General features: G+C 37.5%; 3 protein-coding genes across 4 annotated transcripts in view; all 3 read right to left on the bottom strand.

The window, feature by feature from the left end:
- Window positions 1–7,748, bottom strand: part of LOC139725491 (cytochrome c, somatic-like) — a 9,098-nt gene extending 1,350 nt beyond the window's left edge. Inside the window, exons 1-2 of one of the 2 annotated variants that reach the window (XM_071636564.1) lie at window positions 7,505–7,748; window positions 6,145–6,365 (exon numbers count right to left, since the gene is read on the bottom strand). In XM_071636564.1, coding sequence (XP_071492665.1) covers window positions 6,145–6,365; window positions 7,505–7,509 — 226 coding nt within the window. In that variant the 5' untranslated portion in view covers window positions 7,510–7,748. Of the gene's footprint in view, window positions 1–6,144; window positions 6,366–7,011; window positions 7,135–7,504 lie in introns of those variants that run through there. The other variant, XM_071636565.1, reaches the window with a different exon arrangement.
- A 3,344-nt stretch (window positions 7,749–11,092) lies between these two features.
- On the bottom strand, window positions 11,093–14,217 carry LOC139725484 (cytochrome c iso-1/iso-2-like). Its single transcript, XM_071636557.1, has 3 exons — window positions 14,213–14,217; window positions 12,292–12,491; window positions 11,093–11,247 (listed from the first exon to the last, which is right to left on the bottom strand). Exons 1-3 carry the CDS (start codon window positions 14,215–14,217, stop codon window positions 11,093–11,095), a joined length of 360 nt encoding a protein of 119 aa, XP_071492658.1.
- Window positions 14,218–27,116: 12,899 nt separating this feature from the next.
- Window positions 27,117–56,715, bottom strand: LOC139725483 (solute carrier family 23 member 1-like; the record flags this gene model as incomplete). The annotated part of the gene is made up of 13 exons (XM_071636556.1): window positions 27,117–27,677; window positions 29,263–29,469; window positions 31,169–31,264; window positions 32,254–32,397; window positions 33,405–33,534; window positions 34,206–34,459; window positions 36,905–37,061; window positions 39,227–39,347; window positions 39,649–39,794; window positions 40,993–41,090; window positions 43,294–43,385; window positions 48,567–48,724; window positions 56,518–56,715. Coding segments are annotated over 13 exons (1,875 nt in total), but the record flags the coding sequence as incomplete, so codon positions are not given.
- Between the last annotated feature and the right edge of the window lie 785 nt (window positions 56,716–57,500).

Raw genomic sequence — 57,500 nt, 5'->3', positions numbered from 1 at the left:
CTATACAAATAATTTGCACCAAATGACTGAGCATAACCTGCGTGTTTCTGTGTTACTAGAGAAATGAACAGAAGCCATTGCAGAGAAAAATGCAAGTTTTATTTGGTCTATATGGGAAAGTGTTTCCGATGTCTTATTTCGAGTGCCAATTATGCATAGTTACACTCTGATGCGATACACTTGTGTTCCTGTTCTAATGAAATAATAGCAAATATATGTAGATTAAAGTTCCTACCTAGCCGCATTAGACAATAATAAATACATGATATCATTGAATGATACGTTAACATTGATTTATAATTTTAAAAAATGAAATACACCATTACAAGATATGTATAATTTATTGTTTGTTTGTTTGTTTTTTATTGTTCCATATTCCACATTTCAACAAATACATAAAACATAAACATCACAATACAAAAGCCTGGATGAATTGTCACGTACAGCTTATAAGACAATAAAACATGTGAAATATGAGGAATCTACATAGAAGCATTGCTTGTAGGGTGTAGATTCCCAGATGCGGATGTGAGATTATTTCTTACTTGGGTATGTAATTAAAGGAATGACAATTTCTGAATTGGAGAAATATAAACGCCAAAAAGTAAAACGAAAAAGAAAAAAGAAAACAATGAAAACAATGTCCGCGGCACAGACTTCTTGAGTGTTGCGTGATCACCCGAGCGAGGTACAAGTCAGATGCAGTGTACAATAGCAGAGATACCAAATGTGTACAAAGGAAGTTCAGGAGATAATACAGAAATCACGAGCGAGGCACATGTTACATAATCGATAATGTCAGTAATGTGAAGTATGAACAGAGAATATCGAGGAGGATTGAAGAATAGCTATAGATATGAATTAAGAAAAATTAGTTTAAGTTTATGTTTAAATGAATAAAGAGACTGAGATTGGATTATTTCTCTATCCAACTCATTCCAAAATTTAGGTCCTGTAGTGGTTATTGTTTTTAAAGCAGATACGGTTCGTACAGGAGAATGATGAAAAGAATCTTTTTGTCTAGTAGGGTAAGAATGAACTTCAGTATTTTTGACAAACATCGAAGAAAACACATCAGGGAGACCACCTGAGTTTAACTGATACAAAAATGACCCGATATTAAAATGATATAAATCCTGGATCTTAAGTGTTCTACTGGAAAAGAATAAGACATTAGTGTGTTCGAAAAATGTGGCGAAGTTAATTATCCGTATAGCTCTTTTCTGTATCAATAATAAAGAATTAAGTCTAGTTGTACAGCAGTTTCCCCATGCCAGGATTCCATAACCTATATAAGGCAAAAATAGAGTAGAATACAATGAATGCAGAACATGTTTAGGAAAAAACTGTTTTAACTTATACATAACACCTACATTTTTTGATAATAATTTACGCAAAGAATCAACATGAACTTTCCATGTCAACTTACAATCAATATAGAGACCAAGGAATGTTATATATTCCACCTGGTTCAATTCTACGTCGTTTACAACCAACTTACCCGGTAAAATATTGATTATATTGCTAAAAACCATAAATTTTGTCTTGGTCAAATTCAATGACAATTTATTAGCCTGAATCCACTTAGATACTGATTTTAATTCAGTATTTACGGTATTCAGTAGAACATGAGGGTTTCGATTTGAATAAAAAATACTGGTGTCATCGGCAAAAAGTAGAAAATAGAGCAGAGAGGACGAACTGCGAAAGTCATTCATATAAAGAATAAACAATAAAGGACCTAAAAGGGATCCTTGCGGTACCCCACAAGTTATAGGCTGTGAACTGGACACATGGCTATTCAAACTAACAAATTGAGTTCTTCCAGTAAGGTAACTTCTAAACCACTCCAAGGCCCTCCCACGAATCCCATAGTGTTGTAATTTGTATAATAATATTTCATGGTTGATTGTGTCAAAGGCCTTGGAGTAGTCAAGAAAGATACCCACTGTATGACACTTGGCATCGATCGCTTTGATAATTTTCTCTATCATGAGTAAAATAGCATGAATTGTGGAATGCTTTTTACGAAATCCAAATTGATTTTCATCTATTACATTACAGTCATTTAAGAATCGGAATACACGTGTGTACACAATCTTTTCAAGTAATTTAGAAAAAGAGGTTAATAACGATATTGGTCGATAATTTCCCAGTTCGTCCTCTCGGCCCTTTTTATATATCGGGATAACTTTAGTGATTTTCATCCTAGTAGGCACTATACCGTTCAGCAATGACAAATTAAATATATGGGCGAGAGGTACAACAATCTCATGTATAACATATTTCAGAAGATAATTAGAAATTCCATCATAACCAGTACTTTTTTTGGCTTAAAGATTATTTACAATTTCAACAATTTCGGATTCTAATACAGGCATAAAAAACAAAGATTGATTATTGCGATGACTTAAATACGTAGAAAAAGGTATATCCGTTTCCGGAATAACATCAGCTAAATTAGATCCAACCTTCACAAAATATGAATTAAACGCTTCAGAGATTTCATTATCATCTCTTAACTCGATGTCATTTACACAAATCTTATGGATATCCGATTTATTTCGTTTCTTCTGAAGAACATCATTAATAACTTTCCACGTGGATTTAATGTCCTTCTCATGGAGAAGAAACAGTGAAGAAAAATATTTCTTTTTTGCCTCACGCAAAACAGAAGTAAGAACATTACGATAACTAGTATATTTGCTTTTTGCAGCATCAGTTTTTTGAGACTTGAATATATAAAAGAGCTTATTTTTCTTATTGATAGACCTCAACAAAGATTTCGATATCCAGGGGGATCGTGGTATCTTTTTATAATTTGATCTAAATTGTGATCTTATCGGAAAATGAAAAGAGAAAAGAGGAGCGATCAGATCAACAAACTTATCATATGCATCATTAGGTTCATTCGCATTGAGAACCACTGACCAATCAATATTTAACAGGCTTTCCTTTAATCTTATAATATTTTGTTCAGACATAACACGAGCTGTAGAATTCATTTCCCAAGTTGCAGGCTTAAAGCGATTTAGTATAAATGGACTGGAAGCAAACACTGGGAAATGATCAGACATATCCGAAACTATTATACCTTGATCAGTTGGATAATGAATATTAGTGAATATATTATCGATAATTGTATACGCTGAATCAAATATTCTGGTAGGTTTAGTTATACACGGCGTAAAAGCATATGAAAACATAGTGTCCACAAAATCCTGGCAACAGGGCTTTTCGTGATACTGCAGTAAATCAAGATTGAAATCCCCCATTAAAAAACAATGTTTATTATGCAAAGACTCAGAATTCAATACGGAATTCAGTACATCAAAAAAAGCAGTATGATTACAGTTTGGTGGTCTATAAATCTCACCAATCAAAATATTCTTTCCAGCTGGTACGTCGATTTCAATAAATATGCTTTCAAAATCTTCAGTCATATGACATAAATTCTGAATCAAATCAAAATTGAATCCTTTCTGAACATAAAGAGCGACACCCCCTCCATGTTTATTTACTCTATTATTAAACACAAGAGAATATCCATCCAAATGTACTAGGGGAGATGACACGTCAGACAGCCACGTTTCGCACAAACCTATAACAGAAAAATCCACATTGTGTAAATTCAAAAATGTCTTCAGTTGATCAAGTTTCTTATACAAACTTCGTATATTGAAATGAAGAATAGAATAGTTGTTCTCCATCTTGAAAAAATCACGTGTACATATGTCCTGAGGGGAAATATAGTCGGAACCTCTACCTCGCAGTAATGTATCATTTTCATCATAAGACAAGTCAAATTCTGGAGTTTGTTTGTTTAACCTTTTTATAACATCGGAATCAGAGATCTCATTATCATCACCATAATAATGCATGCCCATACGACTGGTCATTAAGTCACTGCTCTCTCCATTAGTTACCATAATGGAGGAGTAAACCTTCGGATTTGAAAGACATTCATGATAGGTGAATCAGGGAAACAGAGCTGAATAAAGTACCTCGCCAGATGAAAGAAAAACGTGTGTGTGTGATTACATAACAAATGGCGTACATGGATTAACTCGCTCGGGTGACTCACGCATACCGCTAGGGATGATTGACCTTGTATATGCATAGCACTATATGCATTACAAACTGTGTCAAAAGGGTAAATGACATAGCTGAATTCACGGACATGTTTTGACAGGAACTGAATCTGTGATAGGAATGTGAACTTGAACATCATTTCAAAAACGGCTACGAAACACAACAGTAAGTGCATACATATGTATGCATTGTACATTGAAAAAAAAAAATCTATTCCACGACATTACTGAGTGAACCGGAGGTTGCGCCTGAACTAACACTGCCACCACCTGTACTTTTGATTTTTGTGTTATCGTAAACAAGCACAATACAAGCAGGCATACCTCTTTAAAAAAATGTCGTCTTGACTAAGCTTGAACCTTAGGGCGTACAGTCAAATTTAGTACATAGAGAAATGCTATATGAGTAACCTTCGACGAAGAAAAAAAAATGCCGTACGAAATGTAACCGTACATACATTAAAAGATAGTATTTGTGATACATATTACAAAGTGTAGAGTACCTGCATCCTTTGTACATCATCATTATTATAACAACTGAACATTATCGGCCTATTTGTACGTCCCTACGGTACAATTAAAAAATCCGGAGTCTACAAACATACGGTTTACATGAATTGTCAGATAGGTTCTGTAAATCTAATGCATATGCATCGTTTACACTCCACATAAACACGTATATAACTTACTCAAAAATGTGCGGTGTAATATTAAAGGTATCAAAATGTGACAGTTTTTATAATCGGTAGTACACAAGCCTAAAATCGCAAAGATCTGCAATTTTCAGACAATTTCAGGCTACAGATTAATGACAATTTCTGATGAGTTCAGACTTACGCTTTTGAGCAGCTTTGCAAGACATACATAATACCAATTTCGATGGATTAATCTTTGTACAATTCCCACTTCTTTGAACCTTTCTCTTTGAAAAAGAGCACTACTTCCGTACCTGTGACAGATATTTTTGTCGACAGATTCTTCTCCCTCCTCATCTTGTAGGCCACTTTCGCTAGCTGACTGCGCTTGACTTTCAGGGCAGGTGGAAGGTCGGTTCTCACCGTCATCCGAGCCATGTCGCTTGTAGTGTTGGCGTTCTGCTTGCGAGGGGTATTGGAGTCGAATGCTGCTAGAATGCGGTTGCGTTCAGCCATGTAGACAAACTTCGCGATAATTGGCGGGGGTCTGTCATCATAGGCACGCTGTTGTAGGCGATGTACATTGACGAGGCAGACAGCCTTAGCCTCCTCCGTGCTCAGGCCCAGGTATAAGAAGACATCTCTCACCACTTTGTCGACATTCTCGTTGGGCGTAGACTTTACTCCGTAGAAGAGAAGGTTTGATTTGCGTTGGTAGATTTCAGCGGCGACCATTTTGTTTTCTAGCTCCAGAATCTTGCGTCTAAGTCGTTCTTCCACTTCAGGGATGTGCTGCTTTTCAATGTTCAGAACACGATCAGAATTATCCTGAACTGCACTCTCAAGATCTTGAACTTTCTTGTTGTTGTTCCATTCACTTCAGCTATTGTTCCATTCACTTCAGCTATTTCATTCACCCGAAATGGCTGAAACAGCTAATAATTATCCTTCAAACTGACATCAGTTCTATTTGTGTCTTCCTCTTTAAATTGATGGTTTGCTATTGATTTATTAATGAGTCTTTGAAATGTTCCTTTACCTGAATATCTTGCAAAATGCGGTTTGACTGCTTTGGGTCTTTTTTTTTTTTGGGGGGGGGGGTGGGTGAAGTAGTTGTGATTCACTAATTACTTCTGAGTGACTAAAATTGACAATACTCGGTTTAATGTGACCCATCAACGTATATATAATTTATATACGATCCATGTGTTTCAAATGTTTGCCAGTGACAAGAATGTATAGAAAAAAATAGCATTCTTTTTTTTTTCTATACTTGTACAATGAAATTATGCTTCAGGTTATACTGTGAACTCGTCTGACATTATTTGTTCGAGCAGTTGCTGACGTACACTTTGTAACGCTATGTATCAAAAAGCAATTTAAAAGTCATGGAGGATAATGAATAAGGGCTGACTTACCTCTCTTCTCATCAGATTCTACAAAGGCGAAATCCGGTACCGTGCTCGCTTCCCTGCCCCACAATCCCATCAGGTTGGGTCCCGCGCGATGCTCCCCGCTTTTGTCGATGTCATGGCAGCCAGCACAATGTTCCTGGAATATCAACGCCCCTTTATCGGGGTCGCCTTTAGCGGAGAGGTCATCAGATTGCGCCGCCATACGCTGGTAACCCTGTTTATTTCTTAAAGGGAAATTAGAAAGGAAACGTATCCTTATTTCCAACTGGACACTGAATGCGTTCATTACTAAAAATGGGATCTATACACCCTATAAAGAAACATATCCATATGCTACGTAACCATCCATAGCGTAACACAGACCACGCACCATCATAAGATTTAAAAAAGGTGCGGCAATAAGAGCTGCAGTTATCAATAAATTACATGGACAGCTATATCTTCTTAAGATATAAATATATCTGGCATTTAAAGTGCAAGAATGTACTTCATTTTTCAGATTGAAATATATAAAACTTCAAAGTTAACAAACACAGGAAAAGGATTATTTCTATCTAGCATTAAAGGCCGACGGGTTCAAGAACGTAATATTTAATTCAAATTTTTTTTTATACAAGATACATGCAGAACCAATGAATGGTTTGGACGAAAACATCAAATGTAACCTTTATAATTATAGCAAACTTTATCATCTGAATGACGTGGAATTATGCTATGCTTTTGTCATCTGAATCTCCGATGCTTTATACATGTATTTCAACACTCCCTGTCTTTGGCTGCCTGTAAGGTAGTAATCAAGGCACCAATGGAATGAAAACTAGGATTTATACGCCTATCAGGCTATAATTATCGAGGGAGAATTCTACTCACCTAAGCTTGATCTTAGTAGAAACGCGGATCGCTTCAAGAAAGATTTAACAATCATGAATAATGGACGAAATAATGCTTGATGTGGTTTGATATGCCTACAACTTAAAGTGTAATACATTTAAGATTACCTTCTACTTTTTTCTATGGGAATTCTACTCCTATCATTGCCTTCTGATTTTAAGTGGAAAGTCCAAGGTTCAAATTGAGCGGGCCAAAACGTGCGTGTTCATGACCTAAGTCATAAGAGAACACAAAGCAGTTTCAACACGGAATGAATTCTTAATAACCACTGCGAACTGCAGCGGCTCGGTTCGTGTAGTGTTGGATATTGAAATGCCGTCATGACAATCATGAAACTTGGCACGTAGGCACTCACCGAATTGCTCGGGCTCCTATAGATGCCTACACGCATTGTATGGACTGCGTATGCAATCCCCGCGTCATACAGGTATGTTTTCGCTACGATCTATACTTGCGGCGCTGCAACACTCACCCCATGATATTATGTCGTGATGAACCAAGCCAGGGAATAGTCGATGTATTTCGGAATAAACGTCAAAGATACAGCTGACCTGGTAATTGGCGGCTACAGTCTGGCGGAATGTGTGCTGTGAGTGAACCCTTAGCTCATGCTTGGCGATCACCTTCGATGCTTCGCCTGGATTCATACAATGTACTTGTACCCGCATAATAATATGAATAATGTGGGTACCCTTATCTGTACATTAGCTCGGAACTGGAAATACCTATTATTGAAAATCGGGTGGGATAATAGGGAAATACATACTCAAGAAAGGAAATGGCATGACCTTAATCTGAGAAAAAAAAAAGGATTCAAAGGGGGAGGGGGACAGGCCGTAGACGTGAGATAATATTACATGATTGTATTCTGATGGGGGCAGAAAGTTCTGTGTATATAACTTGCAGATGGCATCAAAATGCGCTGCCCTCTACGAAGCGTTTGTAAATGGCTCCGTTAAAGACAGGTACAATGAATATGGCCATTTTTCTTTCTTCTTCAAAATGTAATGCTATTTTTTTCTCTGATACTGATTTTACTTGCAAATTGTTTACATACTGCTGTACAAGCAGATGGAGTAACGAAAAAGCGTAAACAGAGATGTGTGACATAGAAATATAGAACATGATATATATGAAGTGAATATAATTGGCAAGGACATTTCAAATAACATTTTTGAAACTTATCTAACAATTAAAAGACACAAAACAATATATAATTTTGTCATATCGGGTAAGAAGGTGTATCTTAAGCCGTGATGCATGTGTTGGGTCACCGTCTGATACATTTTATGAAGGGTTCCTTTCCAAGTCCAAGACAACTTTTTTTGACAGAAATGTATTCATTTTTAGTAGTCCATCACAGCTGCAAACTCTTCAAAGTATTAGCATTCTGGTGAGAAAATGAAAAATCAGGCAATAAAAACAAAATTTTGTATGCGTCTTGCCCGCACTTTGATCCCAGAGTAAGGTCAAACTGGGTAGCTTTCTTGCCTGTGTAGCATTTCAGATGAACCACACCTATTGCTTGATTATAAACTGTGGAATGCAGACGGGTGTAGACCCGTAGGTTTTCCGAGAGAAAATGTTCTTCATTCCTTTATCGCCAAGGTAGTCTTAAAGGAAATAAAGTCATTGAACGAAAACACTTAGATGCATGTGAATTAAAAACCAAGGGTTTTCTCCTTACCAATAGCAGTGTATTTAAGACCTTTTGGATATAAATTCCACTCAAACTCAAGGTCGAATAAACTCAGACAGATCAATTCTTTTATAAGAAATGTCTTCTCTGTGAGAGTATCTGTTTCTAACTATACTGTCAACTTTTGACGGCTTAAAACTATAGAAAAATCGAAGAATTTGCCCTTTTTTCCTATTTTAATGGACAGGCGCTGCATTAAATGTGAAACAGAGTGTTAAATAGGCTATGAGACTGTACCTCCCAACAATCTCTTATTTCAATTAATTTTTAAAAGGGTTAGAATGGTCCAAGTTTAAAGAACTGCATCTTAGAGCGTAATCATTCAAGCTGTGTAGAAAACAGAAAAGTAAGTTTGCCCTCTAACTTTTTTTTTGTTTTGTTTTGTTTTGGTTTTTTTTTTGGGGGGGGGGTGAGCAGGGCGGTCATTTAATAATATGTGTTTATCAAAGTACAATCAGAGGTGTGTCGAGAAGTTTTGATGAGTTTCAGTGTCATCTAAATCTCTCTCCAGTGCCATCAGAGTATGTCACAATTAGCTAGAAACTGGCAGTACTCTCATATCAACTCAGTGGTAGTCTTTTTGATGTGAGGAAAGGAACTCCAGAAGGGCAGGATGCTTGTTGTGCTCAGAAGGAGACCTCCGGATGACTTTCAGACTTTTACATTTGAACATTTAAAAATTAATTATACTGAGTACAGATCGGTTTCAGAATTTAAAGTGATTGGGATGAGGAATGAGATGATCTTTCCGAATGTTTATTAATTGTGACAGCTGCTTCATTTGCAAAGTAATTCTACCAAAACATAAAAGCTGTGTGAAACCAGTGTACTATTTCCAGCCCATGTTTTCTTCAGACGTTACTGTTAATTATGTCACCACAACTTTAAAGCATCATGCATGTGTTTATGTACAGGACTTTCATCACAGTGACAACACTTATTAACTACTAGTAATAAAAAAGAGCCACAGACTGCTCCCTTTATAGAATTATTCGATGCTTTCTTTATTGTTGAATCAAAACTTTGGTCAGCAAAGCTTATGGTTTCTTTATGACATGATTGTTTTGATGATTCAAGTGTTATTTGGTGCAGACATATAATCAATGAATAGTTACATGTGTGTAATACCGTAATTAAATACCGTTATGCTGATAATTTGGTATGCGTATCAGATCAAGCGTTGCTTCGGTATCGCCTGATTGCCAACAGAAAGAGGGCCATCATTGTGGATTTATCTTTTGTGACGTTGCTTAAATACTGCAGTCTATTTTGAAAATGTCAGAAAAACAATAAAGAAACAAACGTGGTATTGGTAAACAATGTGGTGACACAAGCTAGCATCTGGTTTAATATACAAAGAGTAGACATTCAAACCGTATCGATCTCATAGCTGTAAATGAAGGACACACACGCGTACACTTGTAGAAAGTATAAAAATCTTACAGGAAATCTGGAAAATACGTTCTTCACTTGTTTATATATAAAAAAAAATACGATATGCTCATACAAGATTGATCTTCGTTCTATGTAGGTTAATCTCGAAAAAAAAAAAACAACAACACGACAACAACAACTACAGAAAATAATGCTCGACAAATCCATTGCTGAATTGTAAGTATGATATGAACACACATTCTTTACGATGCCTGGCACAAAATAATCATTATACATATCACGTATGCGGTCTTCAATTTCCACATCATGCATCGAAGATTGGTAAATGAAGCCAACGGACATTATGATTTTTTTTAAATGTTTTTTCAACACATAAATGTAGATATTTTATGTTCCTCTGACAAATAAAAGTACTTACTTTTCCAATATCCAACAACATTATCCTCAGAAAAGTGCAATACCTATCGTATGAATTTCGTGCAACTCACGAAGTTTTCATTGCAGCTAGATGCGCTTGATGGGTGAGGGAACTCGTCACATTCTTCAAGTGCTACACCCATCCATCCCATTCACCCTTTGTATGAAAACACGGCTTGCTATTCCTGTTATTCATACCAGACTTTGCTGTGAAAGTGCGTTTTTGTTTTTTAACCCTGTATGTACTTCTTAATCTTGATATTTAGAAAATTTACATTCCGACCAGCTGCCCCTTTCTCCTCCTCAGAATTGTTCTACTCTGGATTCTCTTTGCTTGAATCATGCTGTTGCATTTCCCTGTTGACACAAATTTCAATTGTGTTCATGGTCTGAGATGAAACAAGATAAGATAATCTCTTCGTTTATCGAGTTCAAGAGAACTTGCACCGTAAATACATAACGCAACATTCAAGTACAGCTCGTTATTAATGGGTAACACAAAACAAAATCCCCCTCCAAAGTCAAAGAGAGAAAATGCTGATAATAACGTTATTTCTTGTTTGTAGATGAGGCTACTTTAAGGTAGGCAAGTACATCGGCTCGTTTCTGCTCGTCCGTCTTCAGAGCGCGGAAAAGCATCTTGGTCCCCGGTATATGGCCTCGTTCAAAGTAGTCCCATAACGTCTTGTCATTCCAGATTATTCCTATAAATCAAATGACACAAGAACCATAGGTCATAAGAGCATTTACATTATCATCTTATTTAACAAGTGAAGAAATTCTATAACAATAACAATAACAATAATGATGATAATAATAATGATAATAATAATAATAATAATAATGATAACATATAGGAAGAAAAAGTTACGAAATACAACGCAAAATAGATAACTTATGTCTATCGGGTGATTCACTAATTTTTGCCATCCAATGCGTCGTTTGCATGGTGATGACTTACAACCCCTTGATTCAGAAACATACAATCCGAAAAATTATCGATATTAGGTTTTGCATAATTATAATGAATAAAATCATACAGCGCTATACTGTGTCAAAAATTGAGAGTTATCGTGTACCAGCACGACACATCGAGTACAACCCGTTTGTATCAAAACCAGACAATAAGGTCATGGATTAAGTGATTTCGCATCTACAGATTAGAACACAGCTTGCATAAGGTTTTTAATGTATACGAAGGTTGATCTAATAAAACAAATATTGAGAGTTATCGTGTATCAGCACGTGTACAACCCGTTTGTACCAAAGCCAGGCAATAAGGTCATACATGTAGATTAAGTGATTTTTTTGCATCAACAGATTAGAACACAGTTTGCATTAGGTTTTTAATGTATACGAAGATTGATCTAATAAAATATATCAAATTTGTTTAGATATTGATTAATTTCAAAATAACTTTCCCACTTGCGTAATTTAGCTCTGCATTCACAATATTTGTCAATACAGTTATCACAACAACAACACAAAAGTAATCGAAAAGTACAAAATGAATTATAAATTCTGCTAATGGCTAATGTGCTTTCCTGAGTTGCAGGACGGAAAAGAATTACACGGCCCTCCACCCAACATTTTCCACCCAACATTGTATAAGGAAGCACATTAGGGAATATCTGAAACATACAAAACCATGATGTCATAAAGAAAATCAACATATAATTATGAATAGTCATGCCAAAGTCTCGGAATCAGCAAGATAACACACATTGAACTCATTGTACATATATTACCACTCTTCTCTTCGGATTTGGCAAATTTGTATCCCGGTAGAGTGTTTGCTTGGCGGCCCCAGATTCCCATTAGGTGGGGGCCCGATCTGCGGACCCCACTGTCGACGATGGAGTGACAGGAGGCACAGATTTCGGCGAAAATCGTTTTCCCCCTCTCCTCATCTCCACGTGGCAGGGTCCACGTTTGTTTAGCAGGAGCACTGGAAGGATGATAAGCCGTGCATAAACATTGTGAGTCTTAAATACTCAAGTACATGTTCACAAACACTCAAGCACTATAATATATATATATATATATATATATATATATATATATATATATATATAAAATATATATAATATATATGTATATACATATATATATAAATAACATATATATATATATATGAATAATATATACATATTGTCTATATACATATATACTAAGGCCCTACATAATATTTCATATTATAATCATATAGACTGAATTGAACATTGAATTGAACTGATTATCACATATCATAGAAAGAGAGAAAGAGAAGGTTAGAGATGCATATAACAAAATGTTCCTAAAAACCAACTTTGTTATCTGCATTTGAGAAGAAGTAGGTTTCATATTTATATACACATTTATATATATCATATATATATATATATATATATATATATACATATATAATATTATATTTCCTCGCCTCCATTTTTGTGATGGATAATCAATGAATATGGGATAAAAAGTACCCTGCATAATGATAATATGTGCATTTGTGATTTCATACGGTAAGTGATCAATACATTCATTCTACATTTATCTCTCAAAGCAATATTGATATATATTCATATTATCTTTAAATTCGGGTATGAATTTTTACACAAATCTTATGAAAATTTGAGCAGTGTTATTCAGTAGAATATTGGTTATAACCGTTGATGTGGTATAATTTCTGTCAAATATACATCCATTTTCATTTACGCACACACACACACACACACATACACACACGACCTTCCAAACTTAGTGATATGCAATCACTTATTTTGGATACACTCACTTATGTCTTTTACAATTCCGATAAAGGCCCTAGTTATGATCAATTTGACACGTATTTATACACCAGCCTGCATACACGCACATCACACCAAACACGACGTTCACTCATATAAATCATACAGATACAGATTGATATTTCATCTAATACTCGGGTTGTCTTAGACGGACTGAATTCCTAATGGGGTATCTCTGATATTGATACAGATATTATACTTATTGTTGTATATTTCTTGTATGTCTATGTATGTATGTTATTCCTACGTTCTGTATATGTATGCATTCTATGTATGTACCGATGAACTCTAACGTGTGTGCATGCAAACAAATCAAAATTTTCACAAATGGACAACTAAACTGAATTGAATTGATTTATCATTCAGTGTTGCCGACCTTAATCACGTTCCAGGTTTAAGTCAGATCATGTTATGATGATATTTTGCAGCATAAAAAAATAAAGCATGTCATTCATTATACGTATTTTCGCTCTACAGTGCGTGCTTCTTTGATAATGTAAAAGTAAGAAAAAAATCATTTATACAGTGTCCTTCAGCTTTTGGCCACAGATAGAGTGTCAGATGTGTAATGGAGCTCCATATAGGGGGGGGGGGGTGTCAAAATATCGTGGTATAAAAATCCACTTTATTTGTCTGATCATAGGGAGCTCCAGCTCAATTTTTGCATTTAAATTGATTGGCGCACACCGAATCACACGATCAATTTACCATACTTTCAAACGCACTTCAAACACATCCCTCGTGATTTGGTCAGTAGGCATTAGGTGGCCAGTCATATCAATCTACTATCAATCTATGTCCAATGAAGAGAGAGTAATTCACTTGCGCACTTGCAATCAAAGCGCCCTAGCTTTTGTCCCCTAGAGAACGCACTTACCTCATTATCATCAGAAAGCTCGTGATTATCTCTTGCAAAAATCCAATCGCGGAATCCACCAGGATCAGTTGTACAGTTAGTTGGTTATAGGACTCATCGACGAATTGTTGAAGATGACAAATCGTAGACCCCGTATCACCAGCATAGTAAATTTGCTGGTTTGCTCTGGTAGTGTGCTTCACTGGGCTTTTTTAACAGGTCTTGAAAGGAAAATAAAAATGTATGCGTAATAAATTACGTTTATTTTGGCAGGCATTCGAAAATTTGACTACGCCCTCCTGCAGTGAAGGCCTATCCAAACCCAGCGTGGCAAAGTTCCTAATATCACATATGAGTTTCACTTGTGCTACAGACTGGTACCCGCAAAAAGCGCTGGCTGATCATACTGTCTGAATTCCGAACGGCTCAATGCTTGGTAATAAAATGGATAGCTTCTAACGGCATCTTTGTGAAACATTTATACGAATTCAGGATTGGCAATAAGGCGCGAAGACATTCCCGACCTATAGAAATTGACCAAAATTGTCAGTGGTGAAATGCAATGTGTTTAATGAATAACGTTATACATATAAGAATGTATTTAGATATACATGCATATATTTATCACATATAATACATGTACATGTAAATACAGTTCATCATGAATATATGCATATTTATTTTGCATAATGTGTATAAAACAAAAACTATTGAAATTGTGAAAAATAATCATTTATTAGGTGATCCGAGTATCCTCTCGGATCACCTTCTGTTTTTGTACAGATTCTTCTTCTTCTTCTTCTACTTCTTCTTCTTCTTCTTCTTCTTATTATTATTATTATTATTATTATTAAACCTTATTTCTCCTCAAAAGTTGTGTAGAGGTTATCCCAGAGGGTCCTCTGCCTATCAATTTCAAATTTATACCATATATGTATCATGTCCTAAAGACGACAGATCTAGTTACTCTCTAATACCGTATCGTACATAACGTTCATTAAATTGCTGAAAATCTGTAAATAAAATTGTGCCATAGGAAGAATGAATCACTTGAAATAAAATCAAATAAAAGAACATGATTTTAAGTTTGTCGGTGCACTACCTTGTCCTCATTTTAATGTACGCAACGAGTTTTCACCAGCAGGTTTACAGGGATTTGACTTATTGTGTCGTTGCCACCATTAAAATAATACTCATTAGTGGGCAAACACTGGGTCTCTAGAAGACCCAAGTCAATGGAAGCAGCTCTGTATACAAAACTGTCGGCCGTGATTAAACAGCACAGACAATACGGACTCCGACTGCCCGAGGATGGGAACGTAGTAATCTGGATGAAGCGAGTATAAACATGAACGCAGCGCTTAAGTAGATAGGATTGAATACATTGGCGGTTCAGAATTGATAGACATTACTAGTATTATGTAAATACCTCTATAGTCTTGACGAACAGGAAAACATTATGTATTTGCATAACAGTTTCCGCGTAAAGCTAATGTAATTTTAGCATTGCTCAATGTCAACCACATTGGTAATGCACACAAAAACACGTACACACAGAAAAACGCACACACACAGTCACACGCACACACAAACTATCTTCCATCTCTCTCTATATAATATGTCTCTATCTCTCTATCTCTTTCTCTCTCTCAGCAGTTTGTTGTACCCCCGACATGTTTACGCCAAAGAATCATAGACAGCAATGAATAAAACATTGTTTTCTGTAACCACTCTACCTCGTTAATTGTACAGGAGGTGACTACATTTCACATTGGCGAGCCTTACTGTGATTTCACTCTGTGAACTCATTTTTCTGTTAGATAGGAAACTAATTCACTCAGTCACTAGCAACAGTAAAGGGATTCTCCATGCACTTTATCAAAAAATTAATGCATTTGGGTCTCCTGTTTTATTCTTTTTTTTTAAGTCAATGCGTATTCTTACAAAGGTCATCATTCTATTGTAATGTGATGTGTTGTTCCATGTTCCCAACGAATTACAAGCCAGTTTGTAATTAGCTTATGTATACATTGGTAAAAATGACCTTTCGTTTTTTCTCTTTGGTTGAGTAGGCCTACTCCACACGCTTTCAAAGTGACGTAATCATTAGTTTGCCCAATGTAATAATTTATGGAATTCGTGGTCAAACAAACAATTTTCAATTGACTTGCGTTTAGAACAGGTGACCAGAATAGTTGACATTTTACCATGCATTCATTTTATCGCTTTGTATTGAATGCAACAACTACCTTTTTCTTTTGATTTTGCCGAAGTGCCGCTTGCTGTCAGGTGGATGTGCTGCAAGTACCATAGGATCACATGAATAATCATCACATCACAGATGCTTATCTCAATGAATTAACCCCCCCCCCCAAAAAAAAAAAAAATAACCAAAATGCCTGTTGGTACAAATGACCCTTTTCTGCCCCTGCGCAAAGTGGAATTACGATGTGGTCTATTGTATGTGAGGATACCCAACATACATACACGCACAGGCGCACGCACACATATGCACGCACAGAAGTTATGCGATGGACTGAATGCGAGACAAGATAGAGCGACTTGATCACTTTCAACAACGCAACGCCCACTATTAATACGCCATCATTCCGACAGACGCATGCACGTCGTTTTGGATGGATTCAAAGAGACGGGCGGAAACATTTGCCTCACTATTTTAGATAACGTTGTGTTGTTCATCCTCGGCTGCTGGACACCAACACCAAAATGGCTATGATAAGGCCATTCACACTTCTACTAATTACTGGCAGCAATCTCTGTGAGTTTTCTCATTTTTGCATTGCATTAATTGATGCCATTATAAGATGCCTTACATTTTCCTTGTTTTCACACTTTTCAGCCAGTATAAAAGAAAATATCGACATGTACATGATTTCTAAAATCGACAAGATTGCGTGAACATTCTGTGGACAAATACAAACGCAAAAGAGAATGCTCGCACACGTCATCACGCAGGACTAACATGACTGGTGAGCGAGCTCGGGGCCTGAGTTTACTGCTATCCTCTTACTACATTGTCGATCATTGCTGTAGGACGCCTTCATGACATGTATTGATAATCTACAAACTGATTATACAGAGAAAGTTACCCAATCACAATCATGTCTTTTGTTTTCATTCCCAGTCTCTGGGTTGTCAGCAGACGAGAGCTGCGACGTTAGATGCCCAAACTTCAATGGAGGTTGCGGAACAATAAAACTAAGGAATGGAAGGACGGTAACCATGGTAATGACGTTGATGAGTGATGAGGACTTTGCCAGGATCGGAACTCAACATGCAGGGAACAAGATCCGAGGATATACGTGTAAAATACCAGGTATTATTTGTTTATTTCCTTATCTCTTACGCCAAATTGTCTCACCATTTCCTTTTTCAAGTATTGTATAGAGTGACAAAAATCGTTAAATGTATTTTATTTGGAATCGCACAGGGTAAGTAGCACAACCCCAGAAAGAGATCATTTAAAAAAAAAAAATGTTTAAAGGAGAAGCAAAGGGTGCCATGGCATCTAAAAAACAAATAAGCGAACAAACGTTCAAAATAATCTTATTGGACAAGGAGATCGACATCCCAAATCAGAAAAATTTAAAGATGCGCTAATGCATCCCCCGAAACCGAACTTGTTAGGCCTCCTTTGTATAGTTTGTTAAAAAGAAATACGATCGGATTTCCGTATTAATGATTAAACTGTCTGAATACTATTTCAGGGTCTTAAACCATAACATCTTAGCTATATTTTGCAGAAAAACCCGTTCAGTTTGGTTAAGTGGTCACAGAAAAATTTGGATCGTTGAAGAGCATGTCATGCGTCTGATTCTTCCAAGTTTAGCACTTGGATGCTCTTGGAACTGCATGTGTGAACAGAATGGACAGAACTTGCAGGGAAGGGAGTCCCTACATGCTGCACGTAAACCTTTATTTCCTTCTGACCACTGAAGCAAATCGGATGGGATTTCTGTAAGATGCGGGTTTTGAGTTATAGCTTCATGCCCTGAAATTGTATTTGAATTTTTTAACTGTTTCTTGAAGTTATCGTCAAGGAGGGTGCCGTTGTGTTTTGTTTTGTTTTGTTTTGTTTTGTTTTGTTTTGTTTTTTGAGGGTGTTGGGGGACATATACAACGTATTTGTCGACAATTCAGAGCAATCTCTTGGGCACTTTCGGTATTCGCCCGGTTTTTATACTAAATGGCACAGAAAAGGATTTTCCAATCAAATTCAAATGCAATCAGGCAACACAAAACAAAAAAACCCAAAGAAACACAAAAAAACCTTGCCATCTGAGTTTAAACAAGAGATTTGACACGGAGCCGGCGAATTTCAGTAAAGGGGATCATTCAACTTAATATTTTTAATTCAGTACTACGGATAGGCCTATGTACAATAAGTTCAGGTTTCCCAAGCAGAAGTCCAAACTGGATACTATGACCAATTAAGTTGTGACGTAGATCTTTTCTGTTTACTGTTACAACAGTATTTTGAAGCCTAATACGGTACATGACACAATGGTAACAGTTTAAGTCACTGTTTTAGTGGCAAGCAATGCTATATGATAGTAGTAATTTAAGAGTGCCAATTTCATTGGCACTGATAACATTTTTTTCCACTCCTGTAATGTTGGGTCCTGGCTTAACAACAAATTCGTGCCTTAGGTGCAAAGTCACTTGTTGTTTACAGTGGCCTATAGTAGGAAGATGAAAATGGTCGAATTTCCAACACGTTGTGGGGTCTGAAAAGCAAACGCAAGCAAAAGCAAGTCAACGAAGTAGAGGACGGATTGCCCATAGTATGCTCATGCGTTGGCGCAACACAATTGTGGACGGCAATATGACAAAAAAAAAAAAAAAAAAAACGAACGAAAATTCTAAATAATCGTCATGTCTAACATCAGGATGGCGTGTAATAAACATAGCTGCAGGATAAAATATTCCAAAGTTAAAAAATTGCTACCTTTATATTTTACCTCTAATAAGTAATACAAAAGTTGTCTCAACTTTCTCATTTAGCGTTTGACTAAATTCAAGCGACCTCATGGAGCTACTTTGAACATAATTTTTTATTTTTCTTTTCTTCCAAAGAATGTAGTTATGAACCTTGCCAAAATGGAGGGAACTGTACCGAGACTGCAACCGGACACTTGTGCACCTGTGCCAATGCCTTCTTTGGAAGTCAGTGTGGTGAGTATAGGGAATTAACGCTGTAGCCGTAACACAAAAAACAAACAAACAAACAAAACAAAACACAACGGGGGGGGGGGGGGGTGGGGGCGGGCAGGAAGCAAACTTCAAAGTATAGTGTACACACTATATTATGATTCGTAAATACAACATCGGCGTAATATGACTTGTGAAAACACATATCGTTATAGTGTGGATCATTGCAAACTTTCGGATTGTGTAATATGGAAAGTCAAACATTGTTATTGATTATTATTTCCTCAAAAGTTTTATGATACGCATTTGCATATCTATATCGAATTGTTAAAAGGGCATTTCTACATGAAAGTTACTCTTTCAATGAAATAGTTTTGGTTTCTGGAATATTATAATATATGTATACATATATATATATATATATATATATATATATATATATATATGTATATACATGTATAGGCGTACCTGCGCTTTGGCGTCTTGTCCGCTACCGGCGGTTTCACGCTGTGGCGATCTTCAGGCAGACTGACTTTCAAACTGATGTGCTTCTGGATATATATATATATATATATATACTGGTATATATATATATATATATATATATATATATATATACATATATCATTATATTGCCTTTATTTGTTCGCAGATAGGCATAGAACCAAAAAGTGAAAAAAGGAGATTTTCTTTACACTTTCAATCAAAAGTTGAAATCTCAGCCCTGCTGCTGGCAAATTTAGGTATTTCGTGTCAAAATCGTTTCGTCCTTATTCAACGCAAATGTTTTTATGATGTCTTGAAAGCATATTTGTAATTTTGCAACTGATTGACATATTGCCCTACATCGACGTAAGTAAGCACTGAATTAATCAGTGTGTTAGGTGTAGCCAAAGCTATGACTCAAACACTGATCAATTCAGTGCTTATTTACGTCGACGTAGGGCAATTTGTCAATCAGTTGCAATAAAAATACCTCGACGGAAGAATTTCATGAATTTGAATATTTCTAATTTGTTTGAATGTGTTCGAATGTCTAAATCTCATAATGCTGTGGCGGAATATTTTAGTTTTCGTCCGTTTCCTTAGTGGTCAGTTCTCTTGTCACATGTATTAATTAATTTATATTTTCCATTTTCAAAGAATAGCCTATGCATGTATATTACAACCCGACAAAATAATGCATTGTGATATTCCATGTAACATAATGATATAATTCAGAAAAATGTTCCTTGTTCTAAATGGATGCGAGTCTTGACCCTTTGGGTATTGTACTCCAAATGCGTATGCAATATAAATGAAGTAATATAAGCCTACCTCCATTATTGTCTTTTGTGTGGCGATACCGACTGTAATGATGATGATATAAATAATCAATATGATGGCTACTCTCAGTTTACAGTGCCTTGATTTCCCTCTAATTACAATGTCCCCATCATTGTTATCAATAACTTATCAATTCTACAGCCTGTCCAGTTATCCATACGCCTGATGTAGGCGGTTCAAGGACCTACACGATTGGTGGATGGAACATATCATCCGGTATAACGTCGTTCGACCTGGAAGTCAGTGCGAATCGTGATGCCCACGTCGGTTTGTTCAGTAGTAATGCAGGGGGAGGGATGTATGAAATTGGTGAGTACCTAATTTCATTACTTCTGAGAGTGATCATCATAATTGCCGGGCCTCCATTCTACTTCCATTATTCATCCCACTGCTCCATTCTCTCGTTTCCGACAAACGCAAATAATTGCACATGATGAACTAAATAATGCGTTTCTATGCATACAAACCACCAACTCTTCCTCTCTCTCTCTTTTAAAAAATCTGTTCATTCTTATCTCTCTCACTGAATGGCCTGAACTCCCATTCCTCAACTGTATCTGCGGTAGATTCACCCTATGTGGCTACATGCAGCAACATTGTGTATTGACTGACATTTTCAAGGCCGGGACATTGGATAATTTTGATATTTTGTGATTAAATCAGAGTTTATACTGGCGTCTGTTTTGAAAAGCATTTCAATTTTTAAGATGCACCTTTCATTTTCCTTTTATAAGAAATAATATTCAAAGTAAAAACCCTTAACTCAACTAAAAAGTCATACTGGAATCTGAAGTATATCGTCTCATACGCGCGTAACACTCTTAGCTAGGTCGTATAAAGAATTATTGAAATGAATTAATCTAACTTCGTAATTCAGTTCTTCACTTCCTTTTCTACTCAGTGAAAGAGCAAGTCATTAACTGTTTGATGGCTAGGAGGCAACTTGCATGACAATGACAATCTTGACAGAAACGAGACCAACGATAGCAGACACGCGGAAAGAATAATTCGATCATATGCATGTTTCATACACATTCAGCATAACTTTTCATTTCCCCAGCACTAGGAGGAGCAAAGAACGGACGAGTCAATGTTGCCGGAGCGATGCGGCGATGTGTGTCTCCACCTGACCAGTGCGACAATTTCGAATTCGGCGCTGATGACGTGTCGCTCTCCGGAATACCTCACTACGACCACTTCTGGTTCAGTTTCGCTGGCGGTGTCATCAAGTTTGGCCACTACGGAGAAGAAACACCTATTCTGGAAATGACTGACCCGAACCCTGTATTGGTCGACTACATTGGCATATTTACTGGCTACGGATCGGAGGGCTACTGGAAACTCCATGGATTCTGTTGAATCGAAATTGATCTATCATATATCTATTCGTTTCCCACAGGAATAATTCCGTTCTGACTAGAATAATTCAGTTCTGACTTTCGCTGTACAGGGGATTTGTCGTAACATTTGTCGTAAAGCGGCGTAATTACATGGGTAAATCTATCATTTTCAATTGATGGAGGTTTTTCTTTATGGGGAAGGAGGTGGGAAATGTCATTAAATTTCAAATATTATTTGTATATTCAGCTGACAACCACATTTTTCGTTCTGGCTCACATTTTGGATTTTGGAGCTCATGTCGAATTGGCATTGATATTCAATATTCCTCATACATGTCCATATTATATAATACACAAGTGAATGCTAAGCATAAGGCATTAGGACTAAGAGTAAGTAAAGGAAACCAAAAAAAAAAGGTACATAATATTACCGGACAGCACTACCGCATCCCTGGCAAATTTAGAAGAAAAAAAATCTCCTCCTGAAAAAGGACTAGATATATTGTTATCCCAATGTGTTATAGAATGACTGGGATAAATTTCAAAACTAATTTTCAAGTCAAAGTACATGTACAAATAAACGAAGATATTGTTTCATATGCCTTGTGCAGTTTTCAGCTTATTGAGACCATAGCAACTATGTAAGCGAAGGCAATTCTAAGTATCCTGACGGCGGTGTAGAATGTATCTCACAAGAAAAGTAAATGTACTACACTGTACTGAATTCTAATGTTTTATCTTCTCATCTTTAGTTTGCATCCATGAAGTCGATTCAACCCCCGGGAAAATTATCGTCTTTGCCTTTCATGATGTGATCGAAATTAAAATTGTCATTGCATTGCACTATCACTGAATTTGAACTTGAAATTAACAGCCGAGTCGGCTCAAATGACCACCACAATGCAATGTGTATCTGTACAGATATATAGACATTCTGAACACTTCAATATAATGTTTGTATTTATACGCACCATACCCTGCCTCACGATAGCAAGACGGGTGTTACAAGACAAAATCTCAGAAGCTTTCAGTTATTATACACATTGATAGACGGAAAATGTTTGAGGATAGAGTCTATGAGAAGCGTAGGTATTGATTGAAACTTGTCTTGCTGTTGTAAGCTGGTACACCGTGCTTCCTCTCTTGTAAAATAAAACAATTCCTTAATTTGTAATGGGATGAGAAGTCCTACTCTTATCATTAAATGTAACGGAGTGGAATTTGTTTGTACTCTGTGTGCCGTGAGTACCGAATGACACAGAACATACCATGGCATCGTATACACAATCTCAAAAAACCCTGGCAAAGAAAGGATTAAAGCCATAGGATACACAAATTGCAGGAGATTTCATCGAGGTCTTAATCCTAATCACATCGGGCTTATTTTTTGTTTTGTTTTGTTTTGTTTTGTTTTGTTTTGTTTGTTTGTTTTTTTTTTGTTTTTTTGGTTTGCTTTGTTTTGTTTTGTTTTTGTTTTTGTTTTGTTTTTTTGCTATGCTAAAACTGGAGGGACCTCGGCAATCAGTGGTGCGATCACGATGAAATTGGGCATGCGTTATACACCCACGTCAAAATCTACAAGATTGTGTCTTCAGATTTTTTTAAATTATCAATTTTTAATCTTAATCAATTGATTATCCACACGTGCGTAAAAGAGCTGCTTTGTTTGTGTCTGATGTGTGTGCGTTTGTGTGCGTATTTGTTTTACGTTCTGCTTCCCGAGGAATATGTCTAATCGTTTTGTTTGATTATTACTACAATTTACTACTCACGAGGGGACTGCATTCTGCAAGCTAGGTTCTTTTTTTTTTCTTTTTTTTTTAGCAGTCCCCTCGATTTCCGACTTTTTCTTTGCTACGATTCAGTTACAGTTTGTCCATGCATTTCTTCATCTAAAGTATGTTTTGTCTAATTGTAAACAAAATGACGTGCATTTAAATCTCATTTGAATATGCAAAAGTTACATTGTACTTTACTTTGTTTATATGCAATTGTCATAATTGTATACTGTCGTCGGAAATGAAATAAAATGAAATCAAATGAAATGCGAATTAAGCCCAAGATCTTAGATCTTAGATATTATTAAAAACATCGAGTCTACTTTTTTTTTTTATATCTTGTTTTGTTTACATATTCAAAAGTTGCATGATCATAAAAATGTCTAAAGGTCATTTCATGGCCTTCTCGCGTTATAGAATTATAGCGCGAAGCGCCGAGGGTGGGAGGGGGGGGGGGTGATAATGAAAATGTAGAAAGTTTACGCACGACGAACGACGCACGACGCACGATCGCAATAGCTCACCTGAGCCTTCGGCTCGGGTGAGCTAAAAGTAGACACCTACAAATCTTTCCAGGAATGATACAAAATAAATGACATGTTTCATTTAAAGGGCTTATAGTCCTTTCGTACGTTGCTGTTTTGCTGTTTTATGTACGATCAATCTATTGGATATTTACTCAATAAACTGTATGATATAGGATTAGACAGATGTAGATGGCGTGCATTTTCATATTTCGCTGGTATTTGTGAATGCATGCATCCCAAAACAAAAGCCCAAAACACACACACACACACATACAACATATTGAAGATGAGAAGACGGCGCGGATAACAGGGTAAAGGCGTAGCTGAACATTGTATAATTCACCAATTGCGTTTATATGAAAATAATTGGCTAAATGGTTAATGGTTTTGTGTGAAGTTTGGTTTCTTACATGGACGAAAGGTCCAGTACAGACGGCTTTATGAAGAGCCAATCAAATTACCATGGAATGCACGAGACAACTCATAAAGTATCGCATAACCGTGATCACAGCGCATGCCTAATATCCATCATAATTATAATCTTGTGTAGCCCTCCATTCATCGAAAGCAAAGGTGAAAATCAAGTCATTTGAGCAAATGGTAACAATCACTACAGACAAACAAAAAATCTCAATGAAGCTTAGTTTCCATTCCTTTTCCCTTTTATTCGTAAAAGCATGTACAAACATAATTATATGAGGCAATAAAACGATATTTTGTTGACAACTTTCAGTCTCAAGATTGGATTTATTTACACACTTTAATATTTTCCATTTATGGAATTGTTAATGGATTACTTCACACATTCTTTCTTCGAGTCATGTATACTTATTGTAGTCTTATATTGATATTTATTGTGATATTGCTGAAACAATTTTGATTTATGTCAAATATTATGTTGGAAAGCAATTAAATCAAAGAAACAAACAAAAAAGAACGTTAAACGTATGTAAAATGGATTGATTATAGAAACAATTATGGAAGAATGAAATATGTAAAATACAAATACAATGTACAATTAAATCAACACGTATACGGCTCCACATAAATATGAATTGTGACGTACATGTCAATGAGGTATTCTTCTTTTGTCATTGCGTCCCTGTAATCGGCTGGATTGCTACTCGTTCACAAAAATTTGTCACATCATATTAAATGTGTACACCATTACACACACACACACACACACACACACACACACACATGAAGTATACGCTTATATTGTTGAGCACTTCTTTCAAACACTAATAGACACAGTGCGAAAAGAGAGAACATCGAACAACATTTCGAACAAAGTCGGTTCAAATATCGACACCCTATCAACAAAATGATGAAAAAAGGCTGTTATTTATTTTATGGAAGTTTTTTTTTTATCTTATGAAAAAACAAAACAAAGGCAGTTATTCATTTCATGGAAGTTTTCAAATAAATAAACCTTAAACCTGAAGTATACACTTATATATTGTTGAGTACTTCTTCCTAACACTAATGGGACACGGTGCGAAAATCGAGAGCGTCGGACAATACTTCGAACAAAGTTCGATTCAAATAATATCGACACCCTATCAACATAATGATAAAAAAGGCAGTTACGGTGTATTTCTTTAATGGATGTTTTTTTTTTCATGAAAAACAAAGGCAGTAACCGGAAGTATACACTTATATTGTTGAGCACTTCTTCCTAACACTAATGGGACACGGTGCGAAAAGCGAGAGCGTCGGACAATACTTCGAACAAAGTTCGATTCAAATAATGTCGACACCCTAATAACATAATGATAAAAAAGGCAGTTACGGTGTATTTCTTTAATGGATGTTTTTTTCATGAAAAACAAAGGCAGTAACCGGAAGTATACACTTATATTGTTGAGCACTTCTTCCTAACACGAATGGGACACGGTGCAAAAAGAGAGAACATCGGACGAAATTTCGAACAAAGTTCGATTCAAATAATTATCGACACCCTATCGGCATAACGATGAAAAAACAAAGGCACTGATAAGAAGTTGACATCACCGAAGATACGAGAAAAGAAAGGAAAAGAACCTACAGCATTTACTGATTCTGTACCTACACACATTACAGTATGAACAATCACATCATAGTGAATCTTGCTATTCAATCATCGTGATTATAACAGGTTCCAACCATTACACTCTTAGTGTCAATTTACTCAAAGTGAGCAATCTCATAATAATACAACACTATAACGAATAACTACAAAATTATCATGTCAAAATCAAGGTCATGGTATCCTTTTCTTAACTATCTTATTAACCTTTAGTGACTTATTTCGTGTTATGTAATGAGCGCATATATCATCGGACAGATTTGATTTTTCTGCATTAGGTGACGATCTTACTTTAAAAAAAAACTTTTAAAATGGCGTTTATCTGCTTTTGTTTTCAAATCTTCATTTCTCTTTCTATAAGAAAGAAGAAAGTCTTTATGGCATCAGCTGTGAGCAGTGATAAAAAACACGTGCACACACGCACGCACACATACTTTAAAGATATCCTATTCTTTTCCTCCATTGCGGTCAATTCCGCGGTGCTTTCATGGAGACACCAACGCCCGATATAGCACCCCTCATTGTGCACCACTTTATCATGACATTCCTCTTTACACTTCAGATGTCTTTCATTATTATTATTTCAATGAAAATGAAGTCTTCATCTTCCAGAGACAAGCCCTGACGATGTCTTCTAAGTCAGGGTCTGAGAAGACGTGGATACCGTAGATGCATTTTGTCTCCTCTTGTTTTTACTCGGGATGCTTTAAAAGGAGAATTTCGGCTGATTTTCAGATTTTTACATTTGAACGCGTGTAAATTGGTTATACTGGGTACAGAGTTTAAGAATTTACAGTAATTGGGATAATGGATAGGAATGTTTTAAGAATTTATAACAAATCGCAATAAATGACATAACAGCTTCATCGTAATAATGCATGAGTTGGGGCTCAAGGAAGTAGAACTAAAGAAGAAAGCATGTATAAATTCTACACAAGCAGTGACATTGATAAAGAATGGTTTGCATTGCCACATATTTTCTGAAATAATTATGTGAGCCTCGTACTCATGCATTCTTATGGTGAGCCCCCACGCATTCTCATGGTTGGAGCTGCTACCTTGTTCAGTGTAATTTTGACTTTTCTGCTCAAGGAACACGTTTATTTCCACAAATCTGAATATAGAGCTGTCGATTTGTGTACTACAGGATGTGAAATTATGAAAATCGCCAGGAGTTCCCCTTCAAATCGCAAGTCGCTCACATCTTGGTGGACAACGCTGAAGTCGATGAATAAGTTCTAGCTATATCCATTTCCTCTCCTTCCTCGGAGTCTAAAGAAATTTGAATGTACAAAACAAACGAAAAAAAAAGTGACAGATTACTTGAATGCGTAATCAAAGAAACGGACTGTTACTGGTAGTAATGTGCGTACGTGCCGTGAAAACAAATATCTTTGATTACCACCGCAGTTTCGCAAGAAGTCAAGATGACGAGAGAAGCAGTGTTCCTGGTAGTTTCCTTCACAGTCTGAAATGTGCTGTGTAACTCTATTTCAGTTCATAGTATTTTCCTTGATCACACTGTTGTGCTCATTGTATGTCATAATGTGTACATGTTCTTGAATGATTTCTTGCAATTGCATTTTTTTTTTTGCTGTTGAAAATGAAACACACGAAATGAAAATAGAAACTGTCTATACTTTCCCGTCTTCCTCCATTTCAGTGCACATTTACCAGCACATAATAATCAATGGACACCTGGTTTGTACATTAAAAATACTCATAACATTGCTTCATGAAGACCTATCAAGTTTGTCAAATACCTCGTTTACAATTCAATAATCAAGAAAAGGTCTGTAGCTGCACTGATGCTAAGATTGAAACAATGAACAGGCCTAGAGCCCCCGTATAAAAGTAACACTCTTCCGGTATCAAGGTGGAAGACTGGAGGGTGTCGTGCCCGTTGAGCACCGAGTGAATAAGCCAATTCTCAGTTCCACTTTGCGCATGAGCAGAAAAAAAATTAGAAAAGGTCATTCTTACCAACAGGCAATTTGGTTTTTAAATTCATTGGGATAAGCATCTGTGATGTAATGATTATTCATGTGATCCTTATAAATGCTGCTTGCCAGCACATCTACCTGACAGCAAAAGTGGTATTTGGCTATATCAATAGAAAGAGATTGTTGATGCATTCAATGTAAAGTAATGAAATGGATGCTTCCCCTTGACCGACCATTCTGGTCTTCTATTCTACGCAAGTTCTCTCTTTGTTTGAACAGAATTGATGAATGCCATAAATTGATACGTAAAGCTAATGCATTATGTCGCTCTGAAAACGAGTGCAGTGCCCCTAACCGACTGAGAAAAAAAAAGAGCGGTCCACTGTGCCCATGATGCCAATGATACCAATGTACCAATGTGCCCTAACTCCGAAGTGGTTTAATGCCTTCAGTCTTTACGCTAAAGATCTGCATACTGAATGTAGGTTGATTGAGCAGTAACCTTGCTGACTGGCGTCTACCCATTCGGTAGATAAATGGAAGAGAAAATAAGCGTTAACATAGGAGTCAAGGCTTTGTGAAAGACTGCTCTCTTGTCTAGTACGTTGTCTCGCCGTTAGAGCTCGAATAGGACTCGAGGGGAGGATATAAACGGACGCCATACCCGTGACGATTGAAGAACAACAATGACACTTGGAGGTATATTGTGCAGTGTGAAACCGCACTGCAACAATATTCCTAAGCGACACATGAGTATTGGGGAAAAAACATGTTATCACTGTATGACTAAGAAGAAAAAAAATGTATCGGATAGGACTCATTATTAACTTCACTGACTGACCACGATTACCGTCAAGTACCTACCCTAATTAGGTGACCTATACACACCATAACAGTAAGTGAAGCAAACATACCTTGCTTCTTTTTGCATGAGCAGGCCCAACCTCTAAATGTTGGGCAGAATGGCACCTCAGCGAAGCAGCTGACCTTTCTGATGTAACTCATACCAAAGGGGAACTCATAACATCTGTTGACGAGTTCGTTAACCTTGGCATTTTGACTGTCTGCGTCATTTCCGGCCACTTCTTGCCATTTGCGGATCCCACGTTCTTCGGCGGTACCTTAAAGTGGAAATTCGAAGAACATTACAACTTGGCACAAATTGGATTCTGTGTTTATATGCTAGAATCTTGGAAATGGCAAAATGTAAGACTTTCGCTCATTCAACAACGGGGTTCAACAACGGGAATGCAACCAGAGCAAACGGAAAATTCATGTATATGATGTCTGCGGGAATAAAAGAATTAAAAAAAAAACATTCGGCGAAGTTTTTACCGAAGTATAATAAAGTGGACCAATCTAACAGCGACAGACGACGTGTTATAGCTAATATATGCATTCATTTCAACTGAAGAAGAGGTTAAATTACTTCAAACGCTACTATACCAGTGCCAAGCTCAGAGAGCATCACTGAGAGAGAGAGAGAGAGAGAGAGAGAGAGAGAGAGAGAGAGAGAGAGAGAGAAATAACAACGAGGTCAGATTTCACATGAATGTGTAAGGACAAAATGTTGAACCGGACTACCCCCATTCTCTCTCTATATTTTTTTTTTTTATTTTTATTTTTGTTGTTGTTGTTCACTACCATGAAAATGATATAAAGTAGAGCAAAGTTTTATATCAATGGTTTGGATGTTCAACTGCATGCGTTCCGTCAAAGCATTTGCGTTGACAGAGTTCACATAATTTGTCTATGCCGGAAATACGCGATAAATACCAAAAGGACACCTCCGGATGATTTTCACAGTTTAACATTTGAACAAGTATACCAAGTACAGAGTTTGAGAATCTAAAGTGATTGGGTTGAGGAATAAGAATGTTTTCAAATTTTACAACAAATTGCCATGAACAAGGATGATGACATGGCAGCCTCACCATTAGAATGCATGAGTTGGGGCTCAAGGGAGTAGAACAAAAGAAGATGGCATACGTACATTCTACACAAGTGAACTTGTTAAGCAAATGGTATATTGTAATGGAATTACACTGCTACATTTCTGAAATACGAGGCTCCAATGTCATCAACACTGTTTAGTGTAATTTGTTTAAGATTTTTCAGTATTGTTTCTCTGCTCAAGGACCACAATAAATTGCACAAATCTATACATGGGGCTGTCATTTTTTGTACTACATGATGTGAAGTTATGAAAATCGTCCGGAATGCCTCTTTAAAGAACAAGTTCACCTTCATAAACATAAGGATTGAGAAAATGCAACAATATTAGTAGAACACATCAGTGAAAGTTTGAGGAAAATTGGACAATCAATGCAAAAGTTATGAATCTTTTAAATTTTTGTGTTGGAACCGCTGGATGAGGAGACTACTACAGCTTGTGAGTCATATGCGTACAACAGTATAAAGAAAATGTAAAAGAAAAGTCAACATATTTTCACTTTTTTCGCATAATAAAAGAGCACTTGACTTGCCTCTTTCTAAAGGCAGGGGGAATAATATTACCCATAACATTTGTCAGTAACGAGTCAGGGGAATGTGTACGTTTTTCAAAAGATGGAATTTTGTGAAATTCTCTTTCTATTTTCCTTATATTGTTGTACGCATGTGACATCTAAGTTATTCATACACTGCAGTAGTCTTCTCATCCAGCGGGTACTGCAGAAAAACTTCAAAAATTCATAGCTTTTGAACGGATTGTCTGATTTTCCTCAAACTTTCAATGGTGTGTTCTACCAATATTGCTACATTCTCTCAATCCTTATGTTTATGAAGGTGAACTTGTCCTTTAAGTATTTCTGTGCTTACCTGGTATAGTGTTATCGAAGAAGAACCCAAAGAAACCGCCGACGAACATACTGGTAGACAAGAGAACTTCGATGATTTGATCTAACTCAGCCACACCTACAGCCAAAATGAAAGTTGCATAATACTCAAATCATTTGATTAATAAAAAAAAAGAACTTAATCCGATTAAAGTTGAAGAACGACACAATAACTCACAAAGTTGGGATTTATAGCATTGACTGAAGCTTTCGCCTTTTATCAGTCTCCCTCGCTCCCTCTCTTGTATAATATTTCATGTTCCATGTATCTATATACACCTAAATCTTTGTTTCTTTCTCTCTCAATTATATGAAAAGCTTGCAACCAAAAGGCGTTAAATCCATTGAAAAAATATGGATTTAGCGCCTTTTGGAAGCAAGCTCTTCATATATAGATACAGATATATTTAGACATATAATTGTAATTATATTTATTCAACTGCGAAGGGTTTCTGCTCGGAGTCTAAGAAGACGTTGGTTTACAAGAGTAGTATTATGAAAATTCCCTGAAAGACGTCATTCCTGAGCAATGGGCGAAATTCGTCTTTCACGAAGTTTCCTTTATTATTATCATTATTATTATTATTATTATTATTATTATTATTATTATTATTATTATTATATATATGACACATTATGTGTGTATAACAGAGAGAAGGAGAGGGAGAGAGGCATGATAGCTTAAAAGCGTGTTTTCGATAATAGAAACAAGGTAGCACAATATGAGAGATGTGGTTTCGGCGTCACTTGTTTTCGTTTCTTTTTAATTCTTTTCTACTCTTTATATCTTTAAGGTTGTATTGAGTGGTTTGCTTGTCAAGGGTACGCTACCATTTGCCACGTACTTGACTCTTTGATTCTTCTTCTTCTTCTTCTTCTTTTTCTTTATTTCCATTGGATGTATAATGTAATTGTTCGAAAATCTGAAGTTAAATCATGAAATTACATTGTATCTATATAGTAAGAGACCGACGGGGCATTGTATAAAATAAACATTCTAATGATGTGTTTCTGCAATAGCAAACAGCAAGGGAGTAAGAGTGAGAGGGGGGGGGGGGGGATTCCTACCAGTTTGGATGAAGTCTGGGTTGCTTTGTATGTAGTAGGGAATGCAAAGACCAGCGAGTATGGAGAAACCTAAGATGAACAGGTTCCTGGTCGAGGTGAGGTCAACAAACTTCAGATTCGACAAGCCAACTGCAGCAACCATACCTGCAGAAGTTGGTAATGTAGAAAGCAAAGGATTCTTTTTACATAAATAATAATAATTTTCGCTATTTCGTTACTATGAACTTTCTGCTATCAATTCTAAAAAGCAATGGTCGGATTATGACGTTGAAATGTCCATCAACGCAAGACAAGACTTCAGATATTGCCTGAATACGAGCTAATAAAAGGTCACGTGACAGCATCAAATGGAATAATGCATTCACTTTACGTACATGTACAGCAGGAAATGAACAGTCTGCAAGAGTAATATGATAATACGCTGCTTGTGCATGTCGTATAGGTTCCATGTTGTCAGTAGTTGTGGCGAAATTTTGTCATCAGGTCATCATTTCACCATTCTTGTTTTAGAATACCTGGGCAAGTTATACTGATGACGTCATTGTCATCACAGTACCGGTGCACGTTACGAGTTGTTAATTAGATCATGTACACATTGGTACATAATGACCTTTCTTTTTTCTCTCTCTCAATTGGTTAGGCACTTCACTCGTTTTCAAAGCTACATAATGCAAAAGCTTGTTCGACATAACAACATGGAATTCGCGTTCAAACAAAGAATGATGATGATAATTATGATGATGAACAGCATTTGTATAGCGCCATACATCTGTTATGGTATACATTATGAACTCGCGTTTTGACCACGTGACTAGAACAGTCCGTCAGCTGACATTTCAGGAGGCATCCATTTCATTGCTTTTTATCGAATGCAATAACATTTTTCCTTTCATATTGCCAAATACATTGTACCAGGCTTGCTGTCAGGTGGATGCGCTTGCAAAGACCTTTCAGATATTAAAGGTTCACATAAATAATCATCACATCATAGATGCTTATCTCAGTGAATAAACAAATCAAAATGTCCGTTGGTACATTGACCTTTTTCTGGTCATACGCAAAGTGGATTTTTTTTTTTTTTTTTTTTTTTTTTTTTAAACGGACTGGTCTATACTGTACGTGTATATCACCGCTGCCTGCTGCGCGCTTACCGAACATGACGAAGAACATTCCACCGACAATAGGATCGGGAATCATGACAAAGAGGGCGCCAAACTTGGACAAGCATCCGAGAATGATCATGAGAAGTCCACCCATTTGAATCACTCGTCTGCTGCCAACCTTTGATCAATGAAAGCGAGCTCATGAAATGAAAGTGAGGTGGGGGTTGGGGTGGAGGGACAAGAGATAGTTAGACGATAGCTTTCGAGAAAGGTCAACAAAATGTGATATCCTTCAAGCAATTTGGGACGGTGACTCAAATGCCTTAGTCGTATAACCCACGTCTCTCATTTCTCTACCCCTCCCAACTGTCTCTATCATTATCTCAAAATGAGACTGATCTTATATCGTTTGCACACAGGTTTTATACGTCAAGATTTTCAGGTCATTATTGGTTTGTCTACTTTTTTTTTTTCTAAACAAACACCAAAATCATCGTGATCGGTGAACACTGCAATGTTATATCACTTTAAAACTCATACTGTCGATACATTTTATTGACCGTAATACAGTGTTTCCAGTTACACAAGAACAACATCTAAGATTGGCAATTTCATATCACAGAGGCGAATTTTCATTGCACAGTTCTAGAATTAATCAAACGTTTTTGCGGTATACACTTGTGAATGACATCTTGTCGACGGTGACAAAATAAAAGTGACGTTATACAAAAAAAAAATCGAGATTATGATGATGTCAATCATGACGACACAATTAAAATCATTTTATAGAGAAGCAAAAACAAACAAACAATCAAACAAATAGTTGAAAAGAGCCAGGTCTCAAGTCACCTTCGTAATGCCAATGGCACCAATGTTCTCGCTGTACGATGTGGTGCCGTTTCCCGATCCGATGGCACCGGCGATCACACAGCCTATTCCCTCCATACCAATGCCGCGGCTCACAGCGTGCGACGGAGGGGGCGGGGCCCCTGACAGTCTCGCGCACGCGTAATAGTCGCCCACGGATTCGATCATGGAAGCGAGGACACCCGCCAGCATGCCGAAAACTCCGGCGACAGAGATCGTTGGCAAACCCCACTGACCTGCCATTCGTATGGCAAAAGTGTTGTAGAGAATGATTATGGTAACTAAAAGCTTACTTATTTGCGGTACTGTAGTTCAGTGGGTAAAATCTGAACTCTTCGACAGAAAATCTTACGTTTTAATACGGAAGAGAGGGAAATACTGATGGCACAACAACATGTCACACATTCTGACTACAAAACAAATATCACCACCCACCACCATGATAATCAGATCAGACTTAAAGTAACAAGAAAACGTTATTCTTCCCTCGCCTCACGCGCCATTAATATAGTCTCCATCCATTTTTCTTTCCCAACGTGGGCCCAACAAGCCACACCCACTCTGTACAAATGCATGGGCCAAGACCCGAAAAATGGGTTATTGGTACCACCTGAGGTGGCAAAACCTTTTTGGTGTCATTTTGTTTGTCGGACATAGATATGCTTATCAAGCTATGATAGCATTTCCAAATGAGTAGCTTAGTCATAATAAATGAATTTTTAACCAATTTGGTCTCGTTTTTACATCCCTGTACTTCTGAATCGAAACTAAACCGCTATACAAAGAAGAGCACTGCCTTCTGTATGTCCACAGGTGTTCTGTTGTAAACGCGGTGCGCTTAGTCTTTATTCAAGGCAGCGAATGGAATATCCAAAGGGTTATGATGTCCACAGCTGTCACGCGGTGCGCTTAGTCTTTATCTAGACCAATGTACCGTTATCATATCTAAAGTTCCTAATAAAAGGGATTAGCTACACTGTTTTTATACCACCCTCTCAACAAATACATCAGTTTTAAACAAAAATCACTCTGTTCATTTACAACACTATTTATTATAATGTATTGTAGTGTACCGGTACATTGTTTTTGCATTATCTTTCATTGTTGGATGGAAATAAAGCGACATTGGCGTGGTATTAGCGTTTTCACCGTAGCGTTTTCACCGGAAAATGATAAATAATTGAAAAATACGGTAAAATTCACGGGAATTGCTTTGTTGTTGTTGTTGTTTTTAGATAAAGGGATATACACTGTATTATAAGCTTTGGATTTTCCCTTCGCCGTCTTGAATATTAGACTAAGCGCTGTGGACATCATAACCCTTGGATATGCCCTTCGCTGCCTTTAATAAAGACTAAGCGCACCGCGTTTACAACAGAACACCTGTGAACATTCAGAAGACAGTGCTTTTCTTTGTATAGCGGTTGGTCTCGATTCAGAAGTATAGGAATATAACAACGAGACCAAATTGGTTTAAAATTCATTTATTATGACTAAGCTACTCATTTGGAAATGCTATCATAGCTTGATAAGCATATCTATGCCCGACAAACAAAATGACACCAAAAAGGTATTGCCACCTCAGGTGGTACCAATATCTGGCCTGGCCTGGCCTGCTCCGCCACTATATTAAAAAAAAAAAAAAAAACTACAGAAACGGCTCACGCCTTAAGACTATAGGAACTTTAAGACAACTTGTGTTCGCATAGGGCCTACTTCTTAAACACAATGACCTCCGATCTCGGCATCGCCTCGCTTTGGCACGGTGTGTTAGGGCTTGGACTGATGATCAGAAGGTCGGGTGGTTCGACTCCCATTCGGGGTCTTGCTCAACATCTTGTTTTCATTTTTGCTCTTAATTTCTAAAGTATATTAAGTTTGTAACGGTTTATTCCGTCAGGCTCAAGGCTAGAGAAAATAATAAAGTCAAAGACTTTCCATATTGGGAAAAAAATATCGCCTTGAGCGCACAGATTAGACTTGCCCGCGAGCCGTTTCTTTCGTATTTCCGGGAATTTTGGCGGAGCAGTGGTGTAAATAAAAAATACGCGCCCTCTCGCGCCCTGCGTGTCGCGGGTTCTAAGACAACGCTGAGGAAACATTTCCGGTGTCCTTTAGGAGATCAGTGTCTGCATTATACCAGGGATGTGATTTAAGGTCTACTGTATAAATTCAGAGCAGCCTCTTCAGTATTGCTGCTGCTCTACCATCATCGTTATCATAAAAATTCATTATCATTATTCTGAGTATATTAGTAGCGGTAGGAGTAGTAGTAGTATCAGTTGCAGTAGGAGTAGGAGGTCGTGGAGTAGTAGTACTTTTACGTAGTGGTAGAAGTAGTAGTAGTAGTAGTAGTAGTAGTAGTAGTAGTAGTAGTAGTAGTAGTAGTAGTAATAGTAAAAGTTAGTAGTAGTAGTAGAACTACTATTACAACCTGTATTGTTATCATCACTAGCATGATAATAATCGCAATCATCATCATCACCATGTATTATCATCATCATCATCATCATCATCATCATCATCATCATCATCACCATGTATCGTCATCATCATCATCATCATCATTTTGACTTCAAAAGTTGTGACTTACTATGGACACAGCAAAGAATCATAAAATTTAAACAAAAGCATGAACTATTTTGTTAATTTTTAAAAACAAAATTTCGAGAGCAACTCGCCTGGATACGGAATCCTAAACCAAGCCGCCTCATTCAAGACTTGAACCCTCAGATCAGTGCGCGCATTGTAGCCATAGCTATCAGGGTCCGTCGGAAAGACGTTGGTTTCCGTCAAAATAAAAGCAAAAACCCACGAGAGTAGAATGGCCATAATAACCTGTGAGCAAAAAGGGAAAACAGGAGGACAAAAAAACAAAACATAAAATCACTTTTAATTTCATTCTTTTTGGTAAGAGTTGTTCATCAATTCAACTCAATCTATACTGCTGTAAGTAAGTTGCTATTTTACTTGCACCCATCCCCCAGGCTTCGTGACTGTTGTTTTTTTTTTTTAAATCAACGTGCCACTTACATTATTCTATATGTAAAATGACTTTTTTTTAATCAACGTGCCACTTACATTATTCTATATGTAAAATGACTTGGAACATTATGCAAGCTCACGTGAATGAACATCAGACTTGGTACTCATGTTGCCTGAAGATGCTGGTAGTAATAAAAATTATAATTATACATGGTATCATAAATTATAAATTATACATGGTATCATAAATCATTTTCACTACTGTAACTTTGGCCCCATAACGCCCAGAATTTTACCTATAGTTAACATCATTTTGTTTGTCTGACGTAAACTATGTACATGTACTAGTAAATAGTCAGTTCCGGTTTCATGAGCGGACTTCCCAACTAGGCTTATCAACCTAGGTCACTGCAGTTGATAATAATCAAATTTCAACTCACGGTGAGAACCTACGGGATTCCTAAAAATACTTTGCATGAGAAAAACAGCAGATAGAAAGAGATGGGGCACTATACATTCCTGTGTTTTCTTAACCTTGACGATCACAACTTAATGTCCAAGCTTTTGTCACAGTTAGATAAATTATCAGTTTATGACAGCAATAAAATCAATTTTGGCCTTCTTGTGGAAAAAGAACGCTACGGCAATAACCATTTTCCTCCATCAACATTGGACAATAGACTAAAGGGACATGGGTCGAATAACAAACGCACGTGAATTTTAATGAGGTTAAAATACATGTTCCAGTCACGTAAGCGGACAAGGAAGGGCGGGGAGGGGGGGGGGGGGGAGGGGATTGCAGGCCCGACGAGGTGCAAAAGCAGTAGTCAGGGACCTGTCCTGATGCCATTTCTGTCTTTCTTCTGCCCGCTCGGTCATGGATATCGCCCTCTTGCGGCCACGAGTAAACAGAGTTCATCCACTGAACTACATTTAGCAGCCGCGCAGCATTCTGGTGGTATGTCCTTGTCATTATTTCATTTCATTTCATTCATTTTATTTTACCACGGATAAAAAGCCCAATCAGCAAATATGCTGTTTTTCAATGGGGCCGTGAATCGATATACACAAATCATATTGACATGATAAGAAATGATTTAAGTAAAAACAAACAAAAACATCAACATTTGTTGCACTTCATCCACAAAAGTAAGGTTTAACATGATAACTTTCACAACACAAATCTACACAATAATCACAAAATGAACATAGATATAACAAACTATGTATCACCGTCCCACCCTCCCAAATGATACCCCCCAAACATCCAAAATATTTACCATTTATACCTAAAAATCCATTAAAACATCAATATGGTATTATATGCAGTACTTCAAAATATACATATATATATGTATATATATATATATATATATATGACTTATCTGTCATGTCATTCTAAACAATTTCTTTTTTTTCTTGAAAATAGATATGAATCTTATACTTTTGAGATCAGTATAATCAGTATAACTATTCGGGTTGGGAAAGAATGATTACATTCGGACAGTGATCCTACACCTGGAGGGTACAGTTATCTTCGAAGATAAGCTCGTAGTTAAGCATCGTGCAGATGCCCTCTTTGTATAACTAACTTGAAGTTAACTCGAAGGTAGCTATTTACGAGATATCTGCAGGTTTATAGCGCTCTATATCAACGAGCCGCAGGGAGTCCCCTCTCCTAGTTAAGAATCGTGTATACAGACTTTGTTGATTTGTAACTTGTAGATAGCGTAGTTACGGGGAGCAGTTAGTCTATCCTCGATAGCTACTTTCGATGATAAGTTTCCTCATGTGAAGCGCGTCGTACTAAGGGGGGCAGAGCTTATCCTCGTCTGAACGTAAAAGTTAGCAAAGATGCGTTCAGACGGTGGTCCATAACCTCGAGGATACCTATCTTTGAAGATCAGCTCTGGTCCCCTGACTACGCGCGTTCACACGACGAAGTTTATCCTCGAAGGTATGGCTATACTCGAGTTTACGTATCACCGTCTGAACGTAACTATTAATACGTTACTCACGGGAAAGAGTTTGAAGAGAAAAAGATTGGTCTTATGGCAGCCCTTGGACCTGGAGAAGCCCAGGCATGGAATAGAAAATCGTGCCAGGTACTGAGAAAAGATCACCATGAGTCCGATGGTCCTGTCAAAATAAAAATCGAGAATGATAAATTGGATTGGATCTACATTCATTTTCATTCACACGCAAATCTGTCTATTGTGGATGTTAAAGACTCTTCTGGCTACTAATATATGCAAACACGCGGAATTGATACAAACTATGTGTAATTACATACATTTAATTATTATTTATCTTTTTTTCTTAAATACGAAAGCGCCTAAATAATATATAATAATTATATATTAGGCCTAATAATGGTATATGATATAATGTAAAGAAAATATAACCCATAATTATTATGCTTTTTATTCGGGAAACTTACAAAACGGCGATACCCCAGTGGGAACCGGCAAAATCGGAGGCGACTGGGAAGAGCGAAATACCGATTAGGGCAATTGTCGGTGCAATCGATAGCGGTCCGATGAATCGCAGCAGAAGTCCAATCGTGCCTGTAAACCCTATCACAACCTGTTAAAGATATCATACGGGGGAATGGTTATGTAAAGATTGATCAATCGATGATATCAAAGCAATACACTGCAAAAACATCGGTGTCAGATTTAAAACCATGGGTGTTAAATCTAACACCGATCAAGTGTCAATAGAGGACCACACCCACAGGTGTAGAAAGTATGTTGCAATGGTGTCGAAAAGTATTCAACTGGCACTTCGTAGTGTCAATTTGACGCTGTAGCGGGTGATATTTTTGACACTGCGTTGGTGCTAATTCAACAATGACACCGCATGGTGTTGATTTGATATTGCTGGTGTTAATGTCAATGGTATAACACCCTTCCAGCTCCAATAGGAGACCACACCAATGAGTGTTACTGTGGTGTAAATGTAGTCACACCTCTTTTTCAAAAATCAAGTACATTATTGGAAAATTCTTGATCGCTTTGTTGAAGTTCAAAATCAACAAGAACAGTAACTAAGAAACTATGTATTCAAAAACTCCTAAAATCTAACACCATAAATGAGCACCAAAAATTTAATACCAGTTCGGTGTTTCATATTTAACACCGGATTTTTTGCAGTGTACCAGCGTCCTTTACATTGTGCAGGAAAGAGCATGTATCAAAAATACAATATACATTGTACAGATTTAGAGTTTCCATGCCCTTGCACAACTGGAACACACATTTCACCAGTCGAAACTCCATTTCTAGAGCATACCCTAGATATTTTTTTTCTTTTAAACCATGGAGGTCAGTCTTTGGTAATCATGTGATGTTTTTGTTCTTCTAGCCCCCCCCCCCCCCCAAAAAAAGGAAAGGTTATTCTCCTCTCTGACAAAGTCACCTTTCTTGCCCTAATTTCGTTTAAATAAACTATTATACTCTACTTGGCTGTGGGTATGACAATTTGTGTGTGTGTGTGTGTGTGTGTGTGTTTGTGTGTGCGCGCGCGCGTACATGTACGTATGTAGGCCCTATACACACATCATAAATTAATAGACAGAAACGGAGACGTTGTTGTAATGAATTCGATTGTCTCGTAACTGAAATAAAAAAGCGCGAACGGGGAGTCCAAAATTCAAAATGTAACTGAAACCTGGAATAACAGTCTTTGATTTCATGGCAGGTGCTCTTTCACAGATGATTGATGGTGCTCTTTCTTTTTTCTTTTTCTTTTCTTTTTTGTTATCTGGTCATAGGGAACGTACCTGGAACAGAGAGGCTACCATGATATCGCCCTGAAGCTCTCGCATGCGGCTTTGCCAAAACTCCGTATGATTAGCACGCTCTTCCGCTGTAGCGTTATCTGAAATTGAGATTGTTATAGTTGATTGAGTGGTTTTTGAGAAACACAGTTCCTTTCACCTATCCTTTGTAATTCCTCTGAGTCTTACCACATCAGATCGAGTACATCATTATGAAGTAGAAAGCTAGCAGCATCAGACCGTTTCTGTGATGATTAAAATTCTACGCATGCTTTGTTCACAAATTCAAGTTGCCTTAATAACAACCTCAAAGCTTGCTGGAGGCTTGACCTACCTAGCAACAACAAAATGAATCCTACCATAGACACGTATACACATCGGAGGGAGCGTGTGAACGAAATGGTTCGTTACCAGGCTGTATAGGAGAAGAAACCTCCCTGGATGCATCGTGATACATCACAGATACGATCTATCATCATATAAGTATTGTTTCACACGTTTTGGAGAGGGCAGAACTCCCTCGGTGTAATCAGTTATCACACCGGATGCATACATGCATTGTAATTATGTTTATACATTGATAACAAAGTACGACATAGTAAATACAGTACTGATAAAGACACTAGTCACATGTACTTCCGTACTAGAACACTGATGGCACCGCGGACACATCACGTTTCTATCTAATTCCGGTAAACAGGAGATACAAGAGACACACACTGCGCATAAAAATGAACGCTTTGTGTTGATTGTAGCCACGAAAAAGCCAATGGTCAAAAACAAATCACTCTTCCATCCTACCGTGACTGGAAGCTCAAACTTCAGAAGAGGAAAGGTACGATATTTTATGTAATTCCTGCTCTCAGTTGATGCACGAGTTTTTCTTACTTGTTTCGTTTTCGTTCTCTATCGGACACAACGTGTTGGCAGGTTTTCGCACGGTGAAACCAACAACCGAATGTATGCATACAAAACCATATAAAGCTGAGCAATTATTCAAATTCATGAACAAAAAATGAATTTATCATAGCTACTACTAATAAACACTCATCAATTCAGTCCTTATTTACGTCGATGTAGGGCAATTTGCCAATCACATTGCAAGCATATAAAGCTGATACAAAAGTCTTGACACATTGCTTTGTTGGCGAAGAACTTTTGTAATGACGACATAATACTTAGGTACAGGTTTACACAAACAACAACAAAAAGTCACGATGCAATAAATAGTTTGAAAATTGATGCAATCACAGTAGAGTACGTATGAGGGTAGATGACTCCTTTCTATGAAGTAGTCGATTTTAATATCAAACGAAGGAGCTTTAAAAAACAACAACAGAATAAGCCAGTTTGGAGATAGCTCAAGTGCACATGGTTACAAATAACATTGTATTTCTATTTTTCTAAGTTGGTTAGGCACTTCACTCAATTCAAAGCGACATAATGCATCAGCTTGCCCGACATAACAATTTGTGGAACTCGTATTCAAACAATGAATGAACCTGCGTAGATCTAGTGACCAAAATGGTTCGTCAACCACCATTTTGGGAAGTATCTATATTGAATGCATAAACAAACTTCTTTTGTTAGCATTGTCACATAGCAGGCTTGTCAGATGGACGTACTGGCAGGCACTGCTTATAAGGATTATCTGAATAAACATTGCATCACAGTTTTAAGCTTATCTCAGTTAATTGCAAAAACCAACCTATCTCTCAGTACAAATGACCTTTTTTCTGCTCATGCGCAAACTGGAACCCCCGAACTGGCTTATTGAAATGCTGAAATATTAGGCATTATACAACGTCCAAGTAGATCCTTGTAATTTGATTGGAGGATTGTTGGTGACGTAATATTCAATAAGAACTCCATTCAACGCTCCGTGCAATTTTGGTTCTATTTTTGCGTGCAACTTGGTTTGATTTTTTCGTTCTATTCCACGGTTCGAGAAATCGTACGGTACTGCGTGATACTGTGTGTTGCATATTGAGGATCGCATGCAGCTAGCGCAGTGTACGTGTGCGGTACATGCATGCGCGTACGTAGGCCTACGTAGTGCTAGTGTACGTGTATGAGCGCTAACTATTAGCTGTGACCTGTACCTACACTGATTGCACAAGCCAGAAAGAGAATCGCAGTGGATCCACATGTAAGTATGGCTATATTTTTCATACATATTATAGACTTCTAGGCCTACTTATACCAAAAAGATCTACTTGGACGTTGTATAAATCAAATAGTGTATGGTCTTTACTCGTGCCATTGCACTCTTTTTACTATTTGTATTTACTATTTGTATACTACCTGTCAAGGAGGGAAGGCATGGTCCTTTCACACCTAGGATGGCAAAGGTGGGAACCAGAAAAGAGAAGGTACCTCCTTGCACGATAGGGAGTCTGTTAAACAAAGAAAGAAAAAAACAACAACATGTATGACACTTAATCAAAGGTCGATGGGTACGGGTTCATCGGCACGTTCATTACTGACAAGCCCTTGCAAGGGTTCATGGGGATGGGGTGCTGCAGCACCACCAACTTTTTTGGAGTAGGAAGCACTCCCAGCATCTATGTGAGAATGCATTACACGGTAGTTGACCATAATGTGTGTTCTTCATGCTCTTCCAGTCCGGAAACCTTATGCTGGGTTTCCACTGTCGTGCGAGCCACAACGCACGCCACGACTGGCCAAGTAGGGGTCAGGGGCAGATCCAGGAATTCTGTAAATGGGGGTGGGCGCAACTAACATTTCTGGCGCCACTTCTGGGTTTCATTTTTTAAAATCTTATTTCTTTGTTTTTAACGAAAAATAAAGGGGGGGGGGGGCTGCGCCGGTTGCATCCCCTCTGGATGCGCCACTGGGTGTGATCTTACCACAGTGGCAATCGCATTGATCGTAAGACAATTGAACAGTCCAAAACTTGTCTACGATGAACGCCATTGCCATCACTGACCTCATGATATGATAAGACCACGACTACTCTTCGATCAAGACCACGATTTTAATTGTGGCGCCATGTTACAGACATACGGTTCACACACACACACACACACACACACACACACACATACACACCAAAAAACCCAAAACAAAACAAAACAAAACAAAAACTCCACGATCAGCTACTAATGGCGTAGCGGATCGCACGACAGCGGGAACCAGGCAAAGGAGGCTCAGGGGCTTTGAAAAGCACCCCTGTGAAAGAGTGAAAAAAAAGACATGTTCCGAGGGGTCTGTTTATCAAAGTCGAGAAGTGTAATTATAAACTGATATCACGGCCTTTGCCCTCGTACACAAACATACTATGGTGTCATGACTGTGTTCATTTCCGATCGATCTATATACAGATATTCCCTGGTCCTTTGCCAATGTAATCGTGGGTTACCTTTTTGGGTGCGTAAGTGCTTGGGTAAGCGTCGAGTCACCCATGTACCAGTTGTTTGAGAATAGTTCCGGAATATGCGTTTTCTTTTAAGACTGAGTCTGGTTATGACCTTTCTGTGGTGGGTCATTGTTTTAAAGAAGAAATCCACGCCAAAATTTCCTAAGTTTTATAAGAATGAGAAAATAAGAGACTCGAGGGTCTCGCGCTCACCTGAGTATCGCAAGTTTACCTTCCATGCATTTTCTTGCAGATTCTTACCTGAAAACCTTGGGAACTTGGGCGTGGGTAACTTTAAGAGCTGGGGTTATGGTGTCCATTTGCATATTCTGTCACACTGGTAAAAAATACTTAATACCTGGCAAGTACGCTGTACTTTATATAATGTTGGAGTATGCAGTTGTTTGTTTGTTTGTTTGTTTGTTTGTTGTTGTTGTTCTTTTTTTTTTTTTTGGGGGGGGGGGGAGGGGACTTAAAGACCTACAGTATCAGTTTATTTCCTCTCTACGCACAGGACCACAAGGAAAAAAGTACATTAAAAAGAAAAGAAACAATTTGTACCATCCTGATCAGATCCACGGACGGATTAATGTGCGTGGGTGTTTTCACCGGTAGAGCTTCCTGTGGGAAATTCGCAGAATTCACACAATTCCCACTTTTTCATTATTCTATACCATTTTGGACCGGTTGGTTCCACCTGACCAAGGTGATGACTTTAAAATAGCTCTTAATATCTTTATGATCTTTTATAAACTTTTTTTTATCATATCATACGTGTGGTATTTTGAGAGAGAGAGAAAAAAAAAGGAGAGAAAGAGAGAGTGCGTGCATGTGTGTGTTCGTGTGTAAGTGTGCATGTGAGTTTTTTGTGATTGTTGTCTTGTCGAGAGCATGTGTCTTTGTGTGGTTTGTTTGTTTTTGTTTGTTTGTTTATTTGTTTGTTTGTTTTGGGGTGTGCAATTTGTTTGGTGGTTGGAGGTGAGCAGGGGTAGCTTTGATCGTGTCTAACGCTGATGTTTCAAAGACTTAATGGGGTGGTGTTAGATAGTCTGTATAGTTATGGCGGTATATAGGGTAAATGATTTGTTCGTTGAGGATTGATAAGTAAGGATACGGTTTGTTTAAGTAGATGATGCAAGCATAGTATTACATATATGATTATTTTGCTTTGCATAACAAACTCATATATTGGGATATAGGGTGATCGGTCAAAAATTAGGAAATTCTTTCACTTCATTTGATCATGAGATTTTAGCTTACTGCGGGTTTCAGTGAAGTGCTGTATTCTCAAGAGTGTGCAGTTTGCGCAATGAAGCAGATATTGATTACTCTGATCAGGTTGATCAAGAGAGCATTTTTGTATTATGAGATTTATGCAGAATTTTATACCACTTTTGTAGACATGGTATGATGTGCATCAAATATTTTGTTTTACGTTTTGCTTTAAAAAAGAAGAATATAGCTCCGCTCATAATATCTTGTTCATACTCGTTTCGTTGTTAAAGTGACGCTCGTATTGAATGAAATCCAAATTAAGAATACCATTAAAAAGTCTTTGTGTTTGGGTGAGTGTAAACCGGCATCACGCAAACCAAACGCTCTCCCCGAATGACTCGGATATTATCAAATTATCCAGGTCCCTTCGAATGACGTGATATTTGTCTTTTCTAAGCACCCACCACAGAATTGGTGCAGACCACAATTGGCTATTTTGACCACGGTTTTATACGCCCCTTTAGTATAGCATTTGGATCGGGGAAATTACAGATATTACACTGTTGTCTGTCGGCAAAGTATTTCAGGTTGTTAAATTAATCACCGACTTTTGCGTTGTCCTGGCTGTAATGTCCATTCCTTAAACTCACCACCGCACATATGAATATAATTATATATATATATATATATATATATATATATATATATATATATATAGACAAACAGACAGACAGAGAGGGAGGAGAGAGGGAGAGAGGGAGGAGGGGAGATATTTTGTTTGTTTGTTTGTTTGTTTGTTTGTTCGTTCGTTTGTTTGTTTCATTTCGATCTGAGAAGATGGCTGGACGGCTCATATTCAGCTGCACTAGCTGGTCCTCCATGGGGTCCAGTTTGAAAAGAAAAAATGAAGAAAGATATTTCAGTTTATCATTTTCCTACTGCATTACAAAGCCCCCCACAATTCCACAAAGAGGAAAAAGAACTCGGTGGGGCCTGCATAAACTTGCAAACTTCAGCCAAGCATGACTACGGCAGACATGACTATGGGGTAAGAATGGTCGACTGTACTGCTGATTAGTAACAAGAGAAGAGTCAGTTGGTTGCAGAGCTCTACAACTATGAACAAAGTGCAAGCATGCTACCACTACTTCTGATGGCACTATGTGATGACGAGTAGGTAAATAATATCACCTTTATACCCGTCAATATGATCGTCGTCCCGCCTCGGGGTACGAATAAAGGGGAGTCTCTCCTTCTTTGGACTGTAAATGCTTCTGCTTTAACATTGGGGCTGGCACCGCATTATTTTGTGCACTCCGATCAACCCCGAAATGCTCATGAAGCCGTATCATTCTAACAAATACCTTTTGTACTCTTTCGTCACGGAAACTGAGAACCTTCAAAGTTACACAGGAATCAAAAGGAAGTAAGTCATGCACTCTGTCTTGATGTTCTTTCCAAAGCGTTTTTGCTTAAATACTGCCACACATACCAAGTTTATCTTTAGTATGTCATATCGCCAAACCAAAAGCACACACACAAACAGACAAAAAAAACAACAACCAAGAGCAAAGCAAAGACGTGATTCAACGGAGACTGTAGCTGGAAATCAATAACTATAATATACAGAAAAAAAAAGGGGATCCCGTTACACCCCGCGTATGACCCTGCATGGACCTGCGAAGGAATAGGACAAGGACGTAGAGTCTGTTGTTGTTGTTGTTATTGTTGTTATTATTATTATTATTATTATCATCATCATTATTATTATATCATTATTATTATTATTGTTATCATCATTATCATTATCATAATTATTATCATCATCATCATCATTATTATTATTATCATTATTATCATTATCATTATTACATTTGCATTATTCTAATGTTAAGGTGCGTATCATTCAAATGTAAATATTTACGCCTAATTGCTACTAAAAATTTTATACTTCTATTTTGTTTCTGTCTCCACTGCTGGATTAGCCTTTTGACAAGGCTCTCTCGCTGTATGATGGCTATAATAGCGGATGAGCGAAGCAAGCCCAGCCGAGCGCGACAGCGCTGTCACACTCATCTGGGCTCGCTTGGTTCGCCCCAATTCTCTCACCACCATCCCACATACAGCGAGAGGGGCCTTGGCAAAAGGCTGGCGCTGTAGTGATTTCATGTTGTAGGGACTTCGGTTATGGGGAGGGGGGGGGGGGGGGTGGCAGACTCTCCCTCTTCCCATGGACCTAATATACAAGGACATTCATCGTATCGTTAATCAATTCATGCACCCGTACATCTCAAAAGCGCCACAAAGACATTTTTAACATGCTTCACTGCTTTGATCCCATCATCGTCGCCGCCAGCAAGCCGGGAGAAGAACAAGACGGAGATTCGAGAAATCTACATCTATAATTAATATGCGCAGAAGAAAATAACTCACAAAAATCAAGTAAACTGAATGTGAAGTTGTGGTGTATGTTAGGAAATCATGCCTCAAATAATTTCGCTTGGGAGAAACAGGCAGTTTTTAAAAGAAAGCTAACATTTAGGCAGAATGATTGTCATTTGTGATCTCAATATTTCACTTTTTCGCAGCTTATTCCAAAGTAAAAAGGGACGGTAATGAGAACAAGTATATCTTTCCATTAGGCATTTGCTCGGCAAGGTCTTATGTGTATGCGAAAATGTGCAAATCAGCAATTACTCATCTTTTGACACAAAATTTGTCATGTTCTCAGGTTTTGCTGCTCCTCATCATCTGTATTCATTCAAAGACATTTCCGTCTTAAAAGGCACGTCAGCGAAACAAGACTGAAATGAGGGAAACGATTCTTTTGTTAGTGACGATACATGATCACACAATTGTTCTTGTCCAGACACCTGAATGTACTAATTAAGATGCACATAATCAGGTGTCTGCGATGATGATTACATCAAAGAAAGACTGCTGTGAACAGTCCATGTATATTAGGTCCACGCTCTTCCCTAACCTGACACCGAAGAAGCTTTGGAGCAGCGTCGCGATGCCAGACACGAAGAAGATGGTTCCTATGATCTCGGCAGTAGCCACGTAGTCGTCTGCGATGCAGAGAGCGGGAGCAATGATGAGGGGGATGGCAACCGTCGCCCCGACCATCGTCAGATAATGCTGGAAAACAAGCGGATATAAAGTCACACACACGCGGTTCTATGACATTTGCGCTCCTGCGACAATTGCTCCCTTGAAACATATCTGCACTCCCCATAAGCCAAACATAAATTCTACCAACAATGTAATCCTAACTATAATCCTAATCCTCATATCTAACTAAACCGACAACCCTATCGCAACCGTAACCCTAACCCCAGTCATTGAAGAAAATAAGACCGTGGAGCAATAATTGTCGCAGTCCGGACAAGATTAATTAATGGCGTGTCACCCATACACGCACATACACACGTCATTGCTAATGTGCAGATATGAACTGATAAACGACAACGAAAACTGAATTACATGATGGGAGGGATATACCATTGCTAGGACCTATGTTATGGTATGTAGCAATTGTTCAGTACAATTTGAACTCTCTTCTTTAATTTTCCCTTCTGCAGACAAAATAAAATCCATTTGATATTCATTTAATAGGCGAATAATCATGGAGATAACATTACAACTTCGAACACGCACATTTCTGATCAAAAGGACAAAAAAAAAAATATCAAATTTTATTCTAGATAACGACTGCACTTCTTTCATGACTAAAACTACAGAACCTGCATTGTACCTTGGAGGTACAAAGAAATATTATGATAATACCAGCAACTTGAATATCACTTAGCATTGACTAATGGGCAATTCCGCGGTAACGGAATTACAAATCAGAGAATTTTGGCTCATATTCTTTCACCCTGTATACAGGAATGATTACTTTGCCTTCTCTTGATACATTTAAAAGATGCAGAGGTACTCACACTGTCACCCCAAATACAAATTTGTTAAATGTTCTCACTTGGTTGGTTACAAAGGAGGTCTATGTGCGATGGTAACGGAATTACCAGAGAATTTAGTCACAACTTCAACTCTGACTTTGGGAGTTGTTTCTCTGAAATCTATAACACATACACTGTAGGTTGTTGTCTGATTTCATCTTTGATTGTGTCGACTTCAATTCAATTTTATTGTTTTTCAAATATTTCATCACATTTTCCAAGCAGCACGCTTTTTCCCTGTAAAGTCAGTGGTAACGGAATTACACAAATGGTAACGGAATTACGCCTTCTGAAATACACTGGAATAAATACACATTCTTGGTACTCATGTATTCTGAAATGTCTTGATAAAGATTGTTTATGCCTTTAGCTATAATATAACCACTAAATAAGTACTCTCTAGCCCTTGACCTTGAACTTCTACAAGTGTATAGGTGCCAAATGAGGTTTTTATTGTCAAAAAACATAAAATGTTCATGTTAACGACTGTGATTTGAAGTCGTAACTATGTCAATCAAGATCTTGTAACTTGTAAGTACCACATCCATCAAAATTTGTCTACTTTCAAGTTAAGAATTTCACACTCTGCAGGTAAATGACATCTAAGACACATGGTAACGGAATTACGCTAGAATAGCCCTACACAAGTACAATTCTATAAATCCAGTCAACAATACTCAAATTTTCTTGTATTTCTTTTGTTGATATCATGCAAGACAGATTTCTCTGTTTTCTTCTTCCTAAATATGCCAATAATTGACAATATGTGTGATTACTTACAAGTATTGTACATAAATATTATGTGCACATGCATAAGAAAATAATAAAAAACTGTCCGGATTGACACTGAATTTAAATCTAAATCATACAGTGCCAATTTACAGTGCAAGAGCACAGTGTGCAGCCCCATCATTGAACACAATGTTTAATATTAAGGATGAACACTAAAGATGCTTGAAACTTTTCATTTGTTAAGTGAAAAGATGCAGTTGTGGTTCGTTGACAAATATAACAAATTACAATTCAATCATAAATAGAAAAGAAAATTTTCTTACATGATTATGGTACTGCACCAGTGCTTAATCATTATTATCTATATGTTGTGGCATATATTAATCACTAAAAACTTGTGACCTTATTTTACTAATAGCTGAAGTTGCCCCCTGGTATATAATGTAGTGCATAATTTGATAATTCCCTTACAGTGTAAGTCCTACTTAAGCCCACCAAAATAAAATGAACTAAACTAGAAGGAAATAGAAAACAGCAAAATAACTTTAACAAACTACAACTTTTTTGAACCATTAGAGTGAGTCCACCAAATTCTGTTAATTCATAGAAAGGTAAGAGGGCCTCTTTTATCCATCTGCAGCTCACTGTGTTAGAGTTAGATTAATCAACCTGTGAATAATGTTAGCATTTACTTCTGACCACACAAAATTTCCAAATGACGTCTTCAGAAACACAATCATGACTTGGCCTATAATTTTCCTACAAGTTTCCTGTCTCTGTCTTTCTTCTTTGACTTTGTCTATTTTCTCATCCTGAGTGTTGCCATATATTTACTCACAAGAAGTGTGTATCTTCTCTTTTGCAGTAAGTTGTATTTTGACTGCCTGAAAGCAAATTATAAAATACACTGCAATGGCACTTGTATGAAAGGAAACTGGATTGTACAGCAAATGGTAACATGAAGAGTGAAGGTAGAAGCAGAAGCCCATTGACTTTAATATTTAAAGTCTTCTTAGGATGGGAAAGTATAGGCCTAAATGTTACATTTTAGAGCTGTATCACAATTACTGACTGGGAAATGTTCATCACAAATGGCGTTTTTGTCTTTATTCCTTTTAAAAAGAAAGGATTAAAGAACAAATTTCAAAGGGTAGCAGATGCTCTGTATCAAATGGGCATGAAAATCAAAATACATGTCTCTGTGGAGGAAAGATCTAAGAAACAAATGAAAGAAGGTCATAGTCGTACACTTACCATTAAAGATAAAGGACTTGAGGATGAAAACAGGACATGTTCAATAAAAGGTCAGACTATTGACTTGGTGATAATAAAGCCTTTAGCATACAGAAAGATCAAAGGTGTCACATTCAGTGGGCATCCCGTGTCAAGTAATGACTTCTATCACATTGTGTATGATCCTTCTCTTAAATTCTTGATCTTTCCTCACAAAAAAATATCCTGTTCATTTCTCTCTGTCAGTAGCAGTGCTCTCTTTTCCTTTTAAAGAAATTTGATGTCCTTCCTCTTCTTTGTAACCTTTGTTCAATTTATGTTGCATCACACCCATTCGATAGTCCCTCATCACTATACTTAGATTTTGTATGAAACCATGAGACTTTTTAGCAAGAAAATATATATTGGTATGTCAGAATTCAGTATGGTTTTTAACATTTGAGAATGAGTATCTGTAGCAAACCTTATAAAGTTATCAGTTAGCACAGTCTCCATGTACACATGTAGTTCTTGTACATGAGAAAAGGTGAAGGAAGGGAGGAGACTTTCAGCACAAGAAGTCTTGTCAAGCGTGTACCCTGATGTCAGGACTCACTGTCAGAGGCATCCAGCTACACTGTATGCTGAGTCATGTCAGTGTATCATACCATGCATATATTTCAACTTTCACTCCTTTACTGCCAATCACTAACACTGTTAAGCTCAATAATAATGCCCTGAAGCTATTTCATGAACAGTTCACATATATATTGGCACGAAAGTAGGATATGTCATTCTCTTCCATATTAGATGTGCATGTAATTCCGTTACCATGTAATTCCGTTACCACAATTACAGAAGAACTGAAGGAGATATTTCACAAAATGTTTTGTGACTTTTCAGGGAGTCACATGTAGAGAAAAAATTTACAAGGGGAGAAAAAAATCAGTGATTAGTTTGTTCAGGAGAAAACTTTTTTCAATTTTATGGTAACGGAATTACGTCAATTTGTCAGTAGATTTTGAAAATTTCTCCAAAAAATATCATAATGAGAGTGACTGAATGCTTCATTAAATGTGATTGTTGAAGCATAGGAAGAAAGATGTGGAAGTATGGATAAAGCAGAGAGATATTTAAGTTGTTTCATTTTAAATTTTCATTTAATATTGTAAGATTTTAGATAAATACAATAAATAGTCTTCCAACTTTAAAAGTGTGTACAACAAAAACGAGGAAAGTTATTGGTAAAGGGTTTTTTGTTTCCGTAAATACAACAATCCGTCTGTACGGGAAACTGAAATTTCTGAGCATTTACTTAACTTTGAATTTAGCTGTTTTTGCCCTTCCCATACGGAATTGCCCTAATGCAATGACAGGTAAAGGCAAGCATGGTGTATGGTGCAGTTTTGTATGGTTTTTTTTTTTTTTCTGTACTTCCCTATTACTCAAAAGCTCTCGTATAAAGGAAAACTCATCTGAAATACAAACTGTATTTAGAAAAGAAAAAAACAACAGTTTTCCTTTAGCAAAGTATCGCTCAATAACATTCCTGCGCCTTTCCAGTAGAGGTGGGCTATAGAGGGTCAAATTTTAGGTCACATTTTCAGAACATGCTCATCACTTTGTGCCTAATGACACCTCTTTGGGAAAAAAAAGAACGAAATAAATGCGAAACCCGTGGAGACCCGGCCGAAATCGTAAAAATCCAAGATGGCCGCCGTTTCGGCTTAAATAAGACATTTTTGGCTATAACTCGGCTATTGTTTGTGTATTGTGATGGTTTTGGTGTCTAACCCCATGTTTTAGGGGTCAAGGAAATGGATTACATGTCATGCCGATACCGGTATGTGGCAGGTGCATTCAGGATACATGGTATTTTACTGCAGTGTAAACTGTGAAGCCAATGCTTATACTGTATTTGCTTTGTAGTGCTAATTGATATTTGGCCATTAGACCTGTAGTCAAAGTGTACAGTTCTACTGCAGGTACACAGATTTAATTGTTAAATAACTTGAATAAGCCTGATGATTCTTGAAGAAGTTGGAGATGAAGTATAAGCCTTCTATGACATGTCATTGTCCAGCACAGAGGTAATGTTGCCATGATACATCCCATGAGCCAATTATATTACGAGTACATGGACGAATCTGCATCAACAGTACTGTCTGTACATGAGCTTGCTTTGCCCAGGGAGGTGTTACAGAGATGGAGTGGCAACTCTTCGTAATTCATGCAAACACATGTTTGGGTTCAAGGCGTTACAATGGGATGTCTAGCATTCCACTACGCTTTGAAGTCATGCTCGGCACCGCTCTAGTTGCAAGTTCGGAGGCGAAGAACGCATTTTACCTTTCGTTGAATTACAAGCTTAATTTCACCGTAAAATTTTAAATGAAATACTCCAATTGATTTAGAATAGTTTAGCAAAGAATTCAATATTATACACATGTATCTCTAGTTTCTTCGTAATGCGCAAATCGTATAATGAAATGAAAATTAGGCCCTCTTAAAAACCTAATTTTTTCTATAATGCGCACATTTCCGCATGTTAGTTTCCTATCTTTTAATCTGGGATATTTTGATCTTTCAAATACAGTACTCCGCTAAAGCGTGTTCCAGCGTGCTTTTAAACTATTTGCTGTTAAAATTGTCAGTTTTACGCTGCATTTTGATTCAAGGTACACAAATTCATTGTTGCCATCACATTGAAAGAGAGAGCGAATTGCAGTAGGGCAAGTATTTCTAGATGTGAGAGCGCTAGTCCCGATTATTGATGTTCTCTTTTGTCAAAGCACATGGGTAATACCTGTGGTTGAACGCACAACTTCTCGGCGGTGCCGCGCATGACTTCAAAGGAGAGCAGTAGTTGTCTCTCCTTCTCTAGCACCTCCCTGCTTTGGCCACCACCAGTGCTGATGGTGATTTGTTCCTTTCTATTCTTTCCATGTGCTCGATTTCATATGCCTCATGCTCTTGGTCTCAACACATACCAAGGTACAGTACCAGTTTCGTGCACCTTTGTAATCCCGTATCACAATGCAGAATTCATTGATGCCCACTTCACTGTAAACAATTTCTTCAAGGTTGGAATGGGCAGTTGCCATTGGTTGACTTCAGATTGAATGCATTCTCCATTGAACAGTACGCAGATCAGGGGCAGGGAGATTATCAGACTCGATCTCCTCCAGTCTATAGAGGAGTCAAGTCCACTTTCATTTCCATCTCAGAGATTTGGTTTCAAGACCTATAATCTCGATTGGATATGAGTCTGCGGTATGACAGCTCTCCAAATAAAATAGCTTTGAGTTTGGTGGGATGTTGGGTATCCAGGCATTCCTTGAGCTCATCAACACTTGTTATGGGCCTCCCGATGTTTTACATTCCTGTAACAGACTGCCTATATGCACATACTCTAACTGCTTGTTGTACTTGGACCACATTTTGGAATTGGAAGAGATCTGGAAATAACTAATAAAATCAAAAGACATTAATTACCTCAGCTTTGAACTGGCACTTTCAGTCACAGAGAGTGAGATGATGACTATACCATGATGCTACGTGAGGGACATACATAGTAGGCCCTACATAACATTTGCTTGTCATAGAATTGGTTGAATCACAAAAATGGTATCACATTTCCCATCAAACCTGAGGATTCTATTGCTTTATGAAAGTACTGCAATACTCATACTGTACATGCTAGGGAAAAGCAGGCATGAGAAATAAAATCCTGACCAATTGGTGATATTGAAACACCAACACTAGGCTAAGAGCTGAAAAATGACTGAGTTATGGTAAAAATGTGTTTTCTAGGCAAGACGGCGGATACAACGTACATCATCCAGTCAAAACATTACCTTTGTGCTGGACAATTGGCATATCATATATAAGGCTTATTCAAGTCATTTTACAAATTTGTACACCTGCAGTAGAACTGTATTGTTTGACTATTGTTAAGGTCTTATGATAAATGTTAATGGGCACTATAAAGCAGATCAATACAGCATATGATTAGCACTGGTTCTGACAGTTACAATATATGTTACCCTGCATTCTGAATGCACCAGCAACATACCAGTATCGACATGACACATACATGTATAATGTAAGTTATAGTATATTTCTTGCTGTATTATTGGTAGAAAACACCAAATTGATACCTAGAACTTGTTATTAAGAGTATTGTGTTTAACATTGACATGAAAAAAAGAAATACAGAAAAAAAAAGTGCAAAAAATGGCGGTTGGGGTAGGAGTAAAGGAGAAGGAAAATTTAACCCTGAAATGGGAAAAATGTTAGTATCATGTGGAAGATTAGGTTGTACACTAAAATCATCATTATAATCCATTTCTTTGACCCCTAAAACATGGGGTTATAGGCACCAAAACCATTACAATAGACCAAAAATAGCTGAGTTATAGCCAAAAATGTCTTTTTTTACAGCCGAAACGGCGGCCATCTTGGATTTTTTTACGATTTCGACCGGGGCACCCCGGATTTCACATTTTTTTCTTCTTTTTTTTTTCAAAAATGGTGTCAGTAGGCAAAAAGTCATCAAACTAAGGTGAGATGAGCATGTTCTGAAAATGTCACCCTCTATAGCCCACCTCTACTACCAACTGGAAATGTAATAAAACTAAATAACAAAATGAAATGACAATTGAATACAGTCATACTCCCATATACATTCTATTGTGAAGTTGCCATGAGACCTGACAGATTCAAAACTGTACACTCGACGCTTGGCTACGTGCATGAATTACGAAGCACATCAATTGGCGAATGAATTCATGCTCTATAATCTGCTTCCTTGTATAGGACCACGTGATCAATGGATGGCAGAAGCAGACGATGGTGTTCAACCTCGAAATCAGGAATTTCCTGAATCCTTCCCTATGTGAAATGATAAACAGGGTCACGAGTAGACCTACTTCTCCATGCATGGGTTGGGGGGGGGGGGGGGGGGGGGGGGGGGGGGGGGGGGGGGGGGGGGTATACGTTATTTGGTCGAGGACCGAGCAGGCGTACCTGGAACCCGAGCAAGATCGAAGTGTACCAGGCTGGAATCTCTTCAATGCTGTAGCTAAGATCCCCTTTCAAGTCATCCAAGATCTCCTTAGCCTTCTGCTCCTCCGAGGACAAGATTACGGGCTCAGATGCCGTGGTGGTTGCTATGGCAACGGCGACATCTGCGGCTCCGTTCGACTCGGGAGTGCCGTTCGGATTCTGTGCATGGGAAAATTAGCCCTTACGACTTAAATTACAGCCCAATTCGGTACAACAGCTTGATAAAAATAAATCAATAAATAAAATAAAATCTAGCATCGTTGCCATGGTGATTGGTATGCCTCCCCCATATCGCATTATTCTCCCAATGGTCTACAGCATTAGTATCTGTGCAATACGAGACGATGTGAGATGACAGTTTCACATGATTGGCAAGAAATTGAAATGACACGTTTGCGCAACCACAAATTGTGTTGAGCGGTTTTATACATTCCTCGTACCGAGTTCCATTTGAAAGGCAAAATTGTTTCAGAGAACGACAATTTGCGAAATTTTTACAGGTTTGACAATTATGATTGGACTTGCTGTGCACTGTGAAGGTACAAGTCATGACTACACTATTTTGACCTCACGACCACGTGAGCATTTCCAGGTGCGAAGTCTTAGCTGATCAAACACGTCACATCTCCAAAAGCTTGAGCAATTTCACAGATATTATGGGGAAATTGTTGCATTTAGTCTTCAACCTTTAATATCCTGGCCTTTAATCCTTGATCGTCGATCCTATGGAATGCGACTACATGCAAATAATAAGTATCTATAATGTCTATGCACCGATATCACAATACGATACTTTGAGCGAACATAAACTTATATTCAAAGGACAAGTTCAACTTTATGTACATGTGGTTTGAGTGAATACAGCAATATAACTAGAACACATTTTATCGTTGTACACATAATGACACCACAGGCTGTAGTAGTCTTCTCACCCAGTAGTGACT

Source organism: Diadema antillarum, unplaced genomic scaffold (genome assembly GCF_040938485.1).
Source record: "Diadema antillarum isolate AM-2024a unplaced genomic scaffold, OU_Dant_1.0 seq00000047_RagTag, whole genome shotgun sequence".
NCBI classification, from domain to species: Eukaryota; Metazoa; Echinodermata; class Echinoidea; order Diadematoida; family Diadematidae; genus Diadema; species Diadema antillarum.
Note: the sequence above shows the minus strand (reverse complement) of the source record. Positions and strands in the feature narration are given on the sequence as shown.

Excerpts from the sequence above, each read along its gene's own strand:
- LOC139725484 (XM_071636557.1), bottom strand. Across the intron at positions 11,248-12,291 it reads CAAATCCGAAGAGAAGAGTG|GAATAATCTGGAATGACAAG; the intron begins GTAATATATGTA and ends TTTGATTTATAG.